Source organism: Lampris incognitus, chromosome 13, assembly GCF_029633865.1.
Source record: "Lampris incognitus isolate fLamInc1 chromosome 13, fLamInc1.hap2, whole genome shotgun sequence".
NCBI classification, from domain to species: Eukaryota; Metazoa; Chordata; class Actinopteri; order Lampriformes; family Lampridae; genus Lampris; species Lampris incognitus.
The window spans coordinates 17,742,350-17,802,365 of NC_079223.1; the positions used below are offsets into that span (position 1 = coordinate 17,742,350).

Consider the following 60,016-nt stretch of genomic DNA (forward strand, 5'->3'; position numbering starts at 1 on the left):
CTCCCCAGTTCTGCATTCAGCTTTATCTTGGGGGGGCTCTGGTTGGAATAAGGGGGTCTGAGCCCTCCCCCCGAACCTCTCTGTAATTCAAACCATGAGTAACGGTACCAATGTCTGTGATGATTTTAATCATTTAATTGCCAAATGCTTAACAATAATTGTTTGTTTTTGCTGTTGTCCAATTTAGTTTTTAACCAGGCCAAACTAAAACTTAGAAAGTGGAGTGGATGGGTAATGGATGACCTTGTCCATCGTTCTGATTGTAGAGGTGTATTTGTTCCCTTGAATGGTTGCAGTTGTTGTTTCTCACCGTTGTTGACTGACTGACGTCATTTCTCGTTCGTTCTACTTCTCTATGCATATAGTAAGTACGGTGACATGTCAGATCCGTTTATCTGCCTTCAGATGTCCAGCTAAACGGTGCTGTGGGAAACGCAACAGCAATACGAACCGGGGAAAAGCCCGTCGTCCCAGGACTTGCATTTCATCAACACTTAACACGGCGGTGCAGATCTGGACTGATTCCTGGGTACCAGGGCCGACCCTGGTGGATTTCGTACTCACGAAGTTCTACAACATGGCAAAATCCACAACAACGATACGCGTGAACAGGAAACGGCGGCTTTGTACGCGAGTACAATTTCCTGTTTGAATTGATTACAAACAAAACGTTGGTGTAGTGTCATCTTTCGTTGACCCCCCGCCCCGGGCGCTCTGTGGAGCTTGGTCAAATCTGGAACGGATGACGTAACTGTGGCTGTGCATGGTTACAGGACTACCGGGCAGTTTTTTTTTTTTTGGGGGGGGGGGCTTGTTTAACAGAAATGGGTTTTAACATGACATCACAGACCCCCCCCCCCCCCCACTGCTTGCTACCGTTTTATTGTTTCCCAAGAGACGGACACTCGGATCCAGACTTATTCATAATGGCAGCCATGTTTTGTGTGTGTTGCAAGAGGAAAAAACAAGTGTGTGTGTGTGTGTGTGTGTGTGTGTGTGTCTGTGTTGTGTTAAGATAGCGATGACAGAGCTGTGTTTGGGTCAATCTGTTGTTGGTCAACTGTTTTTTGAATACTTTTCGATGTTTTCCAGGTGTTTTGTAGCTTTGTTGTGTGAGGGTTTTCACAGTAGTACGTACGCCGTTTCATAGTTCAGTATCGTAGACCCTCACTGTAGCCCTGCTTACTTAATACGGTTCAGCCATTGATAAAAAAAAAGAAAAGAAAAGTGCCTGCTTCATTTCAGCCCAACAAAGCTAATCTGTTCCCACCGTTTTATTTTCTGTATTGTGTAATTGGTTTGAATTGTCATTATTTATTATGTGGATGACTTGAGAGAAATAAAGGTGTTGAAAATGTGCCTGGGATTGCTTCTTTTTTTGTGATTCAGTAAGTTTATTTTTTCGAAGGACACTGTCATGAGAAAAAAACATGTAGATTGAAACAGAATTTACTGTTTCATTATTACGTTATACCCGGGTGTATTACCCGGGGTAGTCCAACCCTGGGGGTCGTCCTCTGTGTAGAGTTCGCACGCTCTCCCCGTGGGTTTCCTCCGGGGGCTCGGGTTTCAGGTCAGGTGACTCGGCCGTACTAAATTGTCCGATGGTGGGTCTCTCTATCTCCATCCATCCATCCATCCATCCATCCATTATCTCTTGGATAATGGATGGATGGATTATCACGTTATTCCAGGGAGCGCTGCCCATCCACTAAGCAAGGCTTATACTGCCCTCTTGTGGTGAAATTCAGGCCTACCAGCGAAAAAAAGGAGCATTAGAGCCAGGATCTATTGAGTGGAACCTGAAAGATCATCCAATGTGAAAACACACACACACACAAAGCGACTCAAAGCACTACTGCACACTGTATTACATACACATCGTTGGAAACCTGCCTCTGCTGTGAAACTGGATAAATGCATGCTGTGTCGGGAACATTTGCGATGCAGCCATGTGACAAGACATGACATGACGTGTCATTTCTTATCAGTGCTTATGCAGCATTTCCTATGACTATGAATCCGGAGTTGACAAGTTTAGTAGGATTTAAATAGCAAGGTTGATTTTTCTGCTCATAAAGCAACACCGATGTATGTATGCCTTGCCGAAACTCAGCTAAACGCACCCAGAGCCATATGACGTATGACTGGTCTGCGTATGTGCATTGCTTGCATGGTTTTGTGTCATTGTGCGAAACGATGGTGGTCTAGAGAAACATGGCAGCGAGCTCTTGTGACGTCATCAGCAGCAGAATAAGGGAATGACTTGCTGAGTCTATTTACAAAGAACAAAAGAAAAAAATGCAGAGAAATCAATAATATCTGTCTGTCCAACCAGTGACGTGCAGAGGTTATCAGCACTCTTGCCAATGTCCCAGTTCTTCATCGTTCTTAAGCAGAGGGAGCGGGACTATGGTGTGGCTTCAAGCCCTCACACCCAGCTCTCAGGGAACCAACATGCAGCCAACATCTGCAGACTTGCTCGGGGAGATCACAAAGACCTCAATGTTCTCTTGACTATTGTTCTGTACACTGGTTTGGGTGTGATAATGGGTGTTTCTTACAAATGCGGTTGTTTTCATGTGCATATTTTCCCACCGTTGCTTGCCAAGGACCCTTATCTCCCATCGGCATATGCGTGGCATTATCTAAGTCTATTTGTTTCGCAGCATGAACAGCGGTACACCAGCATGGCTATAACTTCTGCACACGAGGTACTAAAATACATTGCCACTGAAATTAAAAATTTTCCTGTCATTCAGCTCAAAATACATTTCTTGCCACTCGTGGGGTGTGACACTTGGGTGTGGTTCCGCGTCGGCTGGAAGCGGAGAGAGCGTGGGCCGACGGAGAACAGATGCAATCAGCCTCAGGTGTGCCAAAATTAAACCGTACCACAGTGAGAGAGAGAGAGAGAGAGAGAGAGAGAGAGAGAGAGAGAGAGAGAGAGAGAGAGAGAGAGAGAGAGAGAGAGAGCGAGAGAGAGAGAGAGGGAGGGGCGGGGCTCCAGCATCCAAGTGCACCAGACCGTGAAGTAAAGGACTGTAAATAGAGACACTGAAAATAAAAGCCCGTTTTCACCGCCTAACTTATGTCCGCCTCTCCATCCTGAACCCTCCCCCCACTGGCAACAATCTTGCCACAGTGGTGGCCCGCATGGCTGGTGTGGAGCAGCAAGAATCGCTAGGGCGAACCCTCCACCAGGTCGCAGACCTCTAGGAGGGCCAAGCCCTCGCACCACTAGACCCAAGTACAGTAGGCCAAAGACAGGGCTCTACCGAGGGAGCTGCCGCACTCACCTCCGGCTGGCCACCTCACCATCGGCCCGAAATCACCGTCCCAAAAATGACAACCACCGACGACCTGGGGGCGTTTCTGAGCGCTTTCCTCGCTCACCGGGGAGGCGCAAGCCGCCGCGCCTACCGGCGTCCTCCCAGGGGGGTCTCCTATGCCATCAGGGGAGTCGTCTCGCTGGAGGGACATCGTCGCCGGTTCAGGATACTCGCCCTGGAGGACGCTGGCCGTCCCTTCATTCTCACGCAGCAGCTCCCCGACACGGCGAGACTGCTGCCAGGCCCGCAGGACATCGACGACGTCCTCCACCAAGTCGCACTGGAGCAATTCATCGTCTGTCTTCCCCCTTGCGACCGCCGACTGGATCCAGTGCCCCCCCCCCCCAAGGGCCTGGCCAAAGCGGGCCCCCATAGCGTCGGACTACCTCGCCCTTCCAGCCCAAGACCGACGCAGCGAGGACCACAAGCCGGTGCCGGCGGCCTGCCCCATCCCGGCCCCGCGGAGGAGACAGGGCCGGGGCACCTACACACACACTTCACACAGCAGCACATATCCCCTACACCGCGTCCCGACCCTAACCCTTCCCTCTCCCACAGGGCGCAGCTTCAGCCTCACAAGGGGCACCTCGAACGTCAGGCCTGGGGTGCTGGTGGTGCGGGAAGCCGGGCCACTGGTGGAAGGAATGCCCTCCAATGGGGTTGGGGCAGGTGTTCCGGGTTCTTGGTCCGTCAGTCGAAACGAGTTGAACGTTTCTCTAGACAATTCACAAACATCGCTACTTTTTTTTAAAGTGTTTTAGGTCCAGACGACATTACGGCCAGTGTGTTCCGCCTCTTTGGCTCCCCACATGGACTGTTGCCAACATGCAACCGAAGCATGTTCTTGTAGAAATCGACACCTACTCAAATGTGATTCGAAGAAGAAAACCAATCATTGTACAGGTTACAATGATATATATATATATATATATATATATATATATATATATATATATATATATATATATATATATATATATATATATATATATATATATATATATAATTATTAGTATTAAGATAGATGTAGGAAAAAAACTTTAATGCATTTCAGTCCAAGCTTGTTTAGTGCGTCACGCACCATCACCTGCTGATGAGTATTAAAGTTTTTGTCCTACATCTATCTTAATATTGAGCACCTTTATCTACACCATTGATGGTTTCCGGAAAAAACCAAAACGATATATATATATATATATATATATATATATATATATATAGTTAAAAATATATATATATATACATAGAAAATATATGTTGTAGCCTTGGGGGTCATCCCGGGTCGTCCTCTGTGTGGAGTTTGCATGTTCTCCCCGTGTCTGCATGGGTTTCCTCTGGGTGCTCCGGTTTCCTCCCACAGTCCAATGACATGTAGTTAAGGTGAATCAGCCATACTAAATTGCCCCTAGGTGTGCATGTGTCAGCCCTGTGATGGACTGGCGGCTTGTCCAGGGTGTCTCCCCGCCTGCCGCCCAGTGACTGCTGGGATAGGCTCCAGCATCCCCACGATCCCCATCGGGATAAGTGGCTTGGATAATGGATGGATAAATATTGATTGAGAGAGATAAGCTGCTTTTGCAGCAGATAAAGCACACTTGTATTTCAGTAAACACTCATGCCACGATAGGTAAAAAACTTCCAATTGTAATTTTCGCTATTTACGTTCCAGTCTCCTGCAGGCCCGCTTAAGAGCACGTGTCTCATCATTATACCAGGGTGTCAGCCTCTTTAGTCACCTAGCTCTGGAAGTGAGAGGTGCAACTTAATCGATGAGATTGGAGAGGGCCACATTTAAGTCACTAGTGAAATTTTCAACAGAGTCAGTCACTATAGTGAAAGGAGCCAAGACTTTCAGGCAGCTGCTGGCCAAATGCAGCTACAGTGGAGGAACCAATGTGGTGAATGGCAATTAACATTTGTGCCAACATTAACAGGACAGGCCAATAATGCTTCAAATTAAAAGAAAATTATCTGACAGCAGATGTGGTTGGCAAGACAATCAGATCAGAAACAGCTATCCCTTTAGATAAAACCAAATCAAGGGTGTTACCACTGCAATGAGTCAACTCCTGAACAAACTGAACGAACCCAAAAGTATCAACTAGCACCAGAAAGGTTTTACTTAGAGGATCAGCAGCCTTATTCAGATGAATATTGAAATCACCAATAATTAGAATCTCCTCAGATTGAGTAACAAGACCTGAGACAAATTCAAGTAGTGAGTATAGTGAGTAACAGCCAGGAGGCCGATAGAGTGTCACATTTGGACTGAGCCAAGTCTATTCATGACTGAGGGAGATGAACCAAGAACAAGAGCCTCAAAAGACTGGAATTTAGATTCAAGTCTGGAAGTCAGATTGAAAATGATTTAGATATTAAGGCAACACCCCACCTTGTTTATTTGCCCAAGCTAGATGGGCATAAGTATAGTTGGGTGGGGAAGCTTCATTTAAGGGAGGGAAAACATTTGGTTTCAGCCATGTTTCACATAACCCAATCATATTGAAACTATGTTCAAGAATAAGGTCATTTATTAGTAAGGCTTTGGTAGACAGTGATTTGATATTTATGAAGCCAAATTTACGCATCCTGTTGAAGTGATGAGTAGTAGGCTAGCGCTACCAATAAGTGAAATATTAATCTGAATTAGACACTTTGTTGACAGTTTTAATGACCAACGCTTTGGATGATATGTGGTCACATTTTTGACAACATTAGATATTTGGTTCTGTAGATTATTAGGTACTTCATTGCACATTTCCCCACCACCAGTGGTAGGAATGATTATTAGATTATTGCGATTCACACATTTAGGAGAGGAGAGCTTGGGAGCAACACAGCAGGGTAGGGAGACGGTCTCAGTGTTATAGACCAATCTGTCAGTCTGATAAGCTACACTATGAGAAATTCCCTGACGAAATATGTTAAACTACTTGACTCCGCATCCACACTAGTAGATTTAAACCTAGTAGGCTCTCTAATCACCTGCAACCTGCTGAATGATAAGTCCCTAATGTCAAACTAAACATAAACAGCTATCTATATTGCTAGACAAAAGAGTGGTGCCATCCCTAGTAGGGTGAATGCCGTCCGCTTTCAGCAGGTAAGGGCGGCCCCAGAAAGACCAGTTATCAACAAAGCCAAATCCCTGCTCATTACAGTAACGAGCCAGCCAGCGGTTCATTGAGGTGAGCCTACTGTACATCTCATCATTACCCCTCACAGGCAAGGAACCAGAGACAATTAATCGATGCTGACACATCTTTTTAACAAACTCAAGCGTTCTGACTAGGCTGGCTTTTGTGATCTCTGCTTCAACCTAGCAATATTGGTGCTGATATGAATAACAATGTTGCTAAAAGTCGTGGTGCTGTGTGCCTGGGTTCCCTGATTCTCCCTCCGTGATGCCAGCACCCTAAGATTAGCCTCTATGTCGGAGACTCTGGTCCCAGGTAAACAGTGAACCAAGGATGGCGAAGTGTTGTGTTGCTAAGGGACCACTCGAAGACACACGTCTGTTAGCATACGCTTCTTTACTTGAACAACCCACGTCACACTCCTTCTCCCCTCTTACAGTCACTTACATTCTATCTTGTCCTCTAGCTCCCCCTACTGTCCTCCAACTGCATCAACTCAAGACATCACACGAAGCTAACCTAATATTGCAGGTAATGGACTCTCCTATCACTAGCGTGCGTTGCTTTACTCTGTCGACAGGAGGGGGAGAAGCACGATGGCCGGTAGCACTACCAACAGGGCTGGGGAGTGGCAAAAACCGGTTTGCAGTCGGGAGAAGTGACTGCAGACCAGGCCACACGACCGATGGCTTGCTCTTGCGAGCCTTCCCACGCCGGTAAACAGAGACAAACTCCGCCACATCTGCCGACGAAGCTGAGCTAATGCTAACAATAGCAGGCCTGCTGTCAGGCCCGGGGCTAAGGCTATCTGGAGTGCCCGTCACATCTAACGTAATCCTAGCCGAAAGCAGCTGCTCTAACTCACGGACACGTCTCTCTTAATAGAGACAATATATCTGTAACTATGGAACAGTCAACACAAACCATAATTTTAACGAGGCTGCTTTGACTGCGAATATAATAGAGCTAACTGCTAAGCTAGGCTAAGCTCAAAGCTAGTAACACACTAGGAACCGGAAGCTGTCTACTAAACACGAGTCGTATGAAAAAGAAAACTAGAGAATCTAGCGATAAGTGAACTAAGCACAGAAAATAGCTAAATCAGAACAAATGAAGAGGTTAGGGCAGAATATAGTGAGGAGATAGTAAAAAAATAAACAAAAGTTATTGATCTCATAAAGGCAGGAGCTGGAAACAGCTGGGAGTGATGTCCACGGACCAACACCGAAGGGTATATATATATATATATATATACATCGTTTTTTTTCGAAACCGTCAATGGTGTTATAAGTGCTCAACTAATGAGGAGCGGAATATCAAGACAGATACAGGAAAAAACGTTTTAATGCATTGCAGTACAGGCCTGTTTCGTGCGTCGTGCACTCAGGCCTGTACTGCAATGGATTAAAACTTTTTTTCCTGTATCTGTGTTATATGTGTGTGTGTGTGTGTGTGTGTGTGTGTGTGAGTAGAATCTGTCAATAGAGATTATGTGTTGACTACCACAAGGTGAACGATGTGTCAAAATTTGATGTCTATCCAATGCTGCCAGTCGACAAAACTCCTGGAATGGCTCGACTCCTCTAGCTTTTTTACGACACTGGATTTAACCAAGGGCAACTGGCAGAATCCCTTATCGCAAGAGTCTAAGGAAAAGTTGGCTTTCTATATGCCAAGTAGTTTGTGCCAGTTCATGACACTTCTGTTCAGACTGTCGGGGCTCCAGCGACGTTTCAACGCCTCATGGACATAGTGCTGCGGCCGCGTGATGCATATGCTGCAGCCTACTTGGATGATGTTATCATCCACAGTAACATTTGGGGGCAGCATATGCAGCAGGTGGCAGCACCGCTCGACTCCTTGTGGTGGGCGGGGCTTACGGCCAACCCGAAGAAGGCAGCGGGAGGTATGGTATCTAGGCAGCGATTAAAGTGGGTCGGAGCTACCCGGATCCCGACACCGGCACTTCACCTCCTCCCCCAAGTCAACCGGAGCTGAGATCCGGCACTCTGTAGACAGGAGTAATTTCAACCTTTTTCTCACAGTACAATTTAAAACAAAAAACATGATGCAGCCAATTCACAAGCATTACAAAATAAATCGCAAATAAAGTCGTTCTTCTATTTTTATACTACTTTACTTTTTCTAAAAGTTTGAATGATATCGCGTCCTCACGTGACCCGCACCTGCCTGCTGTCTGGTTTCACCAGACTTGACATCAAAAGAGACTGGCTTCACACTCATGGGTCAGGGTCAGTTCACCGCACCAGGCAGACAAGACTCGAGAGAGCGTCAACCTGCTACCTGCACTATTATCTTGGATTGGGGGGCATAAAGAGTGAGTATCTTCAGTGTATTTCCAATAGTTTTGTCTAGCTCTGCTGTGGTTTTCATTCAAGCAACTAACGTTAGCGAACGTAACGTTAGCTAGCTAGCTAATGTAACCGGTTATTTTCTTGCCCGGTGCGGGATTCGATACGGGGTGTACTGCACCACAAGGCGACATAACTAACCGCTCGGCTAAAGGGTCAGACCCGTTAGCTAGGGACTAACGTGTCTTATTAGTAGTTTACACTAACTAGCTATCTTCCACCCGGTAACGTTGCTGGCTAGTTGTTTGAATGCTGCTAGGCAAACTAACTATCGGTAGCGTCCGGTAACGTTACCGGTAGCTAGCTAGTTATGTTTGTCCAACCTTAGCTCTGGCCATGCAATATTTTCATTCAAATAACTAACTAGCTAGCAAACGTTAGCTACCGGTAGCTATTATTAGCTAACAATGCTAACGTCGGGACTACTGGACCAGTGGTCAGCTAGCCTAACGTTAGCTAGCTACCTATCACTCCCGCACTTTTGCCCACCTCTCTAATACAGAGATCCCCCACTTACCAAATCCCACTTTAACCCCTGTATCTAGGGTACCTTAGGTGGTGGGTTGGTGTGCCCCCAGGTAGATAAGATGGCAGTGATTGCAGCCAGCTAAAGGCATGAGAGAAAAAAGCAGGTGAGGGCATTCGTGGGACTCGCCGGCTACTACAGGTGTTTCATCCCTGCTTTTGCAGAGTTGATCTGACCAACCTCACCCAAAAGGCTGCCTCAGATCCGGTCCATGGGACGGAGCAGTGTCAGGTTGTGTTCGAGAGGGTTAAACAAGCCCTCTGTGGGAGCCGCTGCGCCACACTCCTAACTTTTCTCTCCCTTTTGTCTTGGACAGAGGTCTAGGTACCGTTTTGTCCCAGGAGATGGAGGGAATTTATCGCCATGTGCTGTACATCAATCGTAAGTTGGCAGAGAGAGAGGAAGTACAGCACCATAGAGAGTCTCTAGCCATCAGATGGATGGTCAGTGAACTCCGCTTTCTACCTCCTGGGGTGCTCATTCACCATGCCCCACTCCAGTGGCTCTTCTGCACGAGGATGTCAACGCACTGATCACCCATTGGTGTCTGGCCTTACAGCCTTTAAAGTTCAAGGTGGTCCGTAGGCCAGGGGTGCAGATGGATGTGGCCAATTTCCTCTCTCTCTTGGGGGGGGGGGCTGGCTGTTGGCCAGATATTGCCCTGACCTAAGTTGGGCAGCGGGGTATTTGGTAGTGGGGTGTGGTTTAGCGTTGGCTGGAAGCGGAGAGAGAGGGGGCATGGGTCACAGGAGAGTAGACACCATAAGGGAGGATGACTAGTGATCAGCCTCAGGTTTGCCCAATTAACAAACAGTGCAGCATCAGCAGTAATGCGGACGTTGTACCGGACTGTTGTGGTGAAGAGGGAGCTGAGCCAGAGGGCAAAGCTCTCAATTTACCAGTCAGTCTTCGTTCCAACCCTCACCTATGGTCATCAGCTTTGGGTAGTGACCGAAAGGGTGAGATCGCGGATACAAGCAGCTGAAATGGGTTTTCTCCATAGGGTGTCTGGGCTCAGCTTTAGAGATGGGGTGAGGAGCTCGGACATCCGGAGTGAGCTCCAAGCACAGCCGCTGCTCCTTCGCATCGAAAGGAGCCAGTTGAGGTGGTTCGGACATCTGATTAGGATGCCTCCTGGGCGCCTTCCTTTGAAGGTTTACCAGGCATGGCCAACAGGGAGGAGGCCCCAGGGTAGACCCAGAACTCGCTGGAGGGACTACATGTCCAATTTGGCCTGGTAACGCCTTGGGATCCCTCAGGAGGAGCTGGAGGGCGTTGCTGGGGAGAGGGACGTCTGGAGTGCCCCACTTAGCTTGCTGCCACTGCGACCCGACCCCGGAGAAGCGGCTGATGATGAATGAATGAATGAATGCTTTATGTGTCATGGTGATGCTGGGTCCTGGGCTGACTAAAATGGACATGAATGTGAACATGGGTGGAAACAACACAAGAGAACAAGAAAGCCAGATGCCGCTCTGGAGCAGAGAGTAAGAGAGCGAGGCAGAAACGGCTGTAGCACCTGAGTGCACCGGCCCGTGCAAGTAAAAGACTTTGTAAATAGAGACACTGTAAATAAAAGCCTGTGTTCACCGCCTAACATGTGCCTCTCCATCCCGAACCCTCCCACTGGCAACAGTCTTGTCACACGGGGAATTTCAGGTAAAAGTCTATATTCTACACACCTGCTTCAGTGTAATTCCACAAAAACCAGCACAAAGCAGTAAAGTCTTTAAAAGTATACGACTCCCATGCATCCTTTTTATGCGCCTCTCAAACTGCATCTTGGATACAGGGGAGTGTGCTAGCCAATGCACCTCAGGGGGCCTATAGTGCCCCGGGTCCCTTCACTCCCAAAGACTCAGCTTAGAGATGTGGTCTACTCCATCCAGCCAACCAAGCACTATTAACATAACACTGAGCCCATGATTAATCCCACTGCAGCGGAGCACTTTATGAGTCTGATACATTGGCCCTGTGTTCACCCTGACTCTTTTATGGCACACTACAGACATCTAACCCCGAACAGAGATGTGTTGTTTGCCCATACACTACCTGTCACTGACCAAGAGTCGCCATTAAATCACTGGCGTTTCCTCCTTTACCGTTGACCACGTAGGGCGTAGGCCTTACTGACCTGGAAACAATTTTCTTGCAAGATTAAATTTAATGATAGATGTCTCTCCCAAAACAAAATGTTTCTTAATTGAGAACAGGCTGCAACACAAATAAGCGGTAATTGGTTATTAATGGTGAAACATAATGTTTCTGATTGCAGTGTGACTCGTTTATAATTACTGTAGTTTTATATGCCAAGCTGGTTTAATTAGGATGTTTTCATCAAATGTTTGCGTGCTGGATTAGTGTTTCAGACCCACAGGAATGCGACGAGAGCATAATGAACGAAGAAAAGGATGCCCTCTTGCAAATTGTCAATTAGGATTAATTGTGCTGTTTACTACAGTCACTGCTGTATTCCATCCAAACCCCAAGCTCTGCTGGTATGCTGCCTAAACCTAAGGCTTGTGGGACTGAAACGGGTCAGACCCAGAGGGCTTCATAATCTCATTAATTTCTCCAACACATAGAAGTCGGATAGGTGCCAATATACAACAACCCCTAGTCTTAGAAAAAGAAGGAAAAAACACTGCAAAAACTAAATGGGGATACCTCAGGTAAAGTACATGCCTCTTCATGGATACACGTAGATACAGAGTAGCAGAAAGGATTTACAATGACCACTAACGAGGCACTAAATGAACAAACGAGTTAAAGTGAAACAGCGAAGGAAATATAGAATGATTTACTTAATACGGATGCCCCAGAAATAGGCCTACTTAAAACGTTCGGGTGGATTCCTTCCCACACGGCTGCCATGGTGTTGTTTTGATTTTCCAGAAAAGACAAATGGGCTTTCAAGTGGGTGAAATTCTGCAAATGTCTGCAACACGGCCAAAAAGGCAGTGACTGGCTTTAGTTGTTGTTTTTTTTGCTGAGTTCTGTACATTTAGGCCCATGCAAAATACACCTCTGCTTCTAGTATTGCTATTTATTTATTTATCTATCTATTTATTTATTTATTTTGGTATAAAACTATTCTTCACATGTTGGCCTCTCATGTTTCCTTGCTCAGGTTCAAGTCACGTCCAGCGTCTCACCAAAATAAAATATACTGAACAGCGCAGCTCTTTCAGAAGGTACGCGCACGGACGCACGCGCACGCACACACACACGCACACACACACACACACACACACACACACTAATCCCAAAGTTTGTAGTGGTTGTGTGGGAAAAAGTGTGCCACCGGAGAGCCATGTGGAGTTGCTTTTGAAAATGCTTCCCAACGCAAAAGGAGAAAAAAAAGGAAAGAAAAAAAAAGGAAAAAGCCCAAATCGCGTCATGGCGCGCAGCGGCGGTGGAGCCTTTAATCCATCCTTCTCTTTCTGAATCCACCCCCCCCCCCCGTTTTGAAAACTACCGAGCTCTCTTTCACTCCTTCTCTCTCTCTCTGTCTCACACATACACACATACACACACACACACCATACTGCAAAAGCTTGAATACTTCCTATTTAACTTGTAGTCGTCGGTACTGTTATTCTCAGCCACCTGTGTTAACTTCAGACCGGAGTATGTTTTGGTCACTGCTGTGCGTAATCGTGTCCCTGGCGTCCATGCCGGCCGGTGCTCAGACGTATAACAGGTACGTCGTCGGGTGCCCCGCTCGGTGCGATAAAGCCATGTGCCCCAGGCTGCCGCCGGACTGCCCCGCCGGACGGAGCCTGGACGCCTGCGGCTGCTGTCCGGTCTGCGCGTCCGGCGAGGGCGAAGCCTGCGGCGGCGCCGGCAAACTCGGGGACCCGGTGTGCGGAGAGGGGCTGGAGTGCTCCGTGTCCGGCGGGGTGGGCTCCTCCGCGACGGTCCGGAGGAGAAGCAAGAGCGGCGTTTGCGTGTGCAAAACCACCGACCCGGTCTGCGGCAGCGACGGGGTGTCCTACCGGAACGTCTGCGAGCTCCGGCGAGTCAGCGACCGGGCGCAGCGGCTCCAGCAGCCGCCGGTCATCTTCATCCAGCGCGGGGCTTGTGGGAAAGGTAAGAGGAGGCTTGCTGGGGGGGGGGGGGGGGGGACGCTTCTCGCTTTTGCCCTGCTCGCGTTTTCCCTTTTGCATCCTTCATCCTCAACTTGTAGCCTGCTCATCCACACCGTTTCCAGGTGGCTTCTGTATCAAAAGTAATGGTCTTTGCCACTTAAGCTACTTTACGCCGCTTGCTCGCTGCTATTGAACGTGACTCCTGGACTCTGTATACAGATGTTATACAGCTGCATTCGGGGGGGCAACAACCCCCCCCACCAACCCCACTCCATGTGACTCTAATAACAAAGACCCTGAGTCTCATGCTTTACAACTAGACTCAACCGGATAAACGATGCTTTTTCAGTTTTGCTCGGTTGAATGAAGTTTTGATTCTCAGTGTGGTTGTATGGCTTACCTCCGGCATGCACAGCCAACTGTCCCATATACACATTTCTCTTGGGGGAAAATAAATTAGTTTACAATTGCAGTGTAGAATTACACATAGACTTGCAATAGGCCTATGCAAAATGAGTGTTTGAGTGTGGATGTGTCCCGATCACAGACCATGCTGCCTCCCCTATTAGTTTTGATAGAGTTGCACAGCCCGGCCCTGAATGCAGGTTATTATAAGCAAGATTATTTCATGCACGGGATTGGTGCGTACGTGTGCTTGTTTGTCTCTTGGAAATTCACTGAGTCAGAGTTGTCTCGTCTATTTCGCCGCTGTTCTTTCCTCTCTCTCTCTCTCTCTCTCTCTCTCTCTCTCTCTCTCTCTCTCTCTCTCTCTCTCTCTCACACTCACTCACTCACTCACTCACTCACTGTTTGTCTGCCTGTTGCTTTCAGTCTGTCTCTCTCTCTTCCTGTTGCATTATGGACACATGGGAACCACATCTCTCATGAATCACAGTCAGCAGTCATAGTTCTGGCACCATTAAATCTCTCACTATTAAAAAAAAACATTTTTAACAACAGCTACATTAGAACTCAGCGGAGGTGATGCGAAGTAAGTAGCCCAAATGTCTTTTGAAAAGTTTCCCGACCACATGAAAACAACGGGGCCAAAAAAAAAAGAAAAGAAGCGCAGTTCCCGACAGAGAGCGATGGGGCAATTTTCATCCTCAGATTTCTCAGGCATACAAGCGTCATTGCTGATTAAGTCTTGCCCAAGCGGATAACTGAGTGTGACAAGCCCCGTGATTCCTGCAGCACAATGACACTTGTCTAAAAAGTGTCCCCTTAAGACAAGTGGCATAAACTCTCCAGCAGGCCCAGTGATCACCTTCAGCTCTGCAGGGCAAGGAATGACTCAGATGGGCGATATGAGATTGGCTCAGTCCAATGTGTTGGTAAACAATACCGTCTATAGAACTGTCTCTGTTTTAGTGTCTAGGGTAACACAGGCGGCATGATCAGTTTAAATGCCTCCCATCCACCTCCTCTGGCCTTCGCCTCAGACAGGATTGTGCATGAAGGCACTGTCACTAACCGATCCATACCGGAAACCTGATTTGTTCTAACCTCAGCCTAACCCTAAGCTTAGCCATGTTTACCCTGCACCTGCACAAGCCAACAACAACAACATGGCACATGCATAGAACAACATGGCACATGCATAGAACAACATGGCCCATGCACAGAACAACATGGCCCATGTGTAGAACAAATCAAGTTTCCAATACAGATTGGGCATTGACAGGCTCAACGAGGTCTAGATGCCGAACACGGAAAAGACCCTACAGGGCGCCACTCATAACTCCACAACCTAGCCCCACACTATGAACACACTCGAGATTACAGCTTTTATGACGTGTTCTTGCGTCTGTAGATGAAAATGTTGATCATGCAATCTGTTTGACTTGGCAAGTAAATTTAGGTCAAATGCTGCTGTGCCTTTGGAGTGTTTTTTTGGTTTAGATTACTCATTTTTGACCCTGATTTCCATTTATAGGCTGCTGAAACAAACTGATAGTGAAGAATTTCATGAGTGGTATACCAGACCTGACAGTCAATAAAGGTGCTGGCACAAGGATGCTGAAGTGCACTTTTCATGCAATCCATTTTAATTTACATCCAATGGAAAATCAAACGTAGCCGCTGAGTGGCTGGGATTTGGTCTATATTACTTGGTATGATTTCCTGGTGTAATTTGACAGAGTGTAGTATGTTCCCTCTGAGACTCTGTACATTGAGGCACGTTCCTCTCCTCTGACTTTTCCCCACCACTGTGAGATGAAATGTGCTCTATTCTTTGTGTTTCTTGCATTTTTTTGTCCATTGGGCCACCTCTGTTTCCATGTCAATCAGAATACCCCCCCCCTCTCTGTCTGTCTGTCTCACCCTCTCTAGCCACCCTCATTTTCCTCTCTGTTCACTCTTTCTTGGATTTATTGTTTGTGATCATCTATGTGCTCATTAGTTTATCCACTTCTTAGGTGCCTATTGCATTGCAGCCCTGCCATGAGCTCTTTTGGTGCATCCTTCCTCTGGTTTAACTTGGCTGTGCTACAATTACCAAGTCAAACACGACTGAAGTTTTTCACACTGACATATTCAGATCTCTAAAGGGCAGAGGGTTTGAGGATTGTTAAGGAAGTACTTATTGCGTATCACTTTGACCCAGATATACTATTTTGAACTTTAAAATGGACTGACTTTGGATCGACTATACGAATGAGAGTATGACAGTTTTTAAAAACTGTGACATTCTTGTGTTTATTTGCCATAAGCCTTCCATATTACTACGTCACAGATTAACACATTGATCTCAGTGTGGTAGCTAAGTTATAACACTGTAATTTGAAAATGATTGCTACTTATTTGAGACTAGATAAGTTTGAGTCCCAGCTGTTGGACTTTTTTTTTGTTTTTTTGGAGCATTGTATGTGCCTCTGCTCTCTGATAGCCTTGACCATATACTAAGGAAGGGGGGATTTGTCAAATTCCTGGTAAAAAAAGAAAAAAAAAGAAAAGAAAAACTGTTGTGAATAATGACACATCGGTGAATCTTTTAGGGAAAGTAAAGGAAATTTTGGCTGCAAAAGTGATTTGCAAATGGAATAAAAACCCATGTGGGCAATGGTAAGGTTATAAAGAGGCAGAGTAAGTGGAAAAATATGGTTTCTCGTGATTTCTTTCCATATTTTCTATCTAGGTTGACGTATAATGGAACCCATGCACCAACATTATGAACAGAAATACTAAACTGTCGATGTACTGCCCAGCGTTAATGCATTATTGTTGCCACCTGGTGGTAATAAATGTTACTGCATTTAATTTGAGTGACGTTTTTGGACTCAGTTCAGTTTCGCTTTGTGAAGCAAGTCAGCAGCAGCATTCACCAGCTATTGTTACAGAGCTTTTGGAAAATATATCTGTAAATGGCATTATTACTTATATTTTTGAGTATTCAATATCCTTGCGGCTCTAAATGTGTGAGGCGTTTACTAAAAATCGTCGTGATATTAACGCTAATTTCCTTTAGCCGTCTATGGAGAATTACATTGCAAATTAGCATTAGCTAATGAGCTCTATGTTCATTTTTACATAGAAAGTTTGCAATCGTGTAAATTCTGTCAGGGCTCACTTTAGCTTTATTTCTAAATTAATATTCATGTGTATGCAGTTGTATAACTAGCAATATGCGGTTGTATTTCTTTGTTTTCAGTTTTACAGTATTTTCTATGTAGGAGAGAATAAAGGGCCTCAACCGGACCTCGGCTTTTGTCTCTCATTTGGAGGACTGTTAACTATCTGTCAAACTAAGCAGTAACGTTTGGAGAGGACAGAATTGTAAAAAGACATTCTTCACAGCGAGCTCTGCAGACAAGTGAAGATCATATCACACAAATTCTGTACCATACAGAGCATCTGTAGCACAGAGCTTCCAGTAATACAGATCGTCATCATGGCTCCTCCTATGGAAGAAGACACAGTGGTAGAATCTCTAAAGACGAGATCACGATATTCTGCTTCCATGAGCTCAGGCAATCTTACCTCATCATCCATTGCTGCTGCAAGAGCACGTGCAAAGGTGAAGCTGCACATGTGCAATATTTATTTTGCACAGAAGGAAGCTGACATATTAAAACAACAAGCAGAACAACTTAAGAAAAAAGATGAACTGGATGCAGACCTTCATGTGCTAAAATCAGTGAAGGCAGCTGCAGCCGCACAAGCTGAAGCTCAAGCTTTTGAGTCATATGTATATGAAAGTGACGAGCCACAACAGCCCTGGCTAGACATCAAAATGACACCTCATGGAGCAGTTCAATGCACCATGGAATGTGTAAAACAACATTCTGAAATAGATTTTTCTGTACACTCATCTCACCAGGCAAACCCATCTAAACCTACCTCTTCATCAGTGCACGGAACAAAGAGGATGCAAGCTGAGTAAATACAGCAACCAAGAGTTTCAAAACTTGCCATTTCAACCTGCTAGTCAATTCCAGGTAAAGAAATTGTCTCACATCAGCATAGTTGAGGTGCAAGCCTAAAGAGAGAGCCTAATATTTGGAGCTACAATCCTCATGTAGGGAATCAATCCAGTGGCTTTCAGCTTCTCCATCTTCAACTCAATATATCCACATTCAGGCAATTGATATGTCATCCTACAGAAACATCTGATCTGACAAAATATCTGATGTGATGAGATGGTCCCTTCTGGTCTACTGAAATTTGATGACCAACTGGAGAATTATTGGGCCTGGAAGGCATCCTTTCAGAGCTCAACCAAAGACCTGAACCTGTCACCTCAAGATGAGCTTGACCTTCTTCCCAAATGGCTTGGAATGCAGTCAGCTGAACAGGTTAAGAGAATAAGAGTTGCTTATATACACAATGCAACTACAGGTCTTAACATGGTGTGGCAGATACTTGAGGAGTATTTTGGAGCACGTGAGATAATAGAGCACACACTCCTAAGAAAGACAGAGGCATTCCCCAAGATTGCAAACTGAGAAAATCAACGTTTGAGAGAGCTTGAAGACCTTCTATCGGAGCTGGAAGCAGCTGAGCTAACATGGAGTCAGTCCTATTATAATAAAACGCCCATATAACCCCCAAGAAAGATGGGTTACTGTTGCATTAAGGTTCATGAAAGATAATTGCGTTCCTTATCCTCGTTTCTCCTTTTTTGTTAGGTTCATATGCGAGGAAGCAAAGACTCACAATGATCCTAGCTTTGCTTGTGTGACCAGTGCTACTTCCATTATTCCCAGAATGGAGAAAGCTGTGAAGGAGAACTACCACTTGTCCATCTCTGTCAGGAAGACAGATGTCTCATCAGAGGTTGAAACCAGTCAAAGAATATCTTCTGAAAGAGCATCAATTACCTAGATAAGCAATGCCCACTGCAAAATACGCCACATCCTTTACGGAAATGTTGCCTATTCAGGAGTAAGACCTTAGATGAAAGAAAGACTTTACTTAAGAACAAGCACATCTGCTTTCAATGCTGTACTTCCAGTGATCACATAACTAAAGACTACGATGACAGTACAGTGCAGAGAGCATGGTAGTGAAAGGTATCCCTTGGCACTACACCAGGACCACCCCCATGGAAAACTGAGCCCTAAAACCACGGAAAATCATGGTGGGGATACACAAGAGACCAGAGCTACAGCAGTAACGTCAAAGTGTACCAAAGTACGCAGAAACACAGCAAGCTCCAGATCCTTTTCAAAAATATGCCTGGTCCATGTCGTCCACCCTGATGGTCAAAAAGAAAGAGCAGTCAAGATGTATGCTGTCCTCAACGTACAAAGTAACCATTCACTGGCTAAGACTGACTTTTCTGACCTCTTCAAAATCAAAGGGAGTGTGGAAGGATACACTTTAAAAACATGCTCAGGTATCATGGAGACAACCAGAGATGTACCAACAACTTTGTGGTGGAGTCTATGGATGGCAAAATGCAACTCCTGCTTCCTTTTCTTGTTGAGTGTGATATGATGCCTGATGACAGGTCAGAGATCCCCTCACCTGAGGTCGCTCATCAATATCCCCATCTTAAACCAGTAATAGATGAAATCCCAGTAGTTGACCCGGATGCTGATATCATTCTCTTCCTTGGCAGAGATAACCCACGTGTCCATAAAATCAAAGAATGGCAAAATGGAGCCCACAATATGCTCAATGGTTGGACCAAGGGTGGGTAACAGTTGGAGAGATGTGTTACAAGGGAGTCCATAAGACAGAGATTAGTGTCTATACATTCTTCAAAATGGATGATCATCCCTCCTTAGTCCCTACACAAACAACACGCAAGTGAAAGAAAAAGTTGACTGTACCAATTACTATCAAGGTCTTCGAAGCTTTAAAGAGACATTCCAACAGGTGATGGAGATGGATAAATGGCAGCCAAGTGTTTCGGAGAACAAAGCATTATAATAAGTCAGCCCTCTCTGTCAAGGATAGGATCTTTTTGGAGATACTAGATCAACAAGTCTGCAAAGACAAATCAAATAGCTGGGTAGCCACTTTACCCTTTCGATCTACCTGTTGCCACCTCCCAAACAGGCAACAAGCTGTCAAGCATCTGTCATCCTTGCGTCACATACTAGACAAGAAACCAGAGATGAAAGAATATTTCATCCACTTCATGCAAAAGATGTTTGATGCAAATCAAGCAGAACCAGCGCCACCAGTGTAGAAAGAGTATGAGTGCTGGTACCTACCCACATTTGGAGGTTACCATCCTCAAAAACCAGGCCAAATACAGGTAGTGTTTGATTCTAGTGCAAAGCATGACAGAATTCCTCTCAATGATGTTCTCCTGGGTGGACCAGACATGAACAACATGCTTGTTCTCATTTTTTTCTGCAGTTACTACAGATGTGTAACAGATGTTTTATTGTTTCAACATCTGTAAGTAACACCGCAACTATCTGCAGGTCTTGTGATATGAAGATAATGATTTAAAGAAACCAGTGACAGCATTTAATATGATAGCATACATATTTGGCAACAGTCCATCACCTGCTGATACCATATACTGCCTGAGAAGAGCCCCGCTAGAGGCAGAAGATTTCAGCACTGATGCAAGAGAATTCATTATGCATAATTTCTACATTGATGATGGACTTGCCTCATTTGCTAGTGTAGCAGGAGCCATCAACATCCTGGGAAAGTCTTAAGCTATGCTAGCTGAATCAAACATCAAGCTACACAAAATAGCATCCAACAGCAGCAGTGTAGTGCAAACATTTCCTTCGGAAGATTGAGCTAAAGATATCAAGGATCTAGATGTCGCAGTAGAGCCACTGCCTCTTCAGCGAAGCCTAGGTCTCAGCTGGAACCTTTAGATGGACAGCTTTACCTTTTGTGTGTCCTAAGAAAAAAAGGCTGTCTACACTGAACAGTCTGTTTGACCCTGTGAGGTTTGTTACTCCAATAACCATGCAAGGAAAGGCTCTGGTGAGAGAACTCTCTTCTGAACTGTTTGATTAGGATGTTCTGCTACCAATGTCAAAACAAACCCAGTGGAAGCTATGGAAATCTTCTTTGATTGAGTTGGAGCAATTTCAGATCCAGAGATCTTACATCCCCATGTCTCTGGCCACAACACAATGCAGAGAGCTGTGTCTCTTCTCAGATGCGTCCACCATGGCTATAACAGCTATAGCCTATCTGAGAGTGAGTAGTACACAGGGGGATAGTCATGTTGGGTTCATTATAGGAAAATCCAGGTTAGCTCCATGCTCAGCCCACACAATTCCTCATCTGGAGCTCTTTGCCACTGTCTTGGCTGTTGAAATAGCAGATCTCATCAAAGAGGAAATAGACATCAAATTTCATTCAGTAAAATTCTACACATACAGAAAGATCATCCTTTATAACGCCTCAATGAGATTTTATGTTTACGTCTCCAACAGAGTCACATACATCAGAAAATCTTCTCAACCACAGCAGTGTTATCATATCAATACTGAGGACAATCCTGCTGATCATGGTACTCAACCTGTCCTGGCAGCAGCTCGGAAAGAAACCAATTGGTTCCTTGGGCCAGCCTTCTTGTCGAGACCTGAAAGAGAACACACTGCTGAGACAGAGAATTTTGACCTCATTACCCAGATGCAGATTAAGAAATTTGTCCTGAGGTAACAACCTTCATCACAAAGACCACTAGAAGCCAACTTGGGTCTCTCAGATTTGAGAGGTTCTCAACATGGAAGTTAATTGCTCAAGATGTTGTCAGGCTAATCCGGAAAATGCGAACAATCGCCACAGCTTCAAGCACTGACCACAGCAAGGAAGATTAATTAGCACAAGCTGCAACAATAATCATCAAATCTGTGCAACAAGATGTTCATGCCAAAGTGTTCCAGTTTCTCTCTAAAGGGCACCAAGTCCCTAAAAAGCGCACTTCAAAGATTGACTCCCTTCATAGACAAAGATGGTTTGTTGAGGGTTCAAGGTCGTATATGGGACATATCATAGGAAGAAACGCACCCCTTGATAATCCCTACAAACCACCACATTGCTGCATTATTGGTAATGCATTACCATGAGAAAGTAGCTCATCAAGGGTGCCACTTTACTGAAAGTGCAGTTAGGTAAGCTGGATTGTGAGTTAAGGCAGGGAAGAGACTTGTATCTAGTGTGATACACAAGTGTGTCATCTGTAAGAAACTGAGAGGAAGACTACAAGATCAGAAGATGTCAGACTTACCATCAGACAGGCTCGCCTTGGGCCCTCCATTCATTCAAGTTGGGTTGGATGTCTTTGGCCCTGTGACAATCGCCTCCCGCTGGACAAGAGGAGGACAAGTGGATAGTAAGCGTTGGGCCATAATGTATACCTGTCTAGACAACAGAGCACTGTACATCATAGAGGTCATAGAGTCCATGACTTCTTCCAGTTTCATCAACGGCCTCAGATGGTTCACTGCCATTCGAGGACCAATCAGAGAGCTTCACTCAGACCAAGGTACCAGTTTCATCAGGGCTTGCACAAAATCTCATGTTCAATACAGAAGATCCAGAGTTGAAGACATATCTTCAAAATAACATATGTACCTGGACTTTCATTCCTCCCCATTCCTTCCACATGGGAGGAGTATGGGAGAGAATGATTGGCATTGTTCACCACATTCTGGATGCCCTTCTCCTCATGTGAAATCTACTCATCTAACACATGAAGTACTTGTCACCCTAATGGCAGAGGTCAAAGCTATTATGAATTCAAGACCATTGGTTTCTGTATCTTCTGATCCTGACACACCTGTTGTCCTCACTCCTGCAATGCTGTTGACACAGAAGATTGATACAGTGTCTGCACCTCCAAGGGAGTTTGACCTCAATGACTGTTACAGTAAGTAGTGGAAGCAAGTTCATGGTCGTGCTGATGCCTTCTGATGACGATGGAGACGTGTACTTAATGACACTTCAGCCTAGAAGAAAGTGGCATTTAGATAGGTTTAACTTGTAGGTAGGAGATGTTGTACTACTTAAGGACTCTCAGGTCAGAAGAAACGAATGGCCCACCAGATTGATTGTTAGGACAGTACCCAGTCAGGATGGTAAACTATGAAAGGTAGACGTTAAAGTCATTCGGCAGGGCATCCCTAAGGTGTATCTACATCCTGTGTCAAAACTTGTTCTACTCCTCCGTAAAGAAACAGTATAGTAGTATAAAATATTATACCAGGCAGGGAGTGTGCTTAATGCACGGGCTTACCGCGACTTAAGCGTCCAGGCCCTGGGCTCTGACCGAGGACCAGGGGCCTTACGAGACATGTTTTACCAGGCAGGATGTTGGAGTATTTTAACCTGCTTGGTGATGCGCTTTTAAGTGTAAAAAATTTAATTTAACTGTAATTGTTTACAAGGCAGGATGTCTGAGCATGGTAACTTGCTATGTGATACTGGTTTGACACTTACAAAATGAACAGAACCGTGTTTGTCAACAACAAGTCAGGATGTTGGTACATTTTACCTGCTTAGTGATGCGCTTTCCATATAAAAAATGAATAGAAACGGGATGGTTTACAAGTCGGGATGTCGGATTATTTTGACCAGCTTGATGATTCAGTTTTATGCATAAAAATGAATCGAATTGGGCTTGTTTATAAGGTGTAATTTTGGAGCATGTTAACAAGCTTGTTGGTGCAGTTTTCCAAATACGAAATGAATCGAAACGGGATGGTTTACAAGTCAGGATGTTGAAGCCTTTTAACCACCTTGGTGATACGTCATATGAAAAAATGAATTGAGCTCAGCTTGTTTACAAGATGGGATGTTGGAGCATGTTAACACACTTGGTGGTGTGCTTTTACGCAACGAACAAGGATTCTATATGGGGGGCTCCACAAAGTCTGAAGCCCCAGGGCCTAAAGTAATGTTAAGGCACCTACCTATGAGGGTGCTGCCCAGTGTTAGTGCATTATTTTTGCTACTCTGTGGTAATCAAATGTTACTGCATTTAATTTGAGTTTTGAATTTGCTTTTTGGAATTACCGTAGTTCATTTCATTTCAGTTTTGCTTTGTAACGCATGTCAGCAGCAGCATTCACTAGCTATTGTTGCAGAGCTTTAGGAAATACATATTTGTAAGGAGCATTATTACGTATGTTTTTGAGTGTTTAATATCCTTGTGGATCTAAATATGTGAGGTGTTTACTAAAAATTAAAGCTAATTTCCTATGGAGAATTACATGATAAGTTAGCATTAGCTAATGAGCTATATGTTTGTTTTTACATACAAAGTTTGCAATTGTGCAAATTCTATCAGAGCTTACTTCAGCTTTATTTCTTAATGAATATTCATGTGTATATATTTGTATAACTAACAATATGTGGTTGTATTTCTTTGTGTATTCAGTTTTACAGTGTTTTCTATGTGGGAGACAATAAATGGCATCAACCAGACCTCGGCTTTCGTCTCTCATTTGGAGGACTGTTAACTATCTCTCAAACTAAGCAGTAACATTTGGAGAGGACCGAATAGACTACCAAAAGTTAGTGACAGCTGACAGAGTTATTCAGGCCTCTTCAAGCCTGAAAAAAAAATCATGATCCTACTTGTGGGCCAAAGTACTCAAACATACATCGAGCACCTGGGGGGTCTGTAACTTACGGAGCCAACATCAGCAGCTTGTTGGCTCGGTTCGATAATGTCTTACCCATAACCCAGTGACTGTGACCATCGTAACTGCTCGGACATCAGCTTAAGTTTTTCAGCATAGTTTTATTTTCAGCACCTCAAAAAAGGGAAATTGATTTTCAGAATAGATTTGCAAAGAAGATGTTTTTGTGGATGAATCTGAACATCCTTTCATTTCTGACATCTAAAAAGGATCTAAAAAGAAAAAGATCTACAAGTTCAGAGATAAAAGTTCTGCTTTCAGAACTAAGATATTGCACTCTCTTCTTCCATCTATCAGTCTATCCATCTGTCTGTCTGTCTATCTAAATACAGTAAGGAAAAATTAGTTCATCCAAAAATAATCTGACCATGCAGTATTAATGTGTTGGCCTATTATTGCTTGTATATTCAGGTCTAAATCTATTTTCTATGTCATCCAATATTAAAACCAGTCTCTCCATGCAGTTGATGAATAATTTATGGAGTTCTTCCTTTTCAAAACATGTGGTTGACCAACGGGACTGTTGCGTATATTTGCATACCACAGATATGCACTGCTCTTAAATCTTGATTGTACGAGGGAATGAATCCAAAATAAGAAGAAATTGGTGATTGCAAGACTTGCCAAATAGTTTGCACACACACTTTACGAGCGGATTTGTGCATATGAAGGGTTGCTGCATGAGACCCGTTGTGTTGTGAAGACACTTAAGCTTTAGGGCAATACTGGGCAATATGAAAAATATTATCATGATTTAACATGATATCAACATAAATCACAACATCTGTTAATGTGCAAAAATATCATATTCAAGAATCCAACTGAGGTTCACTACATTGAACCTGTTTGGTAATTTAAAGAATAATATCAATCTAAAATTCGTTTTCAAAAATACCCTTTCAGACCTCATTTAGTGAGTAATTTTAGGCAATCAATTCTCGTCGTCAGTAATTTAAACAACTCTTTTTTTATCACAATGTAATATCAACAAAATTTCATCCCCATACAATACCGTTGAAAGGAAAAAATTATAACACTGGATTATTGCCCAGCCCCTCCTCAAGGCATGGCAGTGGGACTACTGACGGCAGGAGGGGCGTAAAGAACCTTACTGTCCCAATATCCGGTTTGATTGGGGAAGCGGGGCATCAGGAAAGACTGTTTCCACCAACAGAAGCCCTTAAACCAGCAGGAGGGGTGAGGAAGGATTAGGAGGAGACCCCCCGTGGTGTTGGCCACTGTGTGTGGAGACAACATAGGGGAGGGTTGTGTGTGTGTGTGTGTGTGTGTGTGTGTGTGTGTGTGTGTGTGTGTGTGTGTGTGTGTGAGGATAAAGGCAATGGATTTCAATGGGATGGGGGTTTTGTATGTGTTTGTCTGTAGTATGTGACTGGATGTGTGTTTACATGTGCATGTAGGCTTACATTAACTTTAATTAGAATTAGTGTTCCTCTCATCTTATAACCAACCTGGAATGCAGATGATACAAATAATGTATTTGACACGAGGGTGCTGATGACTGATGGAAGTCTGCGGGAAGAGATCCGATTCACTGAGTTTCTCCTCCTTTTAAGTAACAGTCTACGAAGTTCTCTTAAAACAGTCACTTTCCCATTTCCCTTCTTTCCTCTATCTCCCTCTCTTTCCACTGTCTTTGTCAAAACATGCCTTTCTTGGGTCACAGCACCCTCAACCAAGTTCATGGCCATTTAACAGACTGTTAAACCCCACAGGGTGTTTTTATGCCTGTTTTGTGTGTGAATCGGTCTATGTAGGGCCTCATTTTATTTGACTCTCTCTGCCAGAGCCTCTTTTGTATAGTCAGCTATTGGCAACAATTCTTCAGACAGAGAGATGTTTTAAAAAGCAATATGTGAGTCCATTTATTATATATGGCTGCTTTTGTCATGAAGTCATCTTCCATCGCCTGATGGCTGATAGGTAATAAAAGTCCCCCCTTTCCAACCACATTCAGGACTCAAAAAAGGCGGTTCAGTGAGTGCACTTTTGAGCCTACACAGGGACGACTGTTTTGTGATTTGTCTGGTCATCAATGCTGTAATTGAAAAAACCAGCCTCCTCCGTCTCTGTCCACATCCCTTATTGTGAACTAAACTGTCACTATCTGTCATCACGGCCACAATAGCCTCATTAGTTTATAATGTGTAGTCTGCCATCCAAAAAGCTGTCCTGAGCAGCACATTACATCTGTTTTGTGATTTTTCTTATTTCCCTGAATCGTCACCTCCTGACTGTTTCATTTGCACTCACTGGTACTGGTGTCTGTTTGTGGTGTGTGTGTGTGTGTGTGTGTGTGTGTGTGTGTGTGTGTGTGTGTGTGTGTGTGTGTATATATACACTCACCGGCCACTTTATTAGGCACACCTGTCCAACTGCTCGTTAACGCAAATTTCTAATCAGCCAATCACATGGCAGCAACTCAATGCATTTAGGCATGTAGACATGGTCAAGACGATCTGCTGCAGTCCAAACCGAGCATCAGAATGGGGAAGAAAGGTGATTTAAGTGACTTTGAACGTGGCATGGTTGTTGGTGCCAGACGGGCTGGTCTGAGTATTTCAGAAACTGCTGATCTACTGGGATTTTCACGCACAACCATCTCTAGGGTTTACAGAGGATGGTCCGAAAAAGAGAAAATATCCAGTGAGCGGCAGTTCTGTGGGCGAAAATCCCTTGTTGATGCCAGAGGTCAGAGGAGAATGGCCAGACTGGTTCGAGCTGATAGAAAGGCAACAGTAACTCAAATAACCACTCATTACAACCGAGGTATGCAGAAGAGCATCTCTGAACGCACAACACGTCGAACCTTGAGGCAGATGGGCTACAGCAGCAGAAGACCACACCGGGTGCCACTCCTGTCAGCTAAGAACAGGAAACTGAGGCTACAATTCGCACAGGCTCACCAAAATTGGACAATAGAAGATTGGAAAAACGTTGCCTGGTCTGATGAGTCTCGATTTCTGCTGCGACATTCGGATGGTAGGGTCAGAATTTGGCGTCAACAACATGAAAGCATGGATCCATCCTGCCTTGTATCAACGGTTCAGGCTGGTGGTGGTGGTGTAATGGTGTGGGGGGATATTTTCGTGGCACACTTTGGGCCCCTTAGTACCAATTGAGCATCGGGTCAACGCCACAGCCTACCTGAGTATTGTTGCTGACCATGTCCATCCCTTTATGACCACAGTGTTCCCATCTTCTGATGGCTACTTCCAGCAGAACAACGCGCCATGTCATAAAGCTCGAATCATCTCAGACTGGTTTCTTGAACATGACAATGAGTTCACTGTACTCAAATGGCCTCCACAGTCACCAGATCTCGATCCAATAGAGCACCTTTGGGATGTGGTGGACCGGGAGATTCGCATCATGGATGTGCAGCCGACAAATCTGCAGCAACTGCGTGATGCTATCATGTCAATATGGACCAAACTCTCTGAGGAATGTTTCCAGTACCTTGTTGAATCTATGCCACTAAGGATTAAGGCAGTTCTGAAGGCAAAAGGGGGTCCAACCCGGTACTAGCAATGTGTACCTAATAAAGTGGCCAGTGAGTGTGTGTGTGTGTGTGTGTATATATATATATATATATATATATACACTACCGTTCAAAAGTTTGGGATCACCCAAACAATTTTGTGTTTTCCATGAAAAGTCACACTTATTCACCACCATATGTTGTGAAATGAATAGAAAATAGAGTCAAGACATTGACAAGGTTAGAAATAATGATTTGTATTTGAAATAAGATTTTTTTTACATCAAACTTTGCTTTCGTCAAAGAATCCTCCATTTGCAGCAATTACAGCATTGCAGACCTTTGGCATTCTAGCTGTTAATTTGTTGAGGTAATCTGGAGAAATTGCACCCCACGCTTCCAGAAGCAGCTCCCACAAGTTGGATTGGTTGGATGGGCACTTCTTGCGTACCATACGGTCAAGCTGCTCCCACAACAGCTCAATGGGGTTCAGATCTGGTGACTGCGCTGGCCACTCCATTACCGATAGAATACCAGCTGCCTGCTTCTGCTCTAAATAGTTCTTGCACAATTTGGAGGTGTGTTTAGGGTCATTGTCCTGTTGTAGGATGAAATTGGCTCCAATCAAGCGCTGTCCACTGGGTATGGCATGGCGTTGCAAAATGGAGTGATAGCCTTCCTTATTCAGAATCCCTTTTACCCTGTACAAATCTCCCACCTTACCAGCACCAAAGCAACCCCAGACCATCACATTACCTCCACCATGCTTAACAGATGGCGTCAGGCATTCTTCCAGCATCTTTTCATTTGTTCTGCGTCTCACAAACGTTCTTCTTTGTGATCCAAACACCTCAAACTTGGATTCATCCGTCCACAACACTTTTTTCCAGTCTTCCTCTGTCCAATGTCTGTGTTCTTTTGCCCATCTTAATCTTTTTCTTTTATTGGTCAGTCTCAGATATGGCTTTTTCTTTGCCACTCTGCCCTGAAGCCCAGAATCCCGCAGCCGCCTCTTCACTGTAGATGTTGACACTGGTGTTTTGCGGGTACTATTTAATGAAGATGCCAGTTGGGGACCTGTGAGGCGTCTGTTTCTCAAACTAGAGACTCTAATGTACTTATCTTCTTGCTCAGTTGTGCAACGCGGCCTCCCACTTCTTTTTCTACTCTGGTTAGAGCCTGTTTGAAGCTTCTGTAACGAGCTAAACTGTTTTCAGATGTGTGAACATGATTGCACAAGGGTTTTCTAATCATCAATTAGCCTTCTGAGCCAATGAGCAAACACATTGTACCATTAGAACACTGGAGTGATAGTTGCTTGAAATGGGCCTCTATACACCTATGTAGATATTGCACGAAAAACCAGACATTTGCAGCTAGAATAGTCATTTACCACATTAGCAATGTATAGAGTGTATTTCTTTAAAGTTAAGACTAGTTTAAAGTTATCTTCATTGAAAAGTACAGTGCTTTTCCTTCAAAAATATGGACATTTCAATGTGATCCCAAACTTTTGAACGGTAGTGTATATAAACTGATGATTGCTTATAGCATGAAACAGGCTTGTACTGTCTCATAGAAAATTTACCCCCCCCCCTCCCCATATATATATATATGGGGGGGGGGCTTGTTTTTCTATCCCAATGGGGACCAAGTGTCCCCTTTAGGATAGAAAAATCAGAAACCACCTACCTTGTGGGGGCATTTTATGGAAGAAAAGGGTCTATATTAAGGTTATGAGTTGGGTTGAGGGTTAAGGTTAGAATTGGGATTAGGTTAAGATTAGAGTAAATAGGCCTGGGCAGTAAAACGATAGCAATAGTGTACCGGCGATAGACACTTCATCAATAGCATTAAGACATTTGTTTGATAGAATGTTTGATAGTTTCACTTAAAACTAGCGTACAGGACGTTTACATATTGTAACGTGCATGGATAACAAGACACGCTGGCCGCTGTCTCGCGGGTCTGACCCTTTAGTCTAGCGGTTAGCGATGTCTCCTGCGGTGCGAGCGATACGGGTTCGCTTCCCGGCCGCGGCAGTTCCTGTGGTTGCGTTGTCCCCCGAATTCGCTACAATATAAATGAACGTCAAGTACATTCAAGCCCTTACCAGATGAGTTCACACAAGGCTGATTTAGCCTATCACCGCCAGGTAAATCTCTTTGTATTTCGCAGATCCGGCGTCTGGGGCAACATTCCCAGCTGGAGCACCGGTAGTGAGGCGATGTATGTCAACCAGCGAACTCGACCTCTGATTGGTTAAGATTAAGGTGGGGTTAGGTTTAGGGTTTGCCAATCAGTGCCATGTGAACGCTTTCGTCACAGGAAGTTGTATCCAAAGTTGATGGGCGTTTGCGGGCGCGTCCTATTAAACGTCCCGACGAAATATTTCTCGCAGGTTGTCCATGAGTGAGTGAGTGACTGGAAGTTGTGACGCATAGCCCGCGGCGTGGGAAAAAGAAACTCGGCGTTCAGATGAAGGATTAAGGTAAAAAAAATAAAGCGATCTGTGGTGAGGACAAACATGGTTAACTATTGGTGTAGCTTTCCCTCGCCGCAGAGTGCTGAAAGAAGAGAAGGGACTGAGGGCAGAAAAGGATGTCGCCCCTTTACTGCTCTTTGAGAGGTTGGTATTCGTAAAATATTTGGCGTAGGCTATGTAGCTAATACATTTGCTCTACCTAAATTATGGATTATTGTCTTGGAACTGTGGAATTTCTTAATATTTTTGTAACTATTAACTAAGCACGTGTTTGTGTAATTACTCTCACTGCCCGAACGAGGAGACAAAAGTTCCGCACTGCAGGTTTAAATGTAAACCGCCATGAAAGCACGTGTACGTGTGCTCCCGCCCTGTCTTATTAACAGCCTATCATATCTCTTGATAATGGAGCGTGCTATGAGTGACAAGTGAACAGCCAATCAGGCGGCACGGTGGCCCAGCGGTTAGCACTGTTGCCTCGTAGCAAGAAGGTCCTGGATTCGAACCCAGGCCCTTTCTGTGTGGAGTTTGCATGTTCTCCCCATGTCTGCGTGGGTTTCCTCCCACCATCAAAAAGACATGCATGTTAGGGTTGATACTCCTCTCTCTACCACTGACCAAGGCAATAAGAAAAAGAACTGGAGTTGGTCCCTGGGCACTGCAGCTGCCCGCTGCTCTTATACAATAGGATGGATTAAATGCAGAGAAAACAATCATTGTAAGAATACAATTTCGAATAAAGTGGCTTTCATCATTTAACAGATGTGTTGTTCGGTTGCAGGTCAGCTTGCCAGTACGGCAGTTTTTTAGTTTTTCCCACAACAAGCACTCAACTGCCACCATGGGCTATGCGTCGCAAATTGTGACCATTAAGTCACGGATGACCTGAGAGGGATGTTTAGGCCGGAGATATACTTACATGACGCAGACAATCGGCTGCGTCATGAATGGAATTGTTCACATATTTACCAATGTACTTTGCGGGTTACTGGAGAACTAGAGGGCACACCAGAGAATTACTACTATTGCTACTGCTACTACTACTACTACTACTACTACTTTCGGCTGGTTCCGTTAGGGGTCACCACAGAGGGTCATCTGTTTCCATCTCTTCCTGTCTTCTGCAGCTTCCTCTGCCACGCCAGCCCCCTGCATGTCCTTTCTCACCACATCCATAAGCCTCCTCTTTGGCCTTCTTCTTTTCCTCTTTCCTGGCAGCTCCATATTCAGCATCCTTCACTCAATATACCCAGCATCTGTCCTCCGCACATGTCCAAACCATCTCAATCTTGCCTCTCTTGCTTTGTCTCCAACCCATCCAACCTGAGCTGTCCCTCTAATATACTTGTTCCTAATCCTGTTCTTCTTCATTACCTCCAATGAAATTCTTGACATCTTCAAACTCTGCCACCTCCAGTTCCGCCTCCTGTCTTTTCGTCAGTGCCACTGTCTCCAAACCATACAGCATAGCTGGTCTCACTACCATCTTGTAAACCTTCCCTTTAGTTCTTGCTGGTACCCTTCTGTCGCAAATCACTCCTGACTCTCTTCGCCACCCACTCCGCCCTCCCTGTACTCTCCTCTTAACCTCTCTGCTGCACTCCCCGTTACTTTGAACAGTTGACCCCAAGTATTTAAACTCATACACCTTCGTCACCTCTACTCCTTGCGTCCTCACCATTCCACTGTCCTCCCTCTCATTCACACATATGTAGTCCGTCTTGCTCCTTCTGACTTTCATTCCTCTTCTCTCTAGTGCATACCTCCATCTCTCCAGGCTCTCCTCAACTTGCTCCTGACTCTCACTACAGATCACAATGTCATCTGTGAACATCATAGTCCATGGAGACTCCTGCCTGATCTCATCCGTCAACCTGTCCATCACCGTTGCAAACAAGAAAGTGCTCAGAGCCGATCCTTGATGTAATCCCATCTCCACCTTGAACCCATCTGTCATTCCAACCACACACCTCACCACTGTCCTCATACATATCCTGCACCCCTCCTACATACTTCTCTGCCACTCCTGACTTCCTTATACAATACCACACCTCCTCTCTCAGCACCCTGTCATATGCTTTCTCTAAATCCACAAAGACACTGTAACTCCTTCTGGCCTCCTCTATACTTCTCAATCAACTTTCTCAAAGCATCTGTAGTGTTCTTTCATTGCATGAAACCATACTACTGATCGCTAGTCATCACCTCTCCTTCCACTATTTCCCATATCTTCATGCTGTGGCTGATCAACTTCATACCTCTGGAGTTGCTACAGCTCTGCACATCACCCTTATTCCTGAAAATCGGTATCAGTATGCTTCTCCACTCCTCAGGCATTGTCTCACTTTCCAAGATTGCGTTAAACAATCTAGTTAAAAACTCCATTGCCATCTCTCCTAAACACCTTCATGCCTCCACAGGAAGTTCATCTGGACCAACCATATTTCCACTCTTCATCCTTTTCATAGCTGCCCTCGCTTCCTCCTTGCTAATCCACTGCACTTCCTGATTCACTATCCCCACATTATCCAACTTCCACCTTCTCAACACGCTCTCCTCGCCTGTCAGCACATTTCCATCTCTATCCTTAATTGACCTAACTTGCTGTACATCCTTCGCAGCTCGGCCCCTCTATCTAGCTAATCGGTACAAGTCCTTTTCTCCTTCCTTATTGTGTAACCTCTCACACAACTCACCATACACCTTTTCCTTCACCTTCGCCACCTCTCTTTTCACTTTATGCCACATCTCTTTGTACTCCTGTTTACTTTCTTCATTTCTCTGACTATCCCACTTGTCTTTATCCATGCTCAATAATCCAGGTTAAAAAAAAAATCAAAGATGGTTGAAACAGTTCAGCTGGATACAATGTTTGTTGTCAATAAACATTGTATCCAGATGAACTGATTCAACCTTCCTTGATATCACACTTCTTCTTTGCCAACCTCCTCCTCTGTATACTTTGCTTTACTTCTTGATTCCACCACCAAATCTCCTTGTCTTCCTTCTTCTGTCCAGATGACACACCAATTACCTTCCTAGCTGTCTCCCTCACTATTTCTGTAGTGGTTGCCCAGCCATCTGGCAACCTTTCACTACCACCCAGTGCCCATCTTAACTCCCCCCTGAACTCCACACAACAGTCTTCCTAGGGCACACCAGAGAACTAAGGATATAGACAAAACATGCCTTCGGCACCGCAAAGTCCCTACACTCGAACATTTTTCGTCATGCACGGGCTTAACGGTCTCAGACTTTTTTTTTTAAACTTTTGAGAAAAATTTTCAAACAATACTTTTTGCAAACACAACATGATATGATATTATTGTGATATCATTTGATATGACATGATTTGGTATGATGATGATTGTCATTGTGATATTGATATGATACCAGTTAATTGATTTTCTCCCCTCTAGGCACGTGTGTATGAAGGCAAAAGCTTTCGACAGATAAAGATAGATACATATATATATATACACATAGGTATCTTTCCTCTTTTCATTCGTAAGAATGAAAATGGTCCTGAGTGCAAAAGTAAAATGGCAAGATTTTTCCCTTCAGGGTGCAATAGGTTTAAAGGCTTCTGTGCTATATAATTTAGTGGCATCCAGTACTGAAAGACGGTGCTCATTGCACGCTTGTGTTAGTTTAACTGCACCTCAAGCAGGGTGTCTCTTTCTCCGTCTTTATTAACCCTTTACTGTAAATCAATGCCATCCCAGAGCTTTCAAGCACCTCAGATAAGCGCTGCACAAATTTGGTCACTCTCAGAATATAATGGGTGAGAATTGCCCCAGCTGAGACGACATTTTTCAGGTTACTCATCTAAGTAAAGGTTTAGGAATTGAAGACCGAAAGACACATTTATATTGCATTCACTTTAAAATCATCACGTTTGTGTGTATCTTGGGAATCGTGATTCACAGGTTGTGTTAAAAGGACTTTTGAGTAGGACTAAATTAGCCGGTGAATCAGTCAGCATATCCTGACTCACCCGACAATGACGGGGTGAGTGGACGGGTGATTCAGTCGTTCTGGCATACACATAAACACACACGTGTGTTTGCACAATTAGATTTTTGAAGGCGAGTGGCATTTGTTGAAATGGAGAATGAGAACTTCTTTTTTTTTCCCTCCCTTTTTCTCCCCAACTGTACTTGGCCCATTACCCTATTTTCCTAGCCATCCCAGTTGCTGCTCCAACCCCTCTGCTGATCCAGGGAGGGCTGCAGACTACCATATGTCTCGTCCGATACATGTGGAGTCGCCAGCCGCTTCTTTTCACCTGACAGTGACGAGTTTTGCCAGGAGGCTGTAGCACGTAGGAGGATCACGCTGTTCCCCCCAGTTCCCCCTCCCCCCCGAACAGGCGCCCTGACCAACCAGAGGAGGCGCTAGTGCAGTGACCTGGACACATACCCACATCCGGCCTCCCGCCCACAGACACGGCCAATTGTGTCTGTAGGGACGCCCGACCAAGCTGGAGGTAACACAGGGATTTGAACCGGCAATCCCTGTGTTGGTAGACAATAGAATAGACCGCTATGCTACCCGGACGGCCCAAATGAGAACTTTTCATTGGATCAGGAACACTTTTCAGGGTCTCACATGGTAATAGGGTTAGGTTAGGGTACGGGATGGAATTAGGCAGATGTTTGCAACTGACCGAGTCCAGGAAATATAAAGCAATCCTAATGTTCACAGGCAACACAATAGATATAATGTAACTTTGTGGGAAAAAAAGTGTGTTTACATGTGTTCTTCTTTGTCTGCATGCGTTCGTGCTTGCCTGTGTGTCTGGGCAAGTTACAGGGTCCCTTCACAGGTGAACTGTCATAATTTCCTTCCTTGATTTGTTGGGATTGGAAAGAAATCCCATTTGTTGGGTTGTCAGCTATTACATCATGCAAGTATTTTGGTGCACTCGGAGTTTGTTTTTAGTCTCCTGATATCCTGTGTGTGTGTGTGTGTGTGTGTGTGTGTGTGTGTGTGTGTGTGTGTGTGTGTGTGTGTGTGTGTGTGTGTGTGTGTGTGTGTGTGTGTGTTGTATTTCCAGGCCAGGACAACCCAGACAGCCCAAGACACAAATACAACTTCATCGCCGACGTGGTGGAGAGAATTGCTCCATCTGTGGTTCACATTGAACTCTACCGCAAGTAAGACCCGTGTGTGTGTGTGTGTGTGTGTGTGTGTGTGTGACAATCTTTAGAGACATACAGGGAATTTATGGCCCACCTGTGTGTGTGCGACTAGACCACACTAGCTGGGAGAGCTCCGCACTCTTGGCTTGCCTCTTTCAGCTCCTCTATTCCTTTTCATCACACTGACACTCGCTCTTGTGTGTTTCCTTTTATCTGTGCCTCTCCTTATTTCCTAATCATCACATGTTTCTCTGCCTCTGCCCTCCTCTCTGTCTCCATCTATTTGTCGTTGTGACCTGTAACCTCCCCCTCCTTGAGTTATCTCGGTTGTCTCATCCACGGGGCTCTCTCTTGCCCCCCACCCTATCTCTCTCTCTCTCTCCCTCTCTCTGTCTCTCTCTCTTATATTTTTGCGGTGTCTTTATATTCTCTGTCTGCCTTTCTGTTTCTCTTTGTAAGGTTGGTTTAAAATGCTTTGTCTGTCTGTATCCCACCCCAAACACACACCCTCACCCATGTATACTTAAACTGTACAGATGAAGCATGTCACTTAACATTTATGCTTATCCTCTGTAATTACCCAGCATAGGCCATAAAGAACAAAGTGTGTAAGACCTACCTAGCTGCTAAACTTACTCGGCCTCACACTTCTCGAATGCAAAAGCCTGCCAGAACAACACCTCTTGCCTCCTCAGAAGAGGAAAGCTGGCTGTGAAAACTTGGTTCAGGCCACGTAGCAGGACACGTGATATTTAAGGTTATGGGAACCGAGGATATTTTTGCCTGTCTTCTTACAGAGGATGGGTGACTTCAGATTTAGGGGAAATAAGTGTGTGTGTTGTCTAAAACAGTCTACACCACAAGTGGACTGTCATCTGTGCTTTCCTCTGGTTTGTCGTGATAATTGGCAGCTTTATTTTTTTGGGTTTCTGCACTCACACTACTGTTACGCCATACAGTGTTTTGGTGCCTTTTCAGTTTGTTTTTAGTCCTCGAACAGAAGTGATGAAAGTTGAGATGAAAGGGACATTCTGAAAGTTAGAAGTGAGTAACAATCATCTTACCTTGCCCCCCCCCCCAACTACCAGGATGGCCTACTCGAAGCGGGAGGTGGCCGTGGCCAGCGGCTCAGGCTTCATGGTGGCCGAGGACGGCCAGATTGTGACCAACGCCCACGTGGTGGCCAATAAACACCGCGTAAAAGTGGAACTAAAGAGTGGCGCCTCCTACGATGCCAAAATCAAAGATGTGGACGAGAAGTCGGACATCGCCCTCATCAAGATCGAATCACCGGTCAGTCAGATCCCTATACAGCCCACCACACACAGCAAAACAAACAAACAACAACAAAAGTCACAGCGGTAGACCAAATAAGATGAACAACCACCCCACCATTTTGTCTTTTCAAGAGTTGGGGAGAGCAGATACAGTTGGCGATACACAAACAGGTAGTGGGCTTTAAGTCAATGAATTGGGGTCAATCAATTTAATTTCAATCAGGAGAGACATAGTGAATGAAGTAAAGATAATCATTTATGATAACAGATGATTAAGCGGAAATTAATTCATGTCAAGAAAGGCTTTGGTGGGCATCTGGGTGGGGTGGCGGTCTATTCCGTTGCCTACCAACACTGGAATTGCCAGTTCGAATCCCTGTGTTACCTCCGGCTTGGTCGGGCGTCCCTACAGACACAATTGGCTGTGTCTGCAGGTGGGAAGCCGGCTGTGGGTATGTGTCCTGATCGCTGCACTAGCGCCTCCTCTGGTCGGTCGGGACACCTGTTAAGGGGGGAGGGGGAACTGGGGGGAATAGCGTGATCCTCCCATGCGCTACGTCCCCCTGGTGAAACTCCTCACTGTCAGGTGAAAAGAATCGGCTGGTAACTCCACATGTATCGGAGGAGGCATGCGGTAGTCCGCAGCCTTCCCCGGATCGGCAGCAGCGACCAGGGCAGCTCAGAAGAGTGGGATAGTTGGCCAAAATTTGATTGGGGAGAAAAAGGGGGGAAAATAAAAGGAAAAAAGTCTTTGGTGCTTAGACTCAACTGGGAGATTTGCATAATAAGTCCCCCCATGGAGTCCAGCCACTGGCGGTGGTGGCCGATGACTTCTGCTGAGATTGGTGAGGCTGATGAGACTGATGAAGAGAGGAAATTGATGAATCTGTGACTAGGAGGTGATGGGGAGGCGGAGGGGCACGTATAACAGCAGCACTAACGCACTAGAGAAACATATTTAAAAAAGACAGCCACAAGATGATTGGCTAACCACACAGGTGTGTCGCTGTGCTGTTGGATAGATTAGATCAGGTGATGTGAACAGCTGATAGCTCAATTAACAGCCCCAGACGATGACGGCAAAGGGAAAATATGAGTTAACATGTATGAGAAATGAGAACGGCAGGATAAAATAAGGAATATAACTACAGGCCTATGCACGCAAAAGATAGTCTCCCTGACTGAACTTTCGCTAAAACGCCATGAGTAATGATCGGGAAGCATGACTCTAAAATTCACCCGAGGACGTTTATATGCGTTGATTCCAGGAAATATAGATGAGATTGACATGAGTATTAGGCTGGGTTTTGTTGGTAAAAACTTATCACCGGTGGTCATGTCTTCCATCTATGAACAGTGCAGTATTTCGATGTTAGTGTTAACCTTTCACTGAGTCAGAGACGACTAATTATGGGATTGTGACCATTAAGAGACGCTAAATCTAACCTGTGATGTGTCTGCTGCAGCACACATTCAGCATAATGAATGGTTATGGCTGGAAATATATGTGTGACAAGTGTTTTAAGAATTCCTGATGCATGCTATAGTCTGACAGCTTATTATAAAGACATGTAACTTACATCCCTACACCATGATCCACTGTGAGAATGGCTGTCAAAGAAAGGAATAAAAACAAAAAACAACCTTGAAAGGCATCCAGCGAGAATATAAATATAAGACATAAATATAAAATGTTATTGGGAATAGTGTGCAAGATTTGCATGCAGCCCTCAGTTGAAAAAAAGGAAAATCAGCAAACTAGTCTTTGAATCTGAACTCAGTATCTGCAACAAGAGCGTACAGCTGGGCCCGCATTGGCCAATTACATCAGAGCTCTTGAACACAACTTTTGAGGTTAAAAAAAGAAACTTCCTTGCATAGTAGAAATATTTCCAGAAGAAATAAATGCAACGACATCCCAATGCAGAACTGGCCCCAACTTTTGTTGGGTTTATGGAGTATTTGTGCCAAATACTCAAAATGGAAATTGTATGGATTGTAATATTTTAAGAGGCCTTAAATATAGGTTTGGGATGCATGTGGCTTTTATGTACAGAAGGTCTCTTGTGCTGTTAAGAGCCATATCTTATTCCATAACTACAAACATTTGTGACATGGAGTTCCTGAATGCTCTTGAGACAGATCAGGTTTTAACTACTGGCTTCTAAACCAGAAAATAAGCCACTGCGTGTCCCTCTCTACTGTATTGGCTCTTCAGCTTTTATGCTCTCGACCAGCTACTACTAGCCTCCAACTAAAGGCGCAGTCCGAGGAGTTAACTTTGACACCAAAGAATGATTCAGTTTTAGCCTTTAGGTTATTTCACTTCAGTTTTTATTGGTTAAATCATAGACACCCCGATGAATAATATTTTGCAAAAGAAAGGTTTAACTGAAAATGTCTAACGTTGTAGAGCTAAATATGTTTTGTTGCAATAAGTGAATGGCCTATGACTATCCAACGCCACATTGCAGCTGGCCAAATTTTCCCAACCTCCTTGTCTAGATGTCTTGATGCATGCCCATTGATCCAGGTAAGAAAATCAAAGAAGGTTGAATCAGTTCATCTGGATACAACGTTTATTGACAGACACGGTTCGTCACTCATCTAAGTGATCTCTTCAGCCTAAACTGACTGCAGGTATCCCCACCCATATAAACAATACAGTACAATACAGCTGCATAACGACTGAAACCAATGACCAGTTTCATATGCAAATACGGTTGTGTGACCATTAACAACAGTTGCAATGGCCGTGTGTACTGTTCACAGAGGATTAGGGAATGTTGCAATCACTGCATTATAAGATGGCGACAGATGCATAACAGCTGAAACCAACGACCATTTTCATGTGCAAATATGGGTGTGACCATTAACTAGAGTTTCGATGGCCACGTGTACTATTGACAGAGGATTTGGGAATGTTTGCTATCACAGCATTGTAAAATGGTGATATGCGCATCCTAGATGGGGAGGAACGCTGGTTGGAATGGGGAGTCAAAGAGGCCATCTATGGTAAGAGGGAACGACCATTCCTGAACCGAGGGTGGGGGGGTGTACTAAGAGTACATCTGTCACCATCTTACAATACTGTGATTGCAATCATTCCCTAATCCTCTGTGAATAGCCATTGGCCATTGAAACTCTAGTTAGTGATCACATCCATATTTGCATATGAAACTGGTCGTTGGCTTCGGCCGTTATGCAACTGTATTGTTTATAAGGGGTGGGGATACCTGCAGTCAGTTTAGACTGAAGATGTCACTTAGTTGAGTGATGATATGTACCTGTCAATAAACGTTGTATCCAGATGAACTGATTCAAACTTCCTTGAACTTCCTGTCTAGAGACACAAATATAGGTTGCTACTGCTCCTCCAAACCGGTCTTTATGCTAAAAAGGCACAGTCATTGGTAACAGGACGATCTTGGCACCAAAATATGCTCAGTTGACAGACCCAATCCCACGCATGATCTGTGCGGGGAGTCAAAACAACAACATTAACTCGGTGGTTTTTAATCCTCCCATAATAATAGTTGGGAGCGATGGAAAATAGAAGAGTTGCTCACATGTCTTGGCATGAAGGGTGTCTAACAAATCTGGCATACCTGAAGATGTGATTCTTCAAAGAGCGCATGAGGTGCGAGTGTAATTGTAGCCAAATGGCCTTTTTGAAAACGGCTGCATGGCAATCAGGGTAGAGTCTGTTGGCAATCACAGACACAACAGGCAACAGCTTCAGCAGCAGCCGTTCGCCCATTACACACGCCTTCTCCGAAACCTCTCCAAAACAACTTCGACATCGCACAAACCTGTGCCATATTCAGTACCAAAGCTAGTTTTCTAATAAATGAATGGCAGCTGTTGCTGCTGCTTCTTCTTGTTTTTTTTTCCCCCCTCTTCTTCTTCCAGCTTGTTCCCTGTTTTTAAGGGGTCGCCACAGCAGATTGTATAGCTTCCATCAGTGCCATGGTGCAAATGGCAAATAAGCAAAAGTGGCTCAAATTTTTTGCATCAGTTTTTAGTATCGGGCTTATAGTTTCTTTGCAATATCTCTTTTCCTTTCATTCTTTCTTTTTCTGTCTGTCTGGCTGGCTGTCTGGCTGTCTTATGGTCCAAAGGGAGAAGATTACCCATGAATCACAGCTAGCAGTCCTGCAGGAATTCCTGGCACAAAGCCAAGGGCTATAGACTCAGAGTCAGATCTGGCACATGATGTCTCGTGGCGCTCCTTCTCATGGCTGGGCAGTTCAGCTGAATAGAGGTTCATGACAGCAACACAAGGTGCACCACAAAGACCTCAGTCCTAAAAAGAGTTTGGCTCATCCGCTTTTTGCCCTGACCTAAAGTGTGAGATGCTGAACACTGAAAAGAGCAACTGAGAGAGACGCTTTGTCTTTGTTCCTCACAGATTTAAAATGCCATCTGATCCCGTGATGACACGCTGGTCTTCATATGGATGTCTTTCTCGCATTTGTGTGTCAGGGATAGTCGTTACGGTCAGCGTGTGTGTGTGCTATGTGGTCTGAATGTGTGAATAACGAATAGCTGAAAGATACTTGGATGTTTATAGTGTTTTTTATAATGAGAGCCTGTGTGATAGATCCCCATTTACCCTGGTTAACCACTCTTCTGTTACGAGACATAAGTGAAGTCCTGGCTTGTGCAGTGTTTGTCCAACTTTAACAGGGGCAACAATAAACTGGAAAAGTCTGATCATAATATTCCACTTCAGATAATAAAAAACAAATCCATGTAATCAAAAGACAGCAGTCATCAGCACTGGCAGCCATTAGAGTTCAACAATAGCCTATATCGTTTCAGAATTGACATCACCATATACACACGCAATGGACACACTACAAATGTGAGGCAAAATGGGCCCCTCAGTCGTGTCAGGCTAAAAGTTTTGTTGCTTTATAGAAAACAAAATCTAGCAAGGTCCACATTTTTATGACTACTCTTGAAGAAAAATGCTCTAGCACATCTGAAAAAAAATTTGATATAGTCTGATTTAATTACTTCTTGGCCTTATTTCCTTCTCTAAAATCACCCTAATCATTGCTATTGTTGTGGGGTTTTTTGCAAATGGAGCTTTGAAAGTTAAAAGCTGCATAGATCTGGGGAAATCATGCGACTCATTTTCATTATTTAATATCTCAACACATATCTTACAGAACGAAGATATGGCAATGCATTTCGCATGTCATTAAGCCCTAGCGGCCATATGAATTACTGGAAGACGATGAATTCAACATTATCTAACATTACTTGAATACAGTTTTCTGGGGCCTTGGATAGTTTTAGCTTTTTACGTGGCCCCATTACCACTGTTAAGAGACCACTGTTAAGATCTCTGAACTTGTTTTGTTGTGATAATGAGTGTTTAAGTGAAGTTGTTGTGGCAAAGTTGGAACAGGCCCCCCGTTCAATGACTAACCACCAAAAGGTCTATTCACTTTGGAGGGGCCTCATGACTCTGAAAAAACTGGCTTTTCCACTAACGAGATGCATTTTTGTGCATTTCCTTGTGTGTGTGTGTGTGTGTGTGTGTGTGTGTGTGTGTGTGTGTGTGTGTGTGTGTGTGTGTGTGTGTGTGTGTGTGTGTGTGTGTGTGTGTGTGTGTTCAAGAGAGGGAAAGTAGTTGGGGCTGGTGAAAATCACTGTGGGGGAAATGAGAGGATGTGTGAGGGAGCAAGATAATGATAGGGCAGACTGAAAGGGGGAAAGTTGGCATATTTTAAATGAGGGGGAATTCAGTCATTGACTCCTATAGCTACAGGGTATCTGGTTGTCTTTTTTGAAAAAATAAAATAAAATATTGAGTTCCAGCTATTAATTATTTTCCTTCTATATCCTAGGATAGTTTGGTCTGTGATTAAAATACACTGCTGTTGTCAGAGTTAACACGAGAGAAACACTTCTTGCAGTCTGTCATGGCACACTGATACACTGCCCCAAAGAGAATGAAATGGATGAGATGGAGGTTTATAGTGGATTGCGTACTGTAATGCAGGCTGGCTGTCAAAGCTTAAACATATGCATGCTCGAATCTGGTCTTCACGCCCCTCAATATTGATCGGTCTGTCATATGCACCGAGAATCCCATAACACGGGTCCTTAATTCATAATCTGAAAGCGGATGCTCCTCCTTTTTTCTCCGTTCTATTTTCTCTCCTTCCCCACCCTTCCTCTCTCCATTACGTTTCTCTTCCTGCTCCAAATTTGTCTCAATCCATGCCGCCATTAAAAATAGGTCACTACTGTCAGTCAGCTCCCCAAAAATCTACCAGGGCCCAGGTGTAATCAATAATAATCAGTTGCACATGTTTATCATGGAGGAACGTGAAGGCTGACTTTTGTCCGGATAGGATCATGCTCAGTCCCTTCTTTGTTTTCTTTTTTTTTCTTTTTTTCCTGCTTATGAGAATGTAGTTTATTGGTGACAGGGTCCGGTTCCTTCCCTGGGCTGTGGTCTAGCCCGTGTCTCTGGGGAAGACATTAGTCTGTCTGAAGCAGCTGGAACTTCAGAGGGAAAACTGAAAGGGAAAATTTGTTGTACTCACTACTCACTTATTCTTGAGGGGGGGGGGGGGGGACAGAGGAGGAAGAGTGTCTGAGTGTCTGAGTGAGATGTACAAAAAGGTGTCTGTCTGCAAGAGACATGCAGGGAGAGAGAGCGAGAGAGAGAGAGAGAGGGGAGGAAGAGAGTGTCCATGTGTGTAAGGGTGTGTGTGAGTGAGATGGACAAAAAGGTGTCTGTCTGCAAGAGACATGTAGGGAGGGAGAGAGAGAGAGAGAGAGAGAGAGAGAGAGAGAGAGAGAGAGAGAGAGAGAAGAGGAGGAGGAGGAAGAGAGTGTTCGTGTGTGAGGGTGTGTGAGATAGACAAAAAGGTGTTTGTCTGCAAGAGACATGTCGGGAGGGAGAGGAGGATGAGAGTGCCCGTGTGTGAGGGTGTGTGTGTGAGTGAGATGGACAAAAAGGTATCTGTCCGCAAGAGATGTGGAGAGAGAGAGATAAAGAGAGAGCGAGAGAGAGAGGTGCGATCAAGGCCTGGAAAATGGATCCATATGTCTTGAAGGCTGACTAAGTCAACTAATAGGCAAAAGCGTACCCTGCATAATGTGCTGGATGATAAAGATAGACCTCATCATGGTTCATGTTTGAAAGCTTGGTCATTAACCCCCCATCTTCTCTCGGAGAGCTTGGAAGCAATCACTTCTACCTGGAGGCACCCATGGTGCACCATGGTAAATTAGACGCATTCAGATTTACTTCGAGGCATTCTCTCTCTGTCTCTCTGTCTCTTACTTGGAAGCACTTATAATGAGTTGGGATGAGTTGAAAAACAAAGGCATACGTCTGAAGAATGTTTTCGAATCATCTCAGATCAGTTTATAGCATGTCATGTCCAGTGTATCGAGCCTAGCTTGCAGTTCACTAGAATTGTTAAAGGGACGCCATCTGAAACCCAGACTTTGTGCTTTGTCTAACAACAACGCTTAAAACACTATATCGCTGCACAAACTTCACTTTTAACCCATTTCAAAATCAAAGGAGCTTTCAGGCTACATTGGGTGATGTATTGACTATTGACATAATCATCATCCTGAAATCACTTTTATGAGAATTAAATTGATGCAGTGAAAAGAAAAAAAGCCTCATGTTTGCCAAATGTCCTCATGTAACAATGGCACTGTTTGTCTCTGCATTGCCCATTAACAGCCTTTTTGTGGTCTGATAAACCATTTTCTCCAGACATCTGGCCTGATGTTGGTTTGGCTGGAGCCATTACTGGAATGTGTATGTATGTGCCTGTGTGTGCCTGTATGAGTTTATGCATGTGCATGAGTAAGTGTGTTTATTTTTCTTTTAGCATATATATATATATATATATATATATATATATATATATGACTCATTGTTTACACATTTAACAGTGGGCAAATCTTACCCGCTATAAATAGATTTCTAAATAACTGACTTCCATTGTCGCTAGTCCGGTATTGTGGGCACAATGACAGATCTCTAGCCCACAAAATCATGAACAATTATTTAAAAGATGTGTGTGTGTATAGTGTATATGTGTGTGTGTGTGTGTGTGTGTGTGTGTGTGTGTGTGTGTGTGTGTGTGTGTGTGTGTGTGCGCGCGCGCCTTTGTGAGACTGTGCCTACTTGCTTGCATGTGTGTATTTGCCTGTGTATGCATGTGCGTGTGTGTGTGTGTGTGTGTGTGTGTGTGTGTGTGTGTATGCGTGGGTGGGCCTAGGATTTTTTATTGGTGTTTACAAGATGTGGTCCAGTCCAATGCCAATGGAAAGACGCCGCATGACGTCCTTCTAAGACGCCATCCTTTGTCATCCTTTGTTCCTGTACCCAAAATGGTTCCCATGCTTTAGTGTACTGTACCTCGGCAATCCGGCAGTCTGTTGTGCTTGGCCTTGGCCCGCAGTGCAGTTACGTAGTTGTTGTGCGAACCAGCTGGGCAGGCAGTAGCCTGGCCCTAAACTGTGGCCCTAATCTAAACTGTCCCGGCTTGCCAGTCGACTGACGTCACTTTGACACATCGACATGTTTTGATAGTATGAAAGGTTCAAATGTGGCAGGCACTGGCCAGCTTCATGATAACCAAACTTTTCATCATACTGTACATGTCAACTGTAAGATAATATTATTTTTGCAATGATAATACGCCGGAATTTTCTTTAGTGACTACATACATATGGCATTGTTGACATACAAGCGATGGTGACAACTTTGACACAGAATCCGACGTTACATGACTTGGCCCCGCTTTACATGCACACAGTATACCACCACGTTTACCTTCAAAAGGTAAAATATGGAGGTTTAGCAATTTAAACAATTAAATGAAAATAACACATCCAGGGGATAGAGTAGAAATACGCGAAGCAAAGTACTGCTTTTCCCTGAAAAAAAAAGAAAAAAGTGTTAGCTGTGTAGCTGGATCCACCACAATGGGAACAGGCACATCTTCTCAGTCGAAATTATTCCTCTCCCCAGTCCCAAGACCTCCAGATCCAGCAGAGTCTTCATCTTCCAGTGGCACATGCCGGCAGTATCCTTGATACCCCCATTGCACACAGAAATATGGGGTATCATTTCTGTACCCAAAGGTACATTTGTCAAAAAAAATAATATCCTGTAAGGTACAGAAGTGGTCCTTAAGGTGATAACTGTGGACCTTTGTTTAATTTTAAAGGTACAGAAATCATTGCCCTGTGATGGCCTGGCGGCCTGTCCAGGGTGTCTCCCCGCCTGCCGCTTAATGACTGCTGGGATAGGCTCCAGCATCCTCGCGACCCTGAGAGCAGGATAAGCGGTTTGGATAATGGACGGATTATCTTTGTTTTAAAAAATTTGACAGCCCTACAAAATCTTTTATGTCGTGGTCTGGATTCAAATACAACAGCCGTTCCCAAATGGGTACAGTCTAAATTTCGAAAGTGGTAGGCCACACTGTGAGAATAGGTTGTCCAGCCATCCTAGGAAGGCTGAGATGGAGTCTGTGGGTATGAAACTGGAAAGAAAGTGCTCGGGCTGATTCATTCATAGACGCACAATAGATATACATTTGACTCTAGAGGGGGCGGACATAACCTCTCCACTAACCCTGTACTCATGGCCCCGCCATTTTCGCAACCGGTGGAGTGTGTAGGCTTCCTCGCAGTGCAGCACATATAGAGGCCTCCTTGGCAAGGCATGTAATGATGCCGGCATGAGAAAGAGCTGACTGCCCACTCCTGACCACATCTCTGCTCAGTGTGATCCACATTTAAAGCCGTGCGGTATCCAGAAAGGACCTGTAGTATTCCCAACACTGTGTAAAGCCACGCAAAACTCTGCGTAGTGCTTAGGAGCACAGCTCACAGACATGTGTTTGCTCTTACGCAGGATAAGACCTTCAAAAACAACATATGGAAGCCATATTGGTTTCCATATCAATGTCAACTGGGATATGGCTTACCCAGTGTGGCTGGAATATGTTGATTTTATCTCCGTTTCTTGCCAAAGCAATTATTTTATTTTGTTGATTGTTTATGGCATTGATGTACCCCAGCTCCCATGAATAAATTCTTGCACGTGTCACCTTTACAATTAGCGTTTGCTTCAGAGTGAGGCCGTGGGTGTCAGTTCTGTGAGCTCATAAAGGGAAATGTCTTTATACTTCATTTACCATCATCCCAGGTCTGAAATCAGTCAGCAGTCAACACTCATGCACACCTGAACACAGACATGCAAGCGTGCACATACACACACACACACACACACACACACACACACACACACACACACACACACACACACACGCTATATTCTCCTACTCCAGATGGGATGGGTTGGTTATAACTATAAGCATGCTCAATCCTGCTCTTTTTTTAAAGGCTGTAGCAAAACCCCAGGTGCGAAAGTTCAGATGCTATACATCCCAGCATTTTGACTCTCTCTCTCTCTTTCTCTCTCTCACTCTCTCTCTCTCTCACTCTCTCTCTCTCTCTCTCTCTCTCTGTGTCAGGCTCGCTCTCTCTCTCTCTCTCTCTCTCTGTGTCAGGCTCGCTCTCTCACTCACACACACACAAACAGACACCCACACACAAAAATACAAACACAAACTCCCACACACGCAGACGCAAACTCACATGAACACCGATACATAATCCAGCTTGTTGGGAGTGTGTGTGTGTGTGTGTGTGTGGGGGGGGGGGTATCGTTTTGTGTATATCTTTAATTGGTATGTCTGTTGATCTTGACTAACACCAGGTGTGCACATTTTAATTTCCAGACCTGAGTTTTTAGGGGTTCGTGCCAGGGAAAGGTTTGCGTAATTGAGTGTGTGTACGCGTGTGCCTCGAAAAACCCATAGTTCATCACAACTCATCCGGATCTGAGTTCGCACCTGGACTGGAGGTCATAAAATGGTAGTTACTAATGGCTTTTAAACGATCCTCTAAACGACCGAGGCTGTAACATTTAAACAATGACAGATCTCCATGGCAATTCCAGGGGTTTTTTTTCCCGGTGTGTCTGTCTCTCTCACTGCCCGTCTGTCTCTATTTCCCAGCTTGTCTGCTTGTCCGCCTGCATATCGATCTATCTGGCTGTCCGCCTGCCTGTCTTTGTCTGTTTCGGTTTGTTTTTTTTCCCTACCGATGCATTTGAGATTGAACTCTGCCAAGATGTGTGCGGTTTGCTGTGGCATCAGTCAGCTCAGTGATAAAAGTCAAGAAAAATGTCTGGAATGTGCCTCCGCACATACACGATGCTGTCTCTCTTCATTACCGTTTCCCTGAAACGTGCAAAGCAAACAAAATTGTTTACCCTTCGCCTGCCCGAGTCTGACTCCCCTCTTATCGAAACACCGCCGACCTTGGGAAAACATGGCATCTCTGTGGCCGGGAACAGAAATAGAGATGCACAAATGCTGGAGGATAGTTTAGGTCCTTGCTGACGCAATAAAGGAGAACCTGACCTGAGAAAACAAAAATAATCCTGTGCTATGATCAGCTGATCTCGTTGTTACAGTAAATGGTTAGATGGTATTAATGGGATTTTAAATAATAATAAATGGTATTTTATGCGCCACATAGTAATTGGAATTGTGTGGCCCTATGTGTACACGATGCTGTCTCTCTTCATTACCGTTTCTCTGAAATGCACACAGCAAACAAAATCGTTTACCCTTTGCTTCCTCGAGTCTGACTCCCGTCTTATCAAAACACCTCCGAACTTGGGGAAACATGGCATCTCTGTGGCAGGTAGGTCTATAATGAGGTAGCGTATAATGATGCATTCAGAAATTAATTCAGAATCTTGCTCAAGCTTCCAAGATGGACAAGTGCAAGTCATCTGTTTTTGGCTAGTAATGTTCCCACTTTTCATGCTGTGTTGAGGAATTTTATGTACAAATTTATGTGTCGATTAATTGATTCCAAGAATATAATTATAATGCTCTTAACTGAGCCTACACAAAGTGACACAAGGTACTCCTTCTTGTTTCTGGAAACATTGGAACAAATGTCTCTATAGCTTTTAATCATTGTGGACTTGTGAACTGCTGTTAGCTATAATTTTTTTGTTGTGTCCTGTGTTGTATTTTTCTATTTAATATGGACCTACCTATACGTCTGAATAAAGTAAGACTTGTACCCCAGAGTGCAAACTATACTGCAGCTTTCGGAGGAGCTCACTTTTTGCATTGAGGGTTGGACCTCAGAGAGGACTTACAATGAGTCTCTGGTAATGAAACATCTATGATGCAAGCACATATGTATATTTGCTCTATATCTGCAGATCGGGCGGCACGGTGGCCCAGTAGTTAGTGCTGTCGCCTCACAGCGAGAAGGTCGTGGGTGTGAACCCTGGGGTTGTCCAACTATAGGGGGTCATCCCAGGTCATCCTCTGTGTGGAGTTTGCATGTTCTCCCTGTATTTGCGTTGGGTTTTCTCCGGGTGCTCCGGTTTCCCCCACCATCAAAAAGACATGCATGTAAGGGTTAATACTTCTGTCTGTGCCCCTGACCGAGGCATGGCAAGACGAAGTGGAGTTGGTGCCCAGTTGTTGCACGGCGGCTGCCCACTACTCTTAGCTACACAGCTAGGATGGGTTAAATGCAGAGAAGAATGTCCCCATGGGGTTTATTATAGTAGTAAAAAAAAAAAATCTGTGGCTCAGAATAAATATCAAAACAAACATCTGTACAACACCACCAAATAGAATAGAGCACAATAATTTGCCTACAAATGGAAAGATCAAATGCAAAGGCTACACAGCAAAGAGGAATCTCATTTCTTATGGCCAGTTTGCTATTGTACCACCATGTTTGGATGGTGATGGTTGAAATAGCACAGCTTGATGCTCATAGTGAATGAGTGATGAATCATCCCCATGCGACATTATCAGTTGCTATAGAAAACAATATAGGAATGCACATGGCAAAACTGGCAAAAACAATTTGGTAATTCATATTTTAGAGAGAGAGCAGGTTTCTTCCGGGTGCTCTGGTTTCCTACCACAGTCCAAAGACATGCAGGTCAGGTGAATCGGCTATACTAAATTGTCCCTAGGTATGAATGTGTGTGGACCCTGTGATGGCCTGGCGGCCTGTCCAGGGTGTCTCCCCGCCTGCCACCCAATGACTGCTGGGATAGGTGCCAGCATCCCCGCGACCCTGAGAGCAGGATAAGTGGTTTGGATAATGGATAGATGGGATGGATAGACCTCCCAAAATTTCCAAATTTATAATTCTAGGGGAGCACCTGTCTTTCAACAAGGAACCAAGCACCTAGTGGCTCCTCTGTAGTTCACATCCTGTACCCATTTCACTGGACAAGTCACAAATAAGGCCATGGACCAACGCCTGCGGCTGTAAGTGCTCAAACCAGCAAGCTTTTGTAAATAATGATGTCCTACACTGTCCGTTGGCTGTCCTGCTGCATCGGTGTACTAATGTGTACCTGCGGTCAAGTAATTTCTTTTTTGCACATTCTCAGACTCTTCTTCTGTGGTTTGCAGTGTTTGTTGTTTCCATTTCTTGCCTTGCGTCCTTCCTGCACTGTGGTGAGTGTTGTTGGGTGAAGTTCTAATGTGTCCAAACCTGCACCTGAAATAGAAAGGTGAGTCACTTGGGTGGTCAGGAGCAGCAGACGCACATGGCATGGTGATTTTCCATAAGTCGGTCCAGAAAGATGACTTATCGTGACCAGAAAGTGATACCTTGATCAGCAGTCTTTGAAAAGGCCAGCAGTCGGCATGTTCAGTGTTTGCTTTGCATTCTCACCTTGGCTCTCTCCTAACATTTAAGGATGTTAAGTTAGAGGACCAATGCATTACTGCGCTGCTCCGCTGTGATATATATAGGTAGGTAGATAGATAATTAAGAGGATAAGTTGAGATAGACTTTGTATGAGGCGCTACACACAGGTGTCCCAATGCTCCAGCATTTCAACAAGCCACCTGTCAGTGATATAACCATGACACTGTCAGTATCACTGACAGTTCCCATCACCATCAGGGACTGTGGCTGGCATTGGCCCAGTGCTGACTGCTTTACCAGTGACTCACATCCACCTGATCCACATCCACCTCTTTCAGCTGCGTGTGTTTCTCTCGCTGCCCCTTTCCATCTGGTTATACTCTTATCTCATGTTGGGGGCGGTGAGGGGGGTGAGGTGAGTGAGGGCTATGTAGAGTGCTGCTCCTATACTCCTATGTTGTGTGTGTGTGAGAGAGATTTAAGTGTCTCCCTACTGATTATGCCTATGTGCAAAATTTTGTTTGTGTACAGGCACACGTGTGCAATATATGTTTTACCATGTGGCATCCAAATGTCACCACAAGAATATGAAGGGGGAAAACCTTGGCCCTGAACAACACAAGTTTGTGTGTGTTTGTGTGTGAGAGCATGCATGTCTGTGTGTACGCATATGTGCATTGCATGTGCGTGCGTGTGTGTGTGTGTGTGTGTGTGTGTGTGTGTGTGTGTACACGTGCGTGTGAGCGAGCCCGTGCTTCCATGCATTTGTGTGTTAAGGTGGGAAGGGGGTTCTGAAAGGTTCCCCTCCTCAGTTACGGGCTATCACTATCTTTGTCGTCTTCTAATAATAACCGCACCTCCTGGCTCGAGGTGGCCTCTGTTTACCACGAGGTTCAAACCACAGACCGTTAAATCAGAGCGAATTCTTCAATTGACTCCCGTCTGCATTTTAGATGTATATGTCTTGCAGGTTTACAGAGCGTATTTGCGATTTGTAGGAAAATTTGTGTGAGCATCTGCAGGTCTTCATTAACACTGAGTGTTATATATCGAATAGTATGTTGGCTAGGTTTAGCTAAGGGTCATGTTTTGTTTCTGAAGATAATGGCTGAACAGACCAAGCATGAGTTGCTTGTTGAGTCCGAGTGTTTGAGTGAGTAGGCATAGTTCACATAGATTCTTTTGTCTGTGCGTATCTTTGGCATCCTGTCTCGCTGTCTCAGTTACCTTGCAGCCTGCAACGGCCCCTATTTATAACCTTGGATAAACAAAACGGATACACAGGAGAAACTCCTGAGACAGGTATTTTTTCCAAGACGGAGCTTGCTGGATGTCAGGGTATTGGGTACGGCCTGTGTGAACAGTGCGCACCCAGCGTGATGGGCACAGTGTGTGGGCTGTGACTGCGCACCGCCCAAAAAAGATGATTTCATTCGGAAACGGAAACTGCCATTGCATACGGATGAAATTATCCTTTATCCTGGTGTGTGTGAGTGCGTGTCTGCCTGTCTGTCTAGGCTGTCTTTCTGAAGCCTGGTTTCCGCTACGTGGTCCAGCACAGCTTGCTCAACATTAACCGTATATCAGTCAGTTTTAAAGTGTCTGTGGTTCTTTTTTGCATATGGTTGCCAACACAATTGGCTGACGTTGACTAATGTTTTAAATAAACAAAAAGCTCTTGTACTTGCTCTGGGAGAGTTAATTGTATATCTGTGGGAGCATTGCTATTATATCGAGTGAGTTGTGTGCACATTAAGTGTTGTGCTTTTGTATTGATCCCTCTTCCCACAGAAAAGACTGTTGTCATTACACTAAATGTTTTTTTAAAGAATGGGTAGAATTGATTTCCTTGACAGGCAACAATTAATCTTAATATTTTTTTCAACCGTGAACTCAACATTCCAGGAATGTTTACATCTTAAGAACAAAATACTTGGGGGCGTCCGGGTAGCATAGCGTCTAGTCTGTTGCCTACCAACACAGGGCTTGCTGGTTCGAATCTTCATGTTACCTCCGGCTTGGTCGGGTGTTCCTACAGACACAACTGGCCGTGTCTGCAGGTGGGAAGCCGGATGTGGGTATGTGTCCTGGTTGCTTCACTAGTACATCCTCTGGTTGGTCGGGGCGCCTGTTTGAGGGGAAGGGGGAACTGGGGGGAGGGGGGAATCCTCCCACGCACTACGTCCTCCTGGTGAAACTCCACATGTATCAGAGGAGGCATGTGGTAGTCTGCAGCCCTCCCCGGATTGGCAGAGGGGGTGGAGCAGCGACCGGGACGGCTTGGAAGAGTGGGGTAATTGGCTGGATACAACTGGGGAGAAAAAGGGGGAAAAATCCCACGCCCCAAAAAAAACAATTAGTGTTAATATTTTTTTCAATCGTGAACTCAACATGCTCAACATGCCAGGAATGTTTACATCTTAAGAAGAAATACTTTACCTTTTAATTTTCCCACCTTTTCATCACCAAAACACATTTGAATTCCACTTTACTTCAAGCATATTTGCCTCTTTTTCAACATCTCTCTTGCCGTAACAAAATGTTATTCACATTAATGTTTCCTTAACCCGAACTTGAAAAAGCATCCTTTAAGTAGACACAATCTGAGAAATCAGAAGGCAGGAAAGTTGTCATCAGGATCGAAATGAAAAAAAAAATCTACTATGATAGCTACAAAAATTTGAAAGCCAGTTAAAATTGGATTTGTAATACAATCTCTTCCAGCTAAACGTGCGCCTCTCCCCTGTCTAGACCAAGCTTCCAGTGCTGTTGCTGGGCCATTCGGCAGACCTGAGGCCAGGGGAGTTTGTGGTTGCAATCGGCAGTCCATTTTCCCTCCAGAACACAGTTACCACTGGAATAGTCAGCACCACCCAACGAGGGGGCAAGGAGCTGGGTCTCCGTAACTCTGACATGGACTACATTCAGACTGACGCAATCATCAATGTAAGTCGGTTGCTATATTTCCATCCAATGTTTGAATACATTTTAAGCGAATAATTGAATGTCACAAAACAAAAGCATTCGTGCAAATGAAGTTGCACTTCCATGAAATCCGTTTAATTGAATAAAACCCTGAACAGTTTTACGTGTCCAGCATCATACATCCACCCGAGAGAAAGATGGACCAGTTAAGATTAAGGAGCAGATGAGCGTGTGATTAAATTCTGTTCGCATTTATTTTTCTCTCTTGCCAAATGCGTTTCCATCTCAATTTATTGCCAGTTCTCTTTTTTATCTTGTCTCATTTTTAGATTTTCTATTTATTAAATAAAAAGTGTATGCACCTCAAGTGAGCATATACACCTTTATGTGAATTTTGGGGATAGTATTTGATTTTTGCCTTTTCATCAAGCTTTTTTTTAATTCGAAATGACAAAATTCACTTAAATAAAATTTGATGGAAATGTAGTTGGAGTGGAGATTTTCACCACATTCACAAAAGACCACATGTATTGCTTTTCAGTTGCATAGGTGCATTTTTGTTGAAAGTTGCAAACAAAATCTTTCTCTCTCTCTCACGCATACAAGCGCGCATAAACCTAGACAATTAGTTGCACCATCATCAAATGACAGTTGGAAGATCAACTCAAAAATGTTCCCATTTTGTTTTGCAGTATGGTAACTCTGGAGGGCCGCTGGTAAATCTGGTAAGGAATTTTCATGTCATCATCGATCACTTTCTTAGAAATTCTAAGGCATGTGCTAAGTTTGATTACAAGCTACTGATTTATGGCCCTAAATACTGATGTGAGGTTTGCCATTTTAGGATGGTGAGGTTATTGGGATCAACACCCTGAAAGTAACAGCGGGCATTTCCTTTGCCATACCCTCAGACAAGATCCGACAATTCCTGGCAGAGTCTTACGACCGGCAGTCCAGAGGTATGAATTCACATTCGTACAGTTTATTTTGTTTTTCTTTTTTTAATCGTTTTTATTCAGGCAGTAAGAAAGAGGCCTCAGGATGAAACCAAAGTGTGGGAGGCAGAGTTTGGAAATAGATGGGCTGTGAAAAAGTTTGACCTAAAGCCAGCAGGCACACATGACTTCAGAGAATCTGAGTCACTTCATCATGTCTACAGCATGTGCTCTACTTCCCTATATTCTCTCTTGAGGTTTATATAGCACATTTCATCCCATATGTATCTTTACCTGGCATGACCTGACAGAATTCAAACACTTCAAATAAACCGCAAAGGAAGAGGTTCAAATATATGGCCGGTTATCATTTTGGTTTAATTTTTCCTGCTTGTTTTTCCCCCTGCACCTGCTTTTGTCTTTTGCAACAATACAGACATCTCTTTAGAGCTGCCAACTCTATGCCATAAAGATCTGGTCGATTTCTTTCTTGCACAGACTTTCCTGCATAATAAACTTAAGAGAAAGACTATTGCACCAGATGATGAAACACAGGAATGCTTAGTGGAATATGTGTTATTTCAACCCACATATCTACACACAGATGTGTACACACACTCAAGTACATAAACTGTAACCAATGAGCAGAAGTGTGTGCTCGGTATATGAATTAAAAAAAATCTAACACTCTCCTTGCATGAGCGGGGTATGTGGTGGGTCAATGATCGATGAATCGATGAATTTAGTCATTTATCAAAATAAATGACTATTTTGCAACCCGAAATTCCAGGAGCATATCATTTAGCCATTCCAACTAATGTGGAAAGGTTGGGCAGCCTTACAATTGCCCTAACTATGTCTGTTTCTATGACAACACCCAAAAGGTTATTAAAATTTAATAGGTATACGGAGTATTCAAGGAATTTTTTTGGGACGTTTCGAGGACAGTCAATGACGTGTTTGAATTCAGCAGAGTTGGTCAACCTTTCAAATCAAGGCTGTCACTGTAGAGCAGATGAGATTAATTATCAGGCCTGTATTTTTCTGTGACCATTTCTAGGAAGGGCAGCGGCTAAGAAGAAGTACATTGGTGTAAGGATGATGACTCTCACGCCAACGTAAGTAACACATGCTATCACAAAAGGTATCTATTGATATTGTGACATACAAATTGATTACCAACGTGAAACAGTGTCACACTTGACTATGGCTAAATAACAAAAAGTAATGATTCATTATGAACACAAATATTGCTCTTGGTCACTAGGATATGGCAACACAGTTTTGCTCTCCTCATTCTGGGTAATAATTTAAGACGAAATTTTCTCCATAATATCATTTTTTTTCTCTCTAACTTTAGACTAGCCAAAGAGCTGAAGATGCGACACCATGACTTCCCCGACGTCACCTCTGGCGCCTATGTTATGGAGGTTATCGCAAAGACACCGGCGGCAACGTAAGTACAATATTGTCCATGTGACTTGATAAGGATTGGTTCAGCACAAACTAACTTTGGCGGTAATGCCAATGGATTTTTACGAAGCATGAATAAAAATTGCCCACCTCTTCCTCTTCCTCAGTGGGTTGTTTTTGGCACATTATCCTTTACACATGCAGTGAATTAAAAAGGCACTCGACGCCCCAGCTCTCATCTGCTTTGCACTCTCACATTGTAAACTCAAGTCAGGTTTATTTGTATAGCCTTGAATCACAGTTATAGTCTCACTGGGCTTTAGGTGAACACAGTGAGAACCAGGTTGGTAAACGACAATGGATGACAGCCTCTATCCTCAGACCACCAATTTGAATGAGGAAAAAATCAGCAGGAAAAAAAAAAACTTTTCAGGAGAAAAAATGAGAGAAACTGGGACAGTTAGGACAATTGACATGTACTGTATTCACCATATTATTTTTTTGCTTTTTCATTTCTCTTTCTATCCCCTAACATGTACACTCACGTGCATACACATTAGGCACACATGTACACACATGCACTTTTGCACACACGCAAAAAAAACACACTTACACAGGCTTGCACAACTGTTTGAGAAAACATAAATTCACAAGTCACTCTAGCATGCCTGTTGGCCCTCCAAAGAATCCCCCTTCCCCCACAATCCCAGCCCCCTTCCAATCAAATGCTACCACAACTCTAGCAGAGTGGGGTTTGTTAGACGCTGAGGTCAGCTGTTTCCTTCGGCCCTAATGCAGGGAGGGTTGCTCGCCACTCTGTGGTTTCCTGGAACTTGCCCACCCGACCCTCTCTTGCACGGTCTCTGCTACAAGGCCCTGTCAGGCCTTACTCTTTGAACAAGTCACTAGTCAAAGTTTTGTGCCTGAAAACATTTCTGTGGTTCCTTTTAACATTTCAGTTTGCCCAAACAGATGAGGCGCTTGAGTTGTCATTTTAAATAAATGCTTTTACTCCTGTTCTGTTAGTATTTTGTGTTTGAGTCAGCCCTGGCCTTTGCAAACCCCGTTTGGCCCTGTTATGAAAACGTGGCTCCCATGCCCCATTTCAGCTGTCAGTGTTAGTCATGTTAGCGAGTTAAGTGACACAGAGAAGCTAAGCACTGCGAGGGGAGTGTGGAAATACAGTGTGGAAATGCAGTTGTACAGTGCAGACAAAGGTGTGGTGGCCTTCGTTCACATGTGGATGTGATTAAGGAGTCATGTTGAGAGTCAGCGTTTTGATATTACTTCTGGTAATTGCCTCAGTCTTTGTGTGATGTTTACTACATATTTATTTTGGGTGTGTGTTGGCTCAGTGGGCTTGTGTGTTTTGCACTCTTTTCTCTGTCTTTGCTATCATTTATTAAAATAAAAATGGGTTTCCAGTGCAAAATAATTGTCATCAAATTAGAATATATATATATATGGATTTCTTGCTGCTCATATAGATATTTTAAAATGCTTGCAACAGATTTTAAATCAATTCAGTTTGCATTACTATATTTCTCAATATCTGTATAAAACAGATCTTTATAAAACAGTATCTAAATTTATTTGGGATATTAAATAAGTAGCATTTGGTTTGCTCTATCGGGTAAACTATGAGTCCTTTATGAGCCCTTTAATAATTCTTAATATGTCTGCATGCCCAGGCCCAAAATCCTTGTGCTATGTTTTTTTAAATATATATGTAAAAGATATATTGTAAGAAGATACTGGTTTCAAACAACCGTATCTTTTGGCTGATGAATATACTATAAATACTATTTATGAGGTCATTGTGTAACCATGTCTTCTTCTTCTTCCTCCCAGTGGTGGCCTGAAAGAACATGATGTTATTATCTCCATCAATGGCCAAAGGATCTCAACTGCAACTGATGTCAGCAACACCATCAAGAGGGATGGCACACTCAGAGTAGTGGTGCGGCGTGGAAATGAGGACGCTATTCTCACCATCATTCCAATGGAGATCGACCCTTGACCCTGCCTCAAACACCACACTTGAGCTTGAGTTCATTTTTTTCCATATGGACCATATGTGGATGTAGGTAGGATTTCTTGTGAGCCCCCTCCCCAGGATCTGTGGCCAGTGGCACCACTTGTCTGGCAAAATTCTGGTTTGACCCTATTGGGACGACTACGCAGACATTCAAAAGCAGAGCTTTACATTCTCATCCATGTATATTTACACTTTTACTTTATTATGCCTTGACTAAAGCTTTTTTTCCTTTCTTTTATTTGTTTGATACAGTATTTTGCTCAGTTCGACCTTCTAAGGCAGTGTTAAACAATGTATAGACTCTCTGAGCAAATCTGATTTGTATAATTGTTATGTTCCAAAATACTTTCATTAAGTACTGTAGTTTTAATGTTTTTGTTGATTGTGTTCTGTACCAAGACGAAAATAAAGGATTTACTTTGTTTTGTCACTCTGTTCACTCACCTTATAATTTTCTTTGTCTATTATTCTGTAACATACAGAACATAGTGGTACATGCATGTACACACACACACACACACACACACACACACACACACACACACACACACACACACACACACACACACATACACACACACACTTCCTTTGGCAGTCCATCGAAACGATGATGACTGTGATGCAGTTTAAGCTCGGCAAGCATGCCTGTGGGCCATCAGGCCCGCATTAGAGCAACAATATCGTCCACATTTGTCACAGACGAATGTTGTTTGGTCTGTTATGTCTGGCGTGGTGGGCCTTATCATAGGCTTCTTGTCTCTTGTTCAACAGCTGTTCTCAATTGCCTTACTGTGGAGCACCATCGCTGTCTGTCCAGGGCCACTGTCTCCCAGCTGGAGTCATCTATGCCACAGATCTTCCATGTGGTGCTTCAGCACATCTTTAAAGCATAGCTTCTGGCCTCCCTGCTTCCTTATTCCCTGACACAGCCCCCCATAGAAAACCTCTTTTGGTAGGTGGTTGTCTGGCATTTTTCTCACGTGGCCGGCCCATCTGAGCTGGGAGGCTGTTATTAGGGCTTCAACACTGACAGTACCAGCCCGTTTCAATACTTCCACGTCAGGCACCTTATCTTCCCATCTGATTCGCAGCAGCTTTCGCAGATGACAAAACTGTATGCTGGTGAGCTTCTTGGTGTGCTTGCAATACAGGGTCATGCATTCAGTGGAGTAGAGTAGAGATGGGAGAACAGCTGTGTTGTAGACCTTGATCTTTGTTTTCAGCCTGATGTCATGGTGGGACCAAACTTGTTTGTGGAGGGCACCAAAGGCTTTTGTGGCTGCTTGGATTCTTCTGTCCACTTCTAAGTCAGAGGAGTTTGTATCTGTCACAGCACTGCCCAGATAAGTAAAGCACTCAGTGGTCTTCAGAGTTGCTCCATTAACCAAAATATTGGGCTGACCTTCTTCGGGGCATTTCTGAAGGGGAGGCTGGTGCAGAAGCTCTGTCTTGGAGACATTGATCTTCAATCCAAAGAGGGTAGCTGCTGAAGAGAAGCAGTCTATTATTTCTTGCATTTCTCCAGGATCATTGGCAACCAGAGCTGAGTCATCTGCATATATAGAAGCTCTCGAACACAGAGTTCTCTGTTTTGGTAGACGCCTTGAGTCCCACAAGATTGTAGAGGTTTCCATCTGTTCGGGTCCTGATGTACAAGCCACCTCTCAAGTTGGCTGACATTGTTTCTAGGACTGCAGCGAGATATAACGTGAATAGGGTCAATGCAAGCACACATCCCTGCTTCACCCCATGCTTGATGTTGAAAGCATCGCTGACGTCTCCTCCAATTGATACTTTCCCTGTCATCTCATCGTGGAAAAGTCTGATGATGCTGATCAGTTTCTGGGGACAGCCATAAGTCTCTAGCAATTTCCACAGGGTCTCTCTATCAACAGTGTCAAACGCTTTTGAAAAGTCCACAAAAACAATGTAAAGTGGCTGATGTTGTTCAGTTGCTTTCTCCTGGAGTTGTCTCAGGGTGAAGAATGAAG

The 60,016-nt window shown here is 44.2% G+C and overlaps 1 protein-coding gene across 1 annotated transcript; it reads left to right on the top strand.

The window, feature by feature from the left end:
- Nucleotides 1-12,895: 12,895 nt before the first annotated feature.
- On the top strand, nucleotides 12,896-58,445 carry LOC130122794 (serine protease HTRA1A-like). The gene is made up of 9 exons (XM_056291818.1): nucleotides 12,896-13,459; nucleotides 35,577-35,676; nucleotides 36,750-36,954; nucleotides 53,466-53,660; nucleotides 54,332-54,364; nucleotides 54,484-54,598; nucleotides 55,635-55,692; nucleotides 55,935-56,030; nucleotides 57,839-58,445. The coding sequence occupies exons 1-9, from the start codon at nucleotides 13,000-13,002 to the stop codon at nucleotides 58,005-58,007; spliced, it is 1,431 nt and encodes a 476-aa protein (XP_056147793.1). The 5' UTR covers nucleotides 12,896-12,999; the 3' UTR covers nucleotides 58,008-58,445.
- The last annotated feature ends 1,571 nt before the right edge of the window (nucleotides 58,446-60,016 follow it).

What these genes read in the sequence shown, in the direction of transcription:
- LOC130122794 (XM_056291818.1), top strand. Translation starts at nt 13,000, where the DNA reads ATGTTTTGGTCACTGCTGTGCGTAATCGTGTCCCTGGCGTCCATGCCG. An exon ending in GAGGGCCGCTGGTAAATCTG is followed by an intron (nt 54,365 to 54,483) that starts GTAAGGAATTTT and finishes TTGCCATTTTAG; the next exon opens with GATGGTGAGGTTATTGGGAT. An exon ending in ATGATGACTCTCACGCCAAC is followed by an intron (nt 55,693 to 55,934) that starts GTAAGTAACACA and finishes CTCTAACTTTAG; the next exon opens with ACTAGCCAAAGAGCTGAAGA.